At 37.7% G+C, this 71,695-nt stretch overlaps 3 protein-coding genes and 1 non-coding gene across 12 annotated transcripts; 1 reads left to right on the plus strand and 3 right to left on the minus strand.

Annotated features, from left to right (window-relative positions):
* The first annotated feature begins 10,924 nt into the window (after positions 1 to 10,924).
* On the plus strand, positions 10,925 to 14,674 carry LOC120082504 (cycloeucalenol cycloisomerase). Its single transcript, XM_039037700.1, has 8 exons — positions 10,925 to 11,085; positions 11,160 to 11,305; positions 11,753 to 11,836; positions 12,122 to 12,163; positions 12,855 to 12,965; positions 13,051 to 13,242; positions 13,439 to 13,536; positions 14,308 to 14,674. The coding sequence occupies exons 1-8, from the start codon at positions 11,079 to 11,081 to the stop codon at positions 14,489 to 14,491; spliced, it is 864 nt and encodes a 287-aa protein (XP_038893628.1). The 5' UTR covers positions 10,925 to 11,078; the 3' UTR covers positions 14,492 to 14,674.
* Positions 14,675 to 20,474: 5,800 nt separating this feature from the next.
* LOC120082527 (elongation factor 1-delta-like) lies at positions 20,475 to 22,792 on the minus strand. Of its 2 annotated transcripts, XM_039037730.1 has the most exons (8): positions 22,654 to 22,790; positions 22,454 to 22,561; positions 22,174 to 22,290; positions 21,998 to 22,073; positions 21,763 to 21,883; positions 21,570 to 21,683; positions 21,000 to 21,162; positions 20,475 to 20,753 (listed from the first exon to the last, which is right to left on the minus strand). In XM_039037730.1, coding segments are annotated over exons 2-8 (678 nt in total). In that variant the 5' UTR covers positions 22,540 to 22,561; positions 22,654 to 22,790; the 3' UTR covers positions 20,475 to 20,752. The 2 variants fall into 2 exon arrangements, with proteins under 2 accessions (XP_038893658.1, XP_038893659.1); XM_039037731.1 differs by lacking the exon at positions 20,475 to 20,753 and having other exon boundaries at positions 20,999 to 21,162; positions 22,654 to 22,792.
* Positions 22,793 to 23,848: 1,056 nt separating this feature from the next.
* LOC120082789 lies at positions 23,849 to 36,953 on the minus strand. Of its 8 annotated transcripts, none has more exons than XM_039038098.1 (29): positions 36,745 to 36,952; positions 36,418 to 36,619; positions 36,160 to 36,284; positions 35,842 to 35,958; positions 35,478 to 35,624; positions 35,129 to 35,330; positions 34,965 to 35,047; positions 34,696 to 34,853; positions 33,845 to 33,966; positions 33,648 to 33,739; positions 33,213 to 33,450; positions 33,032 to 33,095; positions 30,980 to 31,128; positions 29,913 to 29,983; positions 29,624 to 29,797; positions 29,159 to 29,230; positions 28,229 to 28,330; positions 28,060 to 28,149; positions 27,878 to 27,956; positions 27,705 to 27,798; positions 27,535 to 27,604; positions 27,209 to 27,388; positions 25,807 to 25,929; positions 25,624 to 25,707; positions 25,346 to 25,530; positions 25,062 to 25,200; positions 24,892 to 24,951; positions 24,481 to 24,585; positions 24,280 to 24,393 (listed from the first exon to the last, which is right to left on the minus strand). In XM_039038098.1, exons 1-29 carry the CDS (start codon positions 36,838 to 36,840, stop codon positions 24,280 to 24,282), a joined length of 3,537 nt encoding a protein of 1,178 aa, XP_038894026.1. In that variant the 5' UTR covers positions 36,841 to 36,952. The 8 variants fall into 8 exon arrangements, with proteins under 8 accessions (XP_038894020.1, XP_038894026.1, XP_038894025.1 ...); XM_039038097.1 differs by having other exon boundaries at positions 34,956 to 35,047; XM_039038094.1 differs by having other exon boundaries at positions 34,696 to 35,047; positions 36,745 to 36,953.
* An 8,012-nt stretch (positions 36,954 to 44,965) lies between these two features.
* LOC120084334 lies at positions 44,966 to 45,071 on the minus strand. Its single transcript, XR_005483694.1, has one exon. It is a non-coding gene; the product is annotated as a small nucleolar RNA R71 (small nucleolar RNA).
* Between the last annotated feature and the right edge of the window lie 26,624 nt (positions 45,072 to 71,695).

Consider the following 71,695-nt stretch of genomic DNA (forward strand, 5'->3'; position numbering starts at 1 on the left):
CGAACAGACTTCAATACTGTAGCTGATAACTTGTAGAAATACAAGTTATTTATATTGTTTTATTTAGATATTGCTGCCAAAAGAAAGGAAAGTTACGTCAATTGTATGAAAATTAGCTAAGAAATGCGAGAATTATAAAATTATCGTCAATATACCCACTGACACCATTGCGATGGTAGAAAAGAATATTTCAAGTCTGTTTGGCAGAAAAATCAAATACATAAGTTAACTGTTTTAATGTGATGGACATAAAGTCACCGTATTGTTCATGGCTCAAGATAAAAAGAACAATGCATCTACGTCGCATTGCGCCCATCATTCAGGAATGAATAGACGATTAACGCAATGACGGCGCATGTGAAAATCGATCAAGAGCTTTGCGATCAACGCAATCTTCAACCGCATGCGGTAATAAAAAACAACACCACATGTGGTCAAACGATCGAAGATGTAAAGAGCAATGCAATTGCGAAGGATTCAGACGTGTGTACAGCTGTCAGTTGTGCATTTCTAACGGGATTGATTGCGTAATAAAAGGAATATTCACTTCACCATTTCCGAAATTGCCTTAACAATAAAGTAGGGACCACAAGTCAGAGAGTGAAAGCTTAGCCTATAAATAGCTCCGACCATTCCATTGAAGAAATATGCTTGAATACAGAGAAAAGTGTATATACTGATATGAGAGAGAAACTGGTTGAGCGACTAATCCGAGTAGATCCGGGAAGAATTAAGAGACAAAGCCGAGAGGTGAGTCTCCGGGCAAAGAATCCCTTTGATCCCCACCATTAAAGCTCTGTACAAAGGTCACGTCTCCCAGACGAGCAAGCCTGAGAGGGAAGCTCTGCTATTCATCCATTCCACACGCGGGCAAGCACAACCACCGTCTAGATCTGTGTCAAGACGTTAACACTCTTCTGTATTTGTTTCTGTCTCTTTATCATCACTTGTATTCATCTCCTTAGTCTATCATTCACACCATGTATCAGACGCTTAATCTTAATATTGAATGTTATGATCATTTCCATTATCATTTCTCTGTCTATTTCCGTTTATCCATAATTCATTTTCTCCATGACGTTTTCTTAATCCCATGGGTAATTAGCAAGAATCAAACAAGTAAATTAATTGGGTTAAGGAAATAATTAAGTTTAGTCAAGGCATGCTGATTCATCCATAAAAACTTGAGACGTTTGTACATCCATGGGAAAGTGGAACCTTAGTTACATCTTTAACGCAATTAATAAACTTACGACGTTTGTACTAATTATTCTTTCCCCTTCTGATTCATCCATAAAGACTTGCCATCGCATATCATGATCCTTTGTATAAACTTCACAGTTAGTCTCGAACTCAGTATCATGTATATCATGTATCTTGTATCTTGCATCACATTAGCTTAGGTTTATTTTCACCGCAATTTATTTTATTAACGCAACTTTAGTTTATCTGCACAATTTTCTTTACCGCAATTTACTTTCCTATACAAACACACAATCTTTATTAATTGTAAAAATCGGTCGCATATATCACAAATGTAACACATTAATGACAACAATCCCTGTGTTCGACCTCGGATTACTCTAAGAAACTTGCATTGGAATTATATTTGGTTTCAGCACAAGGAAACTTGTGATAATGTGTTACTCCATAGCATACTACAAGCATATAGTTAACAATGCATATATCTAGAAGTAGTATCGCATAAAATGTGCATGAGCAACAATACAACATAAGATTACATTTTGCGTTACAAGTTTATGGCAACATGAGCTTGTAGCACATCATCATGAATGCACATTACACACTCATAAATCCTAAGTCATCAAGTTTATGGCGCCGTTGCCGGGGAGTGGTAACGGTTATTGTTGAGTACGTTTGTGATATTTTGCAGGACAGATCTCTTTGTACTGGCTGCTTATCACGGAGAGCAGTCTGACGGTTTATGAGTACTGGAACTAATCCAGAATTCGAGGCTAACCCAGAGATCGAGTGTACATTTTGGCATGCCAGAACCGAGCAAGGCAAAAGAAGGCCAACATGGCAGATAATAACAATGATAATGTGGCACCCGAGGTAAATCAAGGGGTGGGAAGGCCAACGCAAGGTCCTATTTTTCTTGCGGCTAACCACAAATCCCGATGAGGAACTACACGGTGCCCAATCTGTATGATTTTTCGCCCAAATTTTCAAGGCCGATAGTTGAGAAGAATGGAAGATTTGAGATTAAACCGGTCATGCTCCAAATGATTCAGAATGCGGGGCAGTTTGGTGGTCTGCAAGGTGAGGACCCACATGCCCATCTGACTAGTTTTGTCAAGATGTGCGATAACTTCTCCATACCTGGCGTTACCCCATAAGGTATCAGACTATACCTCTTCCCTTACACCTTGAGGATGAGGCTAAGAGGTGGGCTCATTCACTGGAGCTAAATGAAATAACTTCCTGGGATCAGTTGGTTGAACGGTTTATGAAGAAGTTCTTCCCTCCGGCAATCAACACAATAAGATGAAAGGACGTGCTGAACTTTAAACAGATGGATAACGAGATCCTTAGCACCGCCTGGGTGCGATTCGAAGATTGGTGAAGAATTGTCTACATATTGGATACCCGATTGCATCCTGATGGAAACATTCTATAATGGCCTGAACAGATCAACGCAGGTTGTTGCAAATGCCTGCGGCAGGAGGTTTTATGAATAAAACATACACTGAGGCTAAGGTCATCCTTGACTGCATCTCGGGGAATATGGATGATTGGGTTGACGACAGGTACGGAGGAAAAGGCTCTGAGAGAAGAAGAAATGAAACTGCCATTGTGCCTGCGGAGACAATGACAACCTTGGCAGCCCAGATGGCCACAGTGACCTCTTCCTTCAGTCGATGATGCTTAATCAAGATACCCTCTCCCAAGGATTAGCACAACCCAATGCGCCGGAACAAGTGACCACAATCAGTTGCATCAATTGTGGAGGAGGCCATACGGTGGAAATGTGCCCATCAAACCTGCAGCAAGTATGTGCTATCCAGAACAATCCGTACAACAACACGTATAATCCTGATTGAAGGAATCACCCTAACTTCGGTTGGGGAAGGAATCATAACCAAGGTGGGCCAAGTAACCATCAGAATAGCAACTCTGGGAATCAAGGAAACCCTCCACCCTTTCACTAAAACTAGAATCAAAGGCAACAGAGACAACTGCAACATCAACCATCCTCTTCTAACACCTCTAGTAATTCATTGGAGTCCCTGCTCAAGCAATACATGGATAAAAAAGATGCGGTGATGCAGGCGCAGGCATCTTCAATCAGAAACTTGGAGATTCAAGTAAGGCAGCTGGCATCCGAGCTACGTAATAGAACATCTGGAACGTTGCCAAGCAATTCTAAAGCCTCAGGATCTCACGGGAAGGAGCAATGTCCCTGAAGACATTGGGCAGGCAAGCTGGACCGCCTGCGGAGGTGTGGATTGCATTCATCAGGAGAAAATTATCTTCCAGTCTATATCTCAATCCTATGTTTACTTGCTTTTTGAATTTATTGCTTCATGAACTTTGTCATTTATTGCTTCATTCAATGTGTTTTTAATGCTTTATGAAATTATTCCTTATTTAATTCACTTGCATTTATTTCCGTGCTTTCTTTAATTTTCTCACTTCTCTGTATTAAATGCGTTATTCTTAAAACTTGGTGAATGATTGCATAATAAGAAGAGAATTAATACCGCAGGTCCTTGTGACTTGCGTTGATGAAAAAAATAATAATAATAACAACAAAAATAATAAAACAATCAACATCTGGTATGCCTTGTGATGATGGGTGCATCTTGTACCAACAAGATATACTTTGCGTTCATCCAACTCAAATGCATTACGCTGAGGGGTGTGTTGCGCTCATATGTGTTATTTGCCCGTCCTTAGCAAAAATGCATTATGTTGAGGTAGTGTTGCGCTGGTAGAAATACCGTGCGCCTGTCCCACCCGTTTCCCCGACAGGGAATCCCCATCCCCGTCCCCACCTTCAATTGGCAGGGATAGAAGCGGGGATGGGGGAAAATATCCCCTAAGGGGAAGAGGATGGGGAGCCTTCCCCCCCCCCCCCCCCCCCCCGGCAGCGATGCAACGTTGCGAGGCGGTAGCTTCAAAAACGAATTTCTGCTGCTGAGCTTGCTTTCTTCTTTCTTCAATTACAACCGAATTGCAACTTTATTGACTCTAAAAAATTTACAGACTCTTAATCACACATTAAGACCCATAAACAAAGAGCCAGTTAAAACAATTACATCATAATTGAAGATAAATCTAACGCCAAAACTAAAATATCCAAATCGTTACGCACTTTCATACAACTTATGAAAAACACCCACCATGAATCAACGTGAATTGAGTGTTTAAATTATGCTTTAATACCAATTAATGGAGTTGACATTCAACCAACGGAAGATATTAGAATCCTAAGCACTCTAACTACATCAATTTTAGTGGATTAGCATGTATATTCAGGAGTTTTCAGAATATTAGGATTTATAGAAGAAACCTTTGAAGAATCCATGAAATTGCTCCAAATCTTTGTAAATTTCTTATGATGTAGGCTATCACAAGATCTTCACCACGAAACTTTTAGCCTTAAATTGGATCGTGGGATCCAAAATGAGTAGCAATTTGAGAAAATTTTTGGTGAATTTTTCTATGTTTTAATCTCCTCTTGGTTGAAGTTTAGGCATCCTTTGATATAGAAACTTTTCCTTTCGTAGATAAACCCAAACCCAGTCACTGGGCTTAAAAATCATTTTCTTTCTTCCTTGGTTCTTGCTATGGACAAGCTTTTGATTCTTCTTTTCAATCTTTTCTTTGACTTATTTATGCAAATTTTTTTATGTATTATACCCTTGAAACAACTGCATCAATACTAAACATATTAGATGGCAAAGGTGACAAATCTAAAGGAGTTAATGGATTAAAGCCATACGCAATCTCAAAAGGTGAACAATGAGTGGTGTTGTGTATTGCTCCATTATAAGCAAACTCTACAATAGGTACTTCCTCCCAAGACTTGAGATTTTTAGAAATTAGTTACCTAAGCAAAGCCTTTAATGTTCTATTAACCATCTCAGTTTGCCCATTCGTTTGTGGATGACAAGTTGTTGAAAAAAAAAAAGCGTAGTTCCCAATTTACCCCACTAAACTTTCCAAAAATGACTTTAAAATTTTGCATCTCTGTCACTAACAATGGTTTAAAGAATTCCATACAATCTTACCACTTCTCTAAAGAAAAGATTAGCTATGTTAGTAGCATCATCTGTTTTATTACATGGAAAGAAATGTGCCATTTTACTAAACCTATCAACTACCACAAAAATGCTATCATGATGTCTTCTAATCTTTGGTAGTCTTAAAACAAAATCCATGCTAATGTCAACCCAAGGTTCACCAGAAACACCCAAATGTGTGTAAAGACCATGTAGTTGTGTCTTAGACTTAGCCTCCTTACATTTGAAACATTGTTTGCACACTTTATTCATATCCTTTCTCATTTTCTTTGGGAAAATATTTAAAAATGGGGTGAGCTACTAGCCCAGTGAGTGACTAATAAAACTTAAACAATATGCTATAAAACTGATAATTGTCAAGCAAACTCATACTTAATACTTTCATCAAAGCATGGCTTAAAACGTAACTTTACATAAATACTGTATTGAGAAAGAACCCTTTTGCTCAATCTCTCAATGTTAAACCTTAGTTGGTGTGGAGTGTTCTCAACACAACCAACTTCAAATTTACCTATGTGCACGTGGTAATCACTAAGTATCGTCATACCTTAGGTACTATAGCCCGAATATCGGAGTCCTTCAGTATCAGCCTATTACTAAATATTCCCAGATACCTTCTCAAAGTCCTTCAATATCGGGTTGAAATAATAATCATCATAGAGCTCATATACTTAACATCTTTATCACATAGCTTAAAACGACTAACGTATACTACTCGAACATAAGGACTTGAAATACTGAAATCATGCTTTATAAAACATTAGCTAGGTATGCATTAGAAACTAATTTACTAAAATAAGTATGTTTGAAAACATACTAATAATGAACATAAGCTTTTAGCATTGAAAATATAAGCTTCCAACGCATACTTTATGTAAGAAAGCACCTTATTACTTTAAAACATGCCTTAGAAACTTTCTTTAAACTAGTATACGTTAATCAACTATTCTAAATTTAGTTTGCTTAGGAAAAAAACTATAACATAAGCTAGCATGAGTATAACTTTGAGTAAAACATAAATTTACTAAACATTTAGAAAACATCCGTTGTCACTCACTATCTTGGCGTTCGTCCTAGGGTTGATAGGCTTCTCCTGCTGGTGTTAACCCCGTGGACATAAATCTCATGTTTAGCTACTAGCATAGATTTCCTTGTAAGATTATCTTACATGCATAAGCTCACATTCAATCTTTATATAGAATTCCTTCATCCCAATGTTTGAGTTTTTGTTAGTAACTCAAAATTGTAAATTAGTTTTTAAGTTGGTCTAGTCAATTCCTAGTTTCTAGAAAATGGTTAAAGTTATTTTTAGTTGTAGTCAAGTCTAAGTTCCTATTCTTGTGGAGTTAGTGAGATTAGTTGCTAACATTGTGGAATCTATTTTTAGATTCAAGATATATATTTATATGGAGTTTTCTAGAATGAAATACACACACTTCCCATTTTTCTCATTTCCCTCTCATTAGTTAGAATAACAATGGTATCAGAGCTCTCAATTTTTAAGGGATCTGTGAGTGAGAATCGGTGAAATATCTTCAAGAGAAACTAAGTGATACACTTGTGAGAGTTGTTAGAGATGGAATTAGGATCAAACAGTCTTTCTTCATTGGCTCCACCTGTGTTTGATGGTGAAAACTACCAGGCATGGGCTATCAGAATGTAAGCCTACATGGAGGGTTGTGATTATTGGGAAGCAATTGAGCAAGACTATAAGATTGCTCCACTTCCTGATAACCCAACAATACACCATATCAAGACTCACAAGGAGAGGGTCACCAAGAAGGTAAAAGCACGAGCTTGCCTATATGCAACTGTGTCTCCCGCCATATTCATCAAAATTATGGCCTTGAAGTCGGAAAAGGAGATCTGGGAGTTCCTCAAAAGTGAGTATGAAGGTGATGAGAGGATTAAAGGCATGAAAGTGTTGAACTTGGTGCGAGAATTCGAGATAATGCAAATGAAGGATTCTGAGTCCATTAAAGAGTACTCAGATAAGTTGATTGGGATTGTTAACAACGCAAGAGCATTAGGAACCAATTTATCTGATAATGCTTGTGCTCAGCCTAGCATTGCACGCGTGTCCACCTCTTGAGTTGCCTGCTCATTCCTCCCAAGCAGCTGCCCGCTTATTCAAAATTTCTAGACTCAACTTTGATCTCGTATAACTTATTTTCCAAACCTTATCAAGGAACATTTCCTTCTACAAACATGCTTTCTTTAAACTCGAAGCTGCCATCTCATCCCTTAAATGGGATTAACTCATCTGATCATGACAGTTGGCTGTCATAAGACGTGGTTTAACCGAGTGTCTTTCTTTAATCACCAATGCATGGCTCTTATCAATGGCACTCATCAACGCAAGACCTATTATCTTTACCATCGCATGCTACCCCTTCTTGGCCGCATGCCCTCTTGTCCAACGCCCAATCCTTCTTCGTCATGGCCCTGCTTGAGAATTGCACAACTTTAACCAACGTGTGGTTCAACCTCATCGCACTACACCCCAGGTGCTAGCCAACCTCAACATATACTCACCAAGTAGCACATGCCTCATGTGCCTTGCACCAACGCTATCAACGTATACCCAAGCACACGGATACTCTCCCAACATCAAAGGCCTTCATGACGTGCCCCGCTTACCACTCGATGCATGCTCTAGCGCATCTCCACTTTTTTTCGCATGGGCTCGTGGCCAACGCTAGTCTTCACAACCTGCACACTGGTCAGCATACATGCCCAGCCTCAACGCGGCAACTTCGCTCATGTCGTGCACTCAACGCCTCAATAGCCTAATGCCTACACACCTTTGCCTTGTCGCGTGCATCAATAACCTCTCAAGACCTTGATCACCGCATGCTCCTTGCTAGCACATGGCAAGCTCTTGACCAACACTTAGCCTTGTGGCCTGCCCTCAACTTCCACAACCTTGGTTGCCATACACCACATGCTTCATGCGCCCATGTTTCTACACTTAGCCAAATTTCTACTTGCTAAAGCCAAATACCTTACTACCTGAGACCTCATTTCTCAATACTCAAGACTTTTCCTTTCTTCTTTAATCATCTTCTTGCCTTTCCCTACAAAATAACATTAATTCATGCTTAACATACTTAACATATTAATGAACATACTTAAGTAGGAAAAAATAGGGTTCGGGGTTTACACACACACTAGGAACATGAGAGTTTTGTCTCTTTTTTTGTTTTTAACTTTCTACAAAACCTTAAACGTTAATTGTTTTAAAAATAAAATTGTTTAGGATTTTTAATGATACAATTATTTTCCAGATCTGGGTTTATTATTTTTCAAACATTTATGACTATTGACATTCTTCTTCTTCTACAATTGCTTTTCAAAATTGGAGTTCCCAAATCTAGAAAAATCAGTTGTTTGCATCCCTGTTTCAAATTTCTCTTCTTCATCGATCTTCTCCTCTAATTCTGAGCAAATACTTCTCTCACTGTGATTCTAACCCTCCATTTGAGAATGCACCTTTGAAGGGGGCATTGAGATAACCTTGAGGAGCAACCGACAAGAACGATTCGCACTACGATTGTGCCAAATTTGCTTTCAAGGCAGTAGTTTTCACGATACAACAACTAGCTTTTGGAATTGTCGACATCTAACATCGGCTAGAATATTGAACAAACAAAATTGGTTATGGTTAAGGATTAGAATATAAAAATATCAATATTTTTACTATGTGTTGAGAGTTACCTCTTACAAGACCTGAAGCCCACATGTGGGTCCAAGCCCTATGGAAACTATGAGATGACATGAGAAATGTGCATCCCAAAAGAGAAAAGTCAGAGTCTTTGGTTCTTGGCTAATCAGCCAAGCTGGTAAATATACAATAATTGAAAAATAACCAAGTTGCGGTCATTTGGCACCATGTAGTCTCAAATGTCGTAAACTACCCTAACATCGCCAGAGCTACACGTAACTACAGGCGACTATCAAAGGAAGACATTATTATAAATTATCCCATTCGATAACCCAAAAGAGAAGATTGAGTAATCTCCATGAAGAAGAGCCCTTATCTTACTTTTGTGTCCTTAGTAGAACTATACACTTCCTATACTAATTTAAGCATCAGGGTATAGTAGGCTCGACAATACACCAGATCTCTCGTGCATGTTGATTAAGAAAGTGAGACCAAACTAAAAGAAGCGAGTCGGAGGTCAAGCCCACAAGGGGCCTGTAACGACAACAAATGCGTTGGAGATCCACATACCAACATTTGACGTTGTTTGTGGAAGCAACAACTATCGTTGACAATGGACCTAAATCTGTAGAGGTTGATCACAATTTACCTAGACCAAATGAAGGAACTTAAACGGGACTTGCAGCTCCCAAATGAGGATCGACGATCGAAGAATTCAGGAAATGTCAGTTGTGGACCAAGCTAACTCACAAGGGCGAGCTTACCTAATGAGGCATATACCCAAGATCAAGATTCAGATAGGGCCACGCCTCCAACCAAACCCATCGTCTAACTCGATCAAAATATCGAACGAGCCAATCAAGTTGACCTCACGACTAATGATGAGATGAAAGTCATGAAGTTGAGACTAGGGATATTCAAAAAAATTGATGACCCGAAAAAACCGATCAACCCAACCTAACCCAACCCATGCGGTTTGGGTTGGGTTATGATCAACTCATTTGGGTTTGGTTGGGTTCAAATAAAATTAAAATTTTATGGATTAGGTTGGTTCATGGATTCACCTAATATAATCCAAACCAACCCGAATTTATTATTAACTTTAAAAAAATATATTTTTTATTACTTATAACACAATTATTTATACATATATTGATTTTAATTTTATTTGATTCTAATATTTTTTGAATAATTTATTCTTCAACAACTCTTAAAAGTAGTTTTTTTGCACTTTAGAAAGAAATTTTTCACTATATAAATTGAAATTGTTAATCTTAATTCAATATATGAAAATAATTAAATTAGATTTTTACATATTTACATTTTACTTCTTTTTAGAACAAAATTTTAAATAAATAACCCGATTAACCCGAACCAATCCAACCCAAATATTTCATGGTTGGGTTGGGTTTGGTTCATTTTTAATAAGGGTTATTTAGGTTGAAAAATTTACCATCCGAAAAATTGGGTTGGATCTAAAAAGTCTTTCAACCTAACCCAATCCAATCCATGAACACCCCTAACTGGGACGAGAGGACAAGTTCGTCTACATAAGCTCCAATATTGAATTGATGCTAAAGATTCGGTTGATGCGAGTCCTCGAAGAAAATCGAAGTTCAATCTTTGCGATTGGAAAACAAAAGTAAAGAAAGAGAAAAGAGAAAAAGGGGGAAAAGATAAGAGTATTTTGGTATTTTTGTTGATAAACAAATGTCAAAACTCTTAAGTTTCAAAAAGTAGGGTGAAATTATTATTTTTTTTTTTTCCTTCCTTTAATACAATTATCGATCCCTTACTTTTTAACTAACACGAAAGTATAAATATTTTATTAAAAAAAAAAAAAAAAGGTTGATCCAAAACATAACGTGGGACAGTTGTGGTATCCAACCACATTATTGAGGTGAAAAGAAAAAAGGAAAAAAAAAAAAAGATTGTAAGAAAAGACAAAAGTGTGAAGGTAAAGAAGTAAAAAGGGAATTTTGGTTGTTATTTAGAGGAAGCTGGCATCTTTAGGTGTCCGCTTTGGAAATTTCGGAACAGCAAAGCGAAAGGTTACACTCCTCGGTTTTCTCTTATTCAGTTGGAGAATTTCAAGCCGAGATCTATCTTATCATCTCAGTTTCACATCTTTAATCACTGTTGTAATGGCCGGTAAATTTGCTTTTCTCACTCTCTTCTTCTTCTTTCCTTTCGTTTTCTTCCACTTCTTACCTATGTCTATCCAGGTCCTGCCTCCGTTTCCAAACATTCTTCAAGCTTATGGCTCTCTTCAAACCCTAGCAAGAGATGGGGTGAACTCTTCTTTCTTTCCTATACTCCATTTTGGCTCACTCTTTGCTTGGGAATTGTGGTTCCTTTCAAACTCTACGAGGTCTGCTTCAATTTTACTTTTCTCCTAATTCTATTTTGCTGCATTTCGATGGATTGTGAAAAGTGTTTGATGGGTTTTACTTATTTCTTTAGATGGGGTTTGATTGTTCGCTTTATTGCTGAACTAAGCAGAAGTTTCTTTATACATTTCTAGATTTTATCTTCTTCTCTGTTCACATTAGGTTTGGCTTTTTGAAGAAGTCAACAATGAAGAAAGGGGCATATTGTTGATTTATACATCTGGGGATTTGACAACTTTCGAAATGGAAATTTGTATTTAATTTGATGAGTGTCATTCAAGACAAGTGACGTTTAAACTGTTCTATCTTTCGTTTTCTGTCCAATATTAATAATGAAGACGATTTCTTCTTCTTCTTCTTATTAGACCTTTACTTTCTATGAGTTCAACTTTTTAAAAATCTAAACATCGGTGTTCTTATTGACACAGAGGTTTACGGAATTGGAATATTTGCTTTCTGGATTATTAGCAGCACTTCCTTCCTTTTTGATACCGGTGGTGTGGCCTGGAGAGGTATCAATTTACTAGCACTTCATTTAAATCTGTATGATTCTATTACAAAAGTTCATTCACATGTTTGTTTCTGGGAACTTGTGGAAATATCGATCCACATAATTCTTATCCAAGATTGATGGTTCTCTTAAACCGATTCAACTGAATATTAGTCACAATAAATAAATCGAGATCTAATCAATTGAAGACAAAGAGGAAGGAAGACTTATCAATTCATCACCTGTAACTTGAGGTGCTTAAAGTGACGAAGATAAAGTGATCTTATTTACTTGGAATTTGTTGCAGGCTGACCGCAGTTTGCCTTGGAAAGATCGATATTGGGTGAAGGTTAGTTCTCTACCTTTTGTATGTGGATTACTCTTTGTTTTTGCAAGTTAGCAATTCAGAAGAAGCAGCTATATCATCAAAGCTAATTAAGTGTGATACATGAAAAGTGGTTTTTTGGCTAAAGGCTATTCCCCACCCCCCCCCCCCCCGATGGCTTCAACATTCATTGGTGCAGCCCCTTGGACTATGAAATGTCTTATCCATTCCAACCTCTACCCTTTTTTGCTCACTTTGAGAACCAAGCTATCATCACTCAATTGCGGTTTTAATGCTAATTTAGCATTTCTTCTAGAAATGTGTATCTAACTGAAAATACTTTTCTAAGCATTCTATCAGATTTCTAGAGAGGAGAATTTGTTGGGTGACATTGAGCTGGTGTACATTAAATATTGTAGATGAAATCAACATGATAACAATGCTTGTTTCTTTTCTCTTCTCTTCTCAAAAAAATTATAGTAATAATAATAATAACAATGCAACTTTCTAGAGAAATATTAATCCAAACAGGTTAGCCTTCCTGATTCTGAGTATGGAGAGACTGCAAAATAATAAAATATTTTGGCTCAGTTACATACAATCCAATTCCTATAGTGTTGTATCACTTAACTGTCAAACTAGACACTACCAATCAGTTTTTCAATCAGGTCAGTTCATAAGCTCTACATAATAATTTTGTTCTTCTTTGTGGCAGGCTAGTCTTTGGATAGTAATCTTCAGCTATGTTGGAAATTACTTTTGGACCCACTACTTTTTCACTGTTTTGGGGGCATCTTATACGTTTCCATCATGGAGGATGAATAATGTAAGCATGGCAATTGAAAGGCAAAGTGGAAAAAAAAGCATCGATTACCTTCTTCTATTTCTAAAAAATGATTTGTTAATCGTAGGTACCACACACAACCTTTCTTCTTACCCACGTATGCTTTCTGTTCTATCACGTCGCATCTAACATGACTCTTCGGAGACTTCGCCATTCCATTGCCGACTTACCAGAAAATATTCAAAGGGTTATGCTGGTTGCGTGGATTGTGGCACTCTCATACTTCATTGCTTACTTGGAGACTCTGGCTATTTCTAATGTAATTTCACATATTTCTCCTTTTGCGTTGTCCAGTGTTTGGTGGTATAAGTTATTTGAACTGTAAGGATTGAAAACTTCAGCATGTTCTCATAAAACCATTTCCACGAAACTCCTTCTGATATATGCTTTGAGATATCTTTTCATTTGTTCTTACGAATGATTTATTAATACACATCTTACTTCGACCTGTGCAGTTCCCTTACTACCAATTTGTGGATCGGGCTTCAATGTACAAAGTTGGCTCTTTGTTTTATGCCATCTACTTCTTCGTCAGCTTCCCAATGTTCTTGAGGTAAGATTCTGAATCCTAGTGCCATAAATATATATAGATCAGTTTGTTTATAATAACTAGAAACCACATACAAGTCTGCCATTTTCCCTCCATCACTCTATGCTCGAGAAATTGGCGACTTCAAGACTGCAGACATGAATTACACAAACTGGATAAGGGAAGAAAAAAAACGAAAGAGTTGCAAAACATGTGATTTTTTTGGGACACGTGAATTTTCTGACAGATCTGAATCATCTTCTGTAGTTGTTATGCTGTTGCTGCCTCTTCTATTCCCCATCATATGCATGAACTTATGTAGTACATTGACTTATCCCTCTTTTCTCCCCTTCTTATTCCAGTCGTTTGTCCACTGGTGACGAAAGTTAAGATGACTTTTGCTTGTAGAAAAGATTATGGCTTAAGAGGGTTCTATGAGCCATAACCAAGAGACTGCAGATTTCGGACCTTCATGGCTATACCACCCGTTACATTAGCCGCGATTTCGTTAGGATATCCAATACACGTGAAGCCATAGGGGCTTATAAAGCATGCCATTAGAGGAAAAGTCTATCCTTTAGATTATTAGGTGGTAGCATATAGTTCATGGCCGGCCTGTATTGGCTTCTGAGTTTTTGTTTCTATCAGTCGGTTAACTGCTTGACTTTCCGAGTAAACTCGTACTCCAAAACGAAATTGTAGTATTTAGGAACAGGATGAGTTTGTTTCAAAGGTCTACTACCAATCTACCGGTTTTTTCTAAGATCTTTCCACCATGTTGAATCTGTACTACAGGATTGACGAGAAGCCTGGTGATCTTTGGGACTTACCAAGAGTGGCAGTTGATTCTCTAGGAGCAGCAATGTTGGTAACAATTTTACTTGATCTATGGCGCATCTTTCTTGGCCCTATCGTACCACTTCCCAAAAAGCAATGCTATCAACCAGGGCTACCATGGTTTCTTGGACAAACCAATTGAAACTCAGAGACTGCTTTGCTGTTAATGTTAATGTGATCTTGTGTTGTACTATAGCTATTATGGTAGTTTTAGCTCTATTTGTGAACACTCTTAGAGTTCATTGTGTTAGTTACTATTGATCAATTATCCTTCCATCTCATTTTCATTCGGTCTCCTCGAATTCAAACTACTAAGATCCCATAATTTACAACTTCAAACATAATACCAGATAATCAAAACCAATTGAATATGGCTTCCTCTCCCTTGGATAAACCAAAGATGCTACTTGCTAATGAGCAGACAAGAATATTCGATTAAATCACCAATTGACTCAAAAGCGTAGCTTTTAGGTGAAGGCAAATTTATATCATCTAACACTTCCTTCACTTGTAAGTTTGAAATATGAGGAAGACCCAATAAGTAGAAATCAATATTAATTGGGGAAGAAATAACATTGTAGGAATTTCATTCCTTTCACTGGAGAAGACCTAATGAGTTGAAATTAATATTGATTTGGGAAAGAGATAACATTGCAGGAGTTTGAATACAGGACTTCTTAGAATATTGCTCTGATAGTGAATTACTAGGATCTATAGATTTCCATCGATAGACAATCCCAACCAGAATAGAAATGAGTCACTTCTGATTTGGCTTGTAGCTTTGAGTTACATGTTATTTATATGACAAAAGTCAAGCTAAGCTAATAATAGGGAGAGGCCCTGAAGCCATGTCGTAGTGAGCATCCCCAGACGGACCCAATATCCCACTTCAAACTTTTCAACTCCTTGGGGGGACTACTCTATTTATTTCGAGAAAGGCAATCCAGCTTCAAAGGCAGGTGAGCTGAGTAAGGAAAGAGTTTGACTACCGGGATGGGATCAAATCCATCCTACTTGAAGCACTCCACCACGAGTTGAGACCATGCTAAATCTCAAATTGATCCAAAAGTTCAAGTCGATGGGTGAAGGCAAATTTAATGTCGTAGTATCTAACATATGTTATACGTTGAAAATGTTCCTACCATCATAATGAATAGATGGAAAAGAAAATAAAGGAAAATTCTTATAAATAAATAAATTTAAAAAATATTTACATTTTATAGCAAAAAGTTTTAAAAGTGTTTAGTACTTTTGGAACTTTTTACTATAAAATATAAATATTTTTAAATATTATTTTTATGTTAAAAAGGCCCCAAGAATAAATGGGATTGTAATATAATGATATAACTCTCGTTATTATTGTTAAAAAGTACATATATAATAATTAAAAAATTGCAGGCATTTATGCTCCCCATGGACGACCAATATTCTAACCTATTAATAATCATTCCAACAATTTTAAGAACAATGTATAGAAAGATAATGATCCGATGTAGATCATTGAGCAATTAATAATTTAATATTACACATCTGTCCTTTCGTCTCCTGTACTTTACATCTCTAATGTTGATTGCATTCTTCTTCTAAGCTGCCGCTCTTAAGATAAGAAAATCTGAATTGATTCTTTAATGTGAAATTCGGAGGGATAAACGATAAGAGTTTTTTTTTTTTTTTTTTTTTTTTTTTTTTATTTTTAAAGTTTAGAGGTAAGTTCAAGAATATCTTTTACAGAATTATAAAGTTTAGATGTATTTTTTATTTTTCATTTTGTCTTTTGTTTGGTAATTGTGTTTGATAAAAATAGAATAGGTAGATCTGGAGTTTATTACATAGTTTTAAAAACCAAATAATTATCGATGGACAAATCTTTCAGGTGGCAAATATATAAAAGATCCCAATTTTACGTTGAAAATTGTTATTATAAAAACATAAAATTCAAAATAAAAGTTCAAATTAATTAATAAACATTTTAGTTTCCAAATAGAAGTGCTTATTACTCATTATATTCACACATTCTATTGCAGATTTGCTGTCATAATTTTTCATACGAAATGATAGTGCCAATTCACTCAAAACAAGATATAGAAATATCAAAGAAATTATCTCTACAAATCTAGGGGTGTACCTAGATCGGGTTGAGTTGTGACATTTTTTTAACCAATCCAAAAATTCAAGTTGATCAAATTGGCAACCTAAATAACCTGAACATGATCTCCAACCCAACCCTCAAAATTTGAGTTGGGTTGTCGGATTATTATTTGTTTTCTTCATAATTTAAAATACTTAAATTTATCTACCACACATTTAAAAACTAAAATCTCATAAAACTCAATTCTTACTTATCAAATATCAATATCTATTACAAACTTTATACAAAAACAAACATTTTAAAAAGAAATAGTATTTTTTTAAAAAATATTCTAACCAATATATGAAATATACCACAATATGTAAATTATATAATCTAATATATGAAATATACCACGATATATAAATAATATTTACTCAATGTTTGACATAAATCGCATTATATATCATAAATTTCATTGACGGTATAGTAATTAGAAATTCCAACACAAAATTTGTGTATATCACAATACATAAAATCTAAATAAATAATAAAAAAAAACTCTCAATTAATTTTTAGATTCTTACTAATACCTTAAAATATTGTCAATATACATTGAAACATTGTCAATATACCTTGAAATATATACAAAATTAAGATTAGTAGATATTACAATAGACTAAATTAAGAGTATTACATTATTTAATTTTTGTTATCCTACGGTATATAAATCACATCTTGACTTAATATTTAACATAAATCATAATATATATCAAATAAACCGTACATAATTCACATAGATCAAATAAAGGAATGTATATTCCCTTAGGGGGTTTATAATATGTATATATTTAGGATTTTTTTTTTTTTTAAAAAAAAAAAGGTTCTCCTCGATCTTGGTGCGGTAGATCTATATAGGCGGCACAAACAAAGTACTTCTTTCTATCTTCATATATGGATGTTTATAACACATAACCCCATCTTCATCTCTTATTCTGCTTTACTCATGGTCGCCACAAATCTGTATAGGTAGCTAATCTTGGTGCACGGATCTACATAAACGGCTGGATCTTGGTGCATGGCACGAACAAAGGGAGAAAACCGCGGATAGAAGAGAGAATCAACAAGACTAGGAACTTACCTCGACTACTGGCAGTCGGTGGTGTGCAGAAGTCGACGATCGAATCCAACTGGCGAATGGCGGTGACAGCGATTGGCCGAATAGTGGCGACAAACAGCGGATGGTGAACGACAGCAACGACAGTCGGCCAAATCTGACGAGCAAACAATAGCAACAGAGGGGTGTGAAATCGCTGAAAGAAAAAAGAGATGAAAAAGAAGAGAGGATGATGAAGAAAGGAGAAGTGGAAGAGTCAGTGATTTTCTTTTTTCTTAAAAAGAAACATTAATGGATATGAAAATTTGCATAGAGGAGAGAGAATCACAATTTTATATATATATATTTGTGTGTAGAACCAAGACCTAAATAGTAAATAGCTACTGATATTTGTGGAAAAAAAATTCATTGTAAAAAATAAAATATTCAAGACATTAATGTCACTATTGTAAGGCCTTATGTCGAAATCCCATATATTTAACTTAGGTTGGGTTAGGTCAATTCAAATTTCTTTTGTTCAATCCTAGATCCAATCCAATAAAAATAGGAGAAAAAAAATAAGCAATTCAACCCTTATAATTTGGATTTAGTCCAAGTTGTTCGGATTCTTCAGTTAATTGAATGTCTCCCACTTATTTGTTGTAGACTTAAGAGAAGAGAAAGGAAAGCCAACCGGACTGTACACCCAAGAAAAGCGAAATAGGTGGTGATATCCAATGCAAATTTAATACCATGTAGCATTATCAAATTTATTCACAATTTTAAAAATCACAACCAATGATAACTAAAAAGTTTAAAAATTACAACCAATAGCCAAAATGAGCTATACCTCAATGTTAAAGATTCGATTTCCATCATAATAATGATAAAATAAAAATAATAATTTGAATCCTTATCAAGAGTAAAACAGTAAAATAAGAAGTTCAACACATTGCCAATCATTATGATAGTTTGTTGAACTTTGGAATCAAATAATTTCATATTAGATTATACTACACTAATTAAAAGTAAAATGATAAGATATAAATTTTTCAAGTTCAAGACAGTCACTGCTAACTACACCGAATCATATATCAAGTTTACATCGACAATAGGCATGCTTTGCTACAACTTGCATAACATTATCAAGTTTACATCGTCAGAAAAAAAATTTGAGAAAGATATTTACATCGAAGGAGTGGGAAAATAGCAAATGGAGCAACAATTTTGTTAACAACTTTTTGGAATATCATTGTATTTGCCAAGTATCCGGCCCTTCATTGCGAGTACTTAGGTTGGTGGATGGCGAGAAGAAGCCTCATATAGGATACATTTATGAGGCTATGGATAGAGCTAAGGAGACCATTGCCAAATCCTTCCATAGTAAGGAAGAAAAGTACAAAGATATTTTTACAATAATTGATTGACGATTGAAACTTCAGTTGCATCATCCTTTGCATGCATCGAAATATTATCTAAACCCAAAATTCAATTATTCGAATCCAAATATTCAAGCGATGAAATTTTCAATGGGTTATATTCATGTATAACACCATCTTCCTTGGACATTCAAGACAAAGATACTTAAAGAGCTAGAGAGCTAACCAAATACAAGAAAGCTGAAGGACTATTTGGACAGTCTTTAGTAATAAGACAGAGAGACAAAATATCTCCAAGTAAACTTTAACTTAAAATCTTTGATTAAAGTACATTAAATATCATTTCGAATTGAAAGCTACTAATAAAGTTTTGATCTATAGTAGAATGGTGGGATGATTTCGAAACTCCAGACTTGCAAAGTTCACTATGAGAATTTTAGGTCTCACTTGTAGTGTCTTTAGATGCAACTTCATAGCAATATATATATATATATATTGCTCAAAGTTGTCTGAATGACTTGATATTAATAAAATATAATAGAGCGCTTAATATAATATTCGGGACATTGTCGACATTTAAAAGAGATAGATGATAGTAATGAATGGCTTATTGGAAGAATTGATGACGATTTAGAGGATGATGATCTTGTTTTCGACAGTGATTCTTTAACATGAGACGATGTTTCAAGAGTTGCTAGTAGAGATGTCCAATTTCCCTTGACAGTCTCTCCTCGAATGGGACAAGGATTCCCCGATTAGGCGGGGAATGAGAGGGAGTGGGAAAAAAAAGTTCCCATGAACTAAACAGGGACGAGGACGAGGAATTCGGCCCCATTCCCCCTCCCAGCCCCGATTAGCTTTTACATAGGGAAAAATAATGAATGTTTAAATTTAAATTATATAGGTGAATAATTTGATTTATATTTATTTCTTTGTACTAAAAAAAATAATTAGGTTTTTTAGACCAAAATTTGAGTAATTTATTCGTTATCTCAACTCTCACCATTTCAACCCGACTCGCTCACATCTACGTTCAAGAGCCATAAGCTGACATCGGATAAGTCAAGTTAGTTTTTAGCAATATCGATTAAACTTCTAAATTCAAATTGTCATATAAAACTAACAATAATAAACAATTTAGTGAATACATAATTAAAATTTGCTTACATTAGTAATTTAAATTAATTGACTTAAAAAAAAAAAAAATTCCCAACAATTACTTTGGTCTCTAAGACCTATAGATATGATGAAGAGAACGAAGATGAAACCTATTTAATGAAGATGAATTCAATATTTAGAATTTTAAAATTGTATTTAGAATTATTTGTGTCATTTCACTTAACTTGGTGTTGAATGATAGTGACTCAATGACTAATATTTAAATCATATATATCTCTTATTTTTCAAGACACATTTCTATCCTTCAATGTTTTAGTTGTATAAATAAACATTATATAATATATATATATATATTTTTTATATTTTTTTATATATAGTGCGCTTCATTTAAAAAAAGCCCCCACCTTTTTGTATACTTTGCACTTAGAACCATTGCGCCTTGAACATTTTAAAACACTGTTAATGACATGGAGATCATTAGGCCATTCTATTTGACCATCTTTCATTCTCACTACCTCAAATAATCAATAAGTTCATAACCTAAGTGTATCACCAGAGCTCATAAAGACAAAATGACCACAATATCAAAAATAAATGACTTCATAGCAAATGGAACCAAATCAAGTTTGAAAAGTAAAAACAAGAAATAGACATACAGTCCTGAACAAAAACTTATTCATGGGTAGACTCAGCCTCGTCTTTGGAATGACCAGCTCTTGGACTTCACAAAAGAGCTCAATCTCTGCAACCAATTAATGGTATGTTGTTAAAAAAAATTGAATAGCAGACTCAAGATCTGGTGAGAAGTCCTCTCAAATAACTTTAAGGAATGGTTGAATTAACTTTATAAGTGCAACAAAGTGTTGGATTTTAAGCACATAAAAAGTCAATTCACGCATACCCTTAATTTAAGGTCCCATTCCAAAAGACATCAAATTGAAATTCTGCGACTACTAACCAGTGTAACAAAATAAAACATGGTTCTTACTAGATTTTGTTGAAGGCAACAATATCGCAACTCTGGACATGCTCATTTATGGGTTCGACGGTCAAATGTTCCTCAATGAGATTGTCAACAGACACAAGGTCGTCAACAATTGTGAGCATTATCTGCAGTTTCTTAATACCATATCCAACAGGGACAAGTTTGGCTGCAATTTAAACGACAAGGGTCAAAACACATCCACCTAAGAATAAGATATTACAATCAATTACATTACACATAACACGATACTCAAATAGTAGACGAGGAATAACACTGGGGCAAGAAAACGCTTTACGTGACTATAAAACAGGATAAAAAAAGACGGTGAATAAGATTTCTATTCCACTTCCCTTTAACAGGCAGTAATAACTGACGTGCTGGAGAAATGATCATATAAAATCATGAAAACTTGAATCAATTAACCGATGAAATAGATTCGAGGAAAGTGAAGAGAAACAGTTGGTTCTCATATCAATTATAAGTTAAAATAACGCAAAAAAGATTGCAGATTCCTTCCAACATTATGAAACAATATAATTCCTATAAACTGAAAGCGTGGATATAAGAACATACATGCTCCCCAAAGCAATCCTTCCATCTGAACGCTTCTTACAGCCTCTTCAAGTTTCTTCATGTCAGTTTCATCATCCCAAGGCTTGATATCCATCAGAACTGATGATTTTCCACCTAAAAACAAGCACCACGCATTATTAAAATCAGTGGACAATATAAAACGAGACCAAGATCGACGGTAAATAAAACTCACTCTCTTTCTTCTTCGCAGAAGCCTTGATGGCAGCTGCACGCTCCTCAGCAGCCTTCTTTTCCTCTTCAGTCTCTTCGCCAAACAGATCCATATCATCGTCGTCGTCGTCGTCGGCGCTAGGCTGTAAGTGTTTCATAGTAAATCTTAAATTCTAAACAGGGGATAAAGCACAATAATGAGACTCTCCAGATCACATAACACAGAACTGGGAAAAAATATTGCATAATATTTTCACCTTAGCATCGGCAGCTGGTGGGGTTGCGATTGCTTCTGCCTCAAACTTAACGCCAGAACCCTCTCCAAAAACAGCACTATAAAACAATAACAAAAGCCAACGATTATACGAGTTAAGAGCGAGAACAAAACTAAACATGGAACTGAACAGTAAAATTATGCAATTTGGTGACTTACGAGGCTCTCAAGAGTGCTTCGATATGCTTGCTCCACCTAGATACGTTGACATACTCGCTGGAAACGGGTTTGGAGATAGCTTCGAAAACAGCGATATCATCTTTTGAAGCTTGATACCTGAGAATAAACATTCGTCGAACATATAAAGACCAGATTCAATACAGTAAGTATTAATGCCATTACTATTGCTTCCAACACTTGTAACAAATCAGATGTTTTTCAATGAACAAAAGCCAAATCAAATAACAAGTTCTAATAAAGATTCAGATGAGAAACTAACCCAGAAATGTAACTACAAGTGAGCAGGTACTCGTCGAGCTTTTTTAGACCGGCTGCCGACTTGACATCGCTCAATGAGACCGCCATTGCGAACTGATGTGATTTCTCTCTGTTCAAAAATTTAAACCAGAAGTTAAAAATCCGCTGCTTTCATATGATACTTACGCGATCGAATTCGAAACTGCGTGATCGGAAGCTTACCGCCGGTAGCAAAGCAAGAAACTCACAGAGAAAGTTGCAGAGGCTAGGGGATTTTAGGGTTTCGGCTTTGTTCAATATTTAAAGCAACAGATGGGCTTGATCTGCTGCACCGCACATGAACCGATTATGAAGATCCTCAACAATCAACGGCGGAGATTTCAAGTCTTAGATCTTTTCATTATATTCATATTATATGGAACAACAGAAGGCATGAAAACTATGATATAAATTTTCTTTAAACTTTAGAAGGAAAAAAAAAAACCTCTTGTAAATTGATATAAATTTACAACATTATTCAATTAAATTGATATAGTAGTCAACATATAAAAATTGGCTATGTAAATAACTTTAACTATACCTTTCAGACAAAATAAATTATCTCAAAAAGAACTTTTGAGTACAACAAATAAAAGTGTGAAAATTTGAACATCAACAAATCATAGGTTACATGTTAATTACTATTGAACAGTGCTATTTTCACAAAATGACAAATTTTCTATTAATAAATAGTTTGTAATCAACGCAATTATTAATTTATTATGTACTAAAAAAACTAAATTTTGGAGAAACCACATTATTCATAATACATACATTCTGAGCCAATATCCATACCTCCATGCAATATAAATTTCATTTTTCAGAACATATACATAAGAATTTTCTTGGTTTCAAGAAAAAGGAAAAACAAAAGCAGTAAGAATTTATTACTATCCTAATTAATGAGTAGCGTTTTTTTTTCTTTTCGAGCAACTTTTGTGATCGTAGTATTTGTTGTATGATTATTATTAAACATGACATTCAAACAAGAAAAGGGATATCCAGAAAGAGTTTAGTTGTGAGTTGAAATTTAAAAGTAAACTCTCAATAAACTAAAATGGAACCTTGCTTAGCATTTTTTTTTTTTTTTGTTAAGCATAAAAATATGTGATTACAAAAAGATCGTCAATTGGTAACTAAAAAAAGATAGACTATAATGTTTGAAAGGATGTTTAGTTTTGCACCAAACAAAATAGTAAATTGAACCAAATCCACAACACGGTCCAAAAGTGGGAAGAAAACAGAAAGGTCTAGTGATTGGCACCCATTCCTGTCGTTCCACAAAGTCGAAAAGAAAATGTGTAGCAGGAACAAGCTCAGCTATGTTTATTTATTAGGTAAGGAAACATAAATTAGTAGTAGTGGCAAATATGACATATAGATGAATGAGAAGTTACTTGTTTTGCTCAAAAGATATTTTTATCTCCATCTGCAGGTACAATATGCTACCAAAGGTTATTGTTCAACCCAGCAAAGAATGAGAGGGAAAATGTAAGAACATGGTGATTCTTTTCCTCTGCTTCCAAGTAAATAAAGTTCCAAATTTAGGATACATTTTTTTACTGATGGCACAAAACACAAGTCGCGGATGACCAAAACTATGATCAGCTCCATTCCTATACCAATCATCATTCTGAACTAACTTTCAAAAAGGAAGAAGGGGAAAAAAAAGTTACAAAAACCTATACTTTCATACTAGAGAAATTGGCTTCCAGAAAGACCCCATGATAAATTAGATTTGAGTGAGCACTGGCGTCTGCAGAAGCATGGAAATTAATGAGACACTCGAAGATTTGTACAAATATCAGCTTACATGAAGTAACTAAGAGCCTTCTTTCTCCTAGAACCTCCTTCACCATAGAGCTCGTTCCATTGTAACAGCTCCGTCATGTTTACAGACTCCGACGAAACACTCGCACATACCTGATTTGGTAAGTTTCGCAAGTTATGAGCCAAGCCAGAAAAAAGGGATGAAGGGATGAAATTATATAATTTGAGGTTTCCTGTTACCCGTTCATGAGCATATTTGAAGTCATCCATGTTTAGAGGCCGAATATCCTCACTTCCACTAAGGGCTGGAGCAGGCCTGCCATCTGTGAGAGCTGCAGCACGCTCCTGTCAACACAACCACAGCAAGTAGCCAATACGATGAGCTTGTTCAAGAGGGGATCATGTTCAGAATAAAAATTCATGCAGCAGCCCGAGAAACACTTCAACATTAGTTCAAAATATAATAACTAAAATAAATCACCTCATCCAAAGTTATTCGAGTATTAGAAATCAAGCTCACTCAAAACAATTCGTGCAGCAGGACAATGAAAGACTTTGACAATAGTAAACTAAATCATCTGTGTCATCTAACATATATATGTACAAGGAATCAAGTGTGTCGACTAGGTCACTCATAATGAAAGAACTTGCCTTTTTTTCCTTCTCCAATATCTCTTTAATTGGACGGTGAGCAGCAGCAACACAAAGATTCTGTTATAAAACATACATAAATAAATAAGATTCAGTTGTTAAAACATTTTTTTTTTAAATTGTTTATTCCAGGAGGCGAACCGTCAATAAGACAGAAATAGAGTATTCACCTTAAGGTCGCTCCCAGAATAGCCATCCGTCATACTAGCAACCGAATCAAAATCAAATTCTGGAGACAAATCTTCTTTTGCCAAAATAACTTTAAGTATCTTTGCTCTGTTTGGAGCATCTGGCAAATTCACCATCAACCTGCAGATGAAACAAACTGTGGATTTTCTACTAATGAACAGTACTAGCACAATAAAATTAAAAGATTATAAGGAGACATTGAGTTTTTCCCAGGACAAGAACACACAGCATACTCTAAACTAGCACTTTTTAGGTAACTGTTTACCTACGAGGAAGCCTTCGAATAACAGCTTCATCAAGGTCAAAAGGTCTGTTTGTGGCTGCAAGAACCAGCACCCTTTCTGTGTCCTTTGTTCGCAAACCATCCCAGTTCACCATAAATTCATTTTTCATCTTTCTCATGGCCTCATGTTCTCCCGGATTTTCTCTTCGACCCAACATGCTGTCAACCTAATGAATACCATCAATTAGAGAAAGAGAACTCATGGATACCCACCCATAACATTAGGAATGACTGATAGACAGGGGAGATGAGAGGTTTACTTCATCGACAAATACAACACTTGGGGCAATTTTACTGGCTAGAGAGAAAACAGCTTTTACATACTTCTCACCCTCACCGAACCACTGCAGAAAGAAAGAATTTGTAAATAATGAGCAATGGAGTAGTAACCACAACAGTATATGAGAAAGTTGAAATCTATAGTAATTATTTTTTCTGTTAACCTTCGACGTAATGCTTGACATGGAAATGTTGATAAAATTTGCACCAGCTTCAGTAGCAACAGCTTTTGCGAGCATCGTCTTACCTGTTCCAGGTGGGCCAAATAATAGAATGCCCTTGCATGGCTTCACATACAATAACAGCTAGTGAGACTCTTCCACCCAACAAGAGTTCTTTACACAACCAAGCTATATGGCAGGTGTTAGAAAAAAATTCAATTTCTGAAGTGCAAAAATAACAAGCAGATATTTAAACCAACAAAAACAAAATATTAACATTGTAGTAACTTGACACTCAAGTAAATTTTCCTCTGACATTCGTTTCTTCCTGGGGAGTTTTCCTGGGTGGCATTACAACCTAGAATAACATACAAGTGAAAAAAAAAAAAAAAAAAAAAAAAAAAAAAAAAAAAAAAAAAAATCCTTATTGTGCTCTTCAGCCCAATTGATTCTCTCTTTGTGGAAGATATGCTGAAGATATCAATTCATATGTTTACATACTCTTCAGTGTTCCCATGCCCAAATTCTAGCTTTTAAAGTGCAATAAGCCTTCTTTTGTTCATGGCAAGACTAACTAATTCTTAACCCTCCCCGCGGCAGTTTTGATTTCAAAGAGCAGGTCAAGGATCTCTGATTAAATGCTTGGTAGGACAGAAATTTGTTTCAAGATGATTGCTTTGGCTACATATTCAGGACAACTTACATTTTTTAAGTTTTAGTCCCCAAGACACACTTGATCCAAAGTGTTCGTGAATTGTCTTTTTCTTATGTTCCCAATTATGTCTCTCTCTCAAGAATATCAGCTAGGTATTAGGAAAAGTATATAGGAAAGATCCCAACTTTCAAAATATATATTACAAAAAATATAGTCTTTTTCTTATGTTCCCAATTATGTCCCTCCATTTCTCTCTTGATGGTTATAGGAATCAAAACACTAACAAGAGGTGTATTACAAGCAAGAGAGAATGGAAAGTTGTCAAACCTCCCATCTTACCCTAAATCCCACCTCAGAGTTCATTTCAAACTACCTGCCCTGATATAAATAAAATTAGCATTTAAAACTAATTAATACATTTTTTTTAAAGAGACTAATCGGAGCGACGAAGGGCTGAATCTCAATGGATCGTGGCAGCAAGGCCACTCTACCACTTACAATATCCTGTCACATATTTAATACAATTACAAACTAAACAGACAGTTAAAGTTTTAGAAACTGCATTAAAAATGGAGATGAAATGAAATGAGCATCAGTTAAGAAATAAAAATAAGAAAAACCAAATTACAATGCATATGGTAAAGGTAAAAAAGAACATGACTCCAGAAGGCTTATGGATGGATATTCATTAATTTTTCCAAACTAAAAAGACATTATATGAAGTAAAGATATATTTATTGTTACTTATACCTTAGTCAATTGCCCCTTGCAGAAAAGTTCGGGCCTTTGCAAAGGAAGCATCACCAACTCCTTTAAAGTATCCTTCACATTTTCTAGAGCTCCGATATCATCAAATGTGACTCCTATATCACTTGGTGGGATAACGTCTGCTAAAAGCCTTTTCTCGAATTCATTCTCTGTAACAACATCCTAAGTTTACAAAAAGAGTATGGGAAGTATTAACATAGTTAACCAATAGAGTTATTGTCAAAACCTGATTTAAAAATGAAATGAAACAGGAAAAAATTAAATTTTGATTAATAAGAAAGCCAACAGCAAGAATTTGTAACAGAAACCTTAAGTGACTTCTTCAAGCACTTAGATTCATTCTGGATAGCCTGTAAGATGCTGATCCCGTATTGAATGCTGCCAAAATTGCAAAAGAGAATTACATCTGCAATTAGATGAACAGATGTAGCACAAAAAGGTACATCCAAAAGGGAAGTAGGAAGAAAGCACAGACAACCTCTCACTAGACAAAAGAACTCTAGAATCAGGATCGGCATCCAGATTCTGCATTAAATGATGGCTTAAGGCCCATCCAACTACCTTCTCCGCACCTGCAACAGATGAGAAAGTAGTACTCAGACAAGAATAACAGCAATTAGTGTGATTTCATAAAATTGAGTAACAACTCACTCTCGTTAGTAAGCGTTTGATCCTTGATGCATAATGTCTCTAAACCTTCACAATCCATTCCACTCCTACTCAAAACCTGCTTTTGAAAATTTTGACCATGAGATTAAAGTCTTAAAGCACTACATCAACAAGGCCAATACATGCGTTCATCCAAAATTTAATGAGTAAAGGAAAATGCTTACAACGCGCAATTGATTAAGATTTCCCTTCATTTTAAGAGTTTCGGCATCTCGTTCTAACTGGTGCTTCCATGATACAAGAAGGCCCTCATCCTGCCATTATAAAAGGACAGTTTAAAATTAACTCCAAAAATGAATATATGAAAAACCAAGGTTGTTCTTTCTCATAGACCTGCGGCATGTGGATTGTAACTTTATTGGGAAATAGTTTAGTAAGAAGTTTTGTTGCTTTTGGAACTTCCTTCCCTCTATCATGTAGTCTTCCAAAACTATCCTGTGAAAACCAAAAGAACATACAACAGCATCATGCATATGCAAAAAAATTGCAGCATAATCTTAGCACAGCAGTTCTTTGTTAGGAACCCTTCTCCTGCAAACAGAATTTACCAACAAAACTCCCAAAAACAGAGCAGTGCTCTGGAAGATATTATTTATAAACTTCAAGGGAAAGTACAGAGTGAAGATGAACAATTTCCAGTAATCAGAAAAACAAGGGAAAGAAGAAACAGAACCCTAGTCACGAGCACTTGAATTCTCACCAACTAATCCCTCTCTTCCCCCCAGTATACCCTTCTTACCCCTATGTTTATACGTATTTATAATTGGGGGCCTCACATTCTTTTTTTTTCTTTTTTCTTTTTTAAACATAAACAAAATAATGACAAATACAAGTAGCATAGTCAAGATTTTAATTATCCTGAACATTTTTAACAAGATTACCATCATCCCGAAAGCTTATTATTGCTCAAAATGGATAATTCATTTTACCAATATGGGACAGGGACGAGCAAGTATTGTATCATACTTCCTATCCTAAAACATAGGACACTCTTGAAAGTCGTGCATTCAAAAGTTAATACAAGAAATAACATATAAAACTCTCATTTTAAAATAAAAGTGACTGAAGTAAAACGAGAGAACAAGGAGGACGTGAGATCTTATAATTATCAGAAACCTTTCGGTAAACCATCTCTTCTCCATCAATGCACAAGTAATCAGCACACCCTTGAGACATTCAATAGAATGCATCAAAGTCGCGAGAAATAGAAAGCTAAGACTAGAACAGTTATATGTTGCTAACTAGGCTATAACTGATCATTACCGGAAATGCCAAGTCAAGAAGAGCAGTTTGATTGCTGCCAAATTTCGTGAAAAGTAGGCCACCAGGATGTGACTGCAATGAAAAGAAGAAAAACCATGCAGCAAGGACATGTTAATCTTTATGGAAGTGTGGATTAAAACTACAACTGAATAATCAAACCAAGTTCAAATTAACAAATATCAAATGTTATCAAATATAGGAAAGTGGCCCAATATCTGTGTTCAAAAGAAATGTTACTCCGAGCAGGTAAAGCTCTATTCTCAAATTATTCACATTCTCAAATGTATTGCCTGATATTAGAGTTTTATTTTGTGAACGCCATTTTCCTTTTTTCAGATAAAAATTTTAAAATGGATAAATCTCCGCAGGAAAATTAATAATCATCTTAACAAACTAATTGAATAAATAAGATTAAAGGTTAATCTAAGCTCAAACTCTATGAAAGTAACATTGGATAGAAAGCACCTTCTCCTTGCGGTTGTCAGTATGAGTATGAGAACCAATTACTATAACATTGTCGGGAAGCTTTTCCAGTCTACTTTTAAAAGTAGAATAGGAGTCTAAATTTCCAACAAGAGACTTCTCAGCATCTTTCATGAACAAAATGAAAGGAGAATTTCTGCTTTCACTATATACCGCCTGATTAGACAAGTAAGAAAGGCTAATAAGATAATAAACCTCGAATTGTGAAGTGAGAAATTTATTATTCTAAATAAAATAATAAAAACTACAAGCGTAAACATAAAAATTCTACCTCAAATAAAATATCAATAAGTATCTTATCCAATTCTTCCACACCAGAGTTCTCCAAACGAAGATCGGTAGCTAAGGAGAGAAAAATATATTTGTCACTCTTAGCCAAGAAGAAAATCTGTAACTTGGTACCTTGTTTGAAATAGGTTTCATAAACATTGTTTAAACAAAACAACTTATCGTATAAAACTCGAAGGATAGATATTCAAGCAAAACAACTTATTCGTGAATAATAATGAGGGTTAGCATAGTTGTTTTATAAACAAAACAGCTCTCATTAAGATAACAGACAAAGGGTCCAAGCAGCTTCCTTCATCATAATGCAAATACTCATACTTTGATTAACAATCAAATACTCCAAATAGAATCCATGGAACTGTTAAATATCTACCTCAATTGAAACAACACCTTGAAAGTAAAAGAGAACGACATAGCACATGCTTTAACTCTTTTTAAGGCACACTTATACATGATAGATCAATTAAGGCCAAGGACAAAAGAAAAGGTGCTCTGGAGAAAAAACTGTCGATTAGATAGAGACTAGCAGGTAAAAACACTAGAAAGATCAAGAGACACTACACAATAGTCCTCGAGCTAAGGTATAAGATTGGCTCTAAGGATGGTAGAGAGAGAAGCTGTCTCGTTGACTTTTTTATAATAATAATTATTATTATTATTAAATATATATATATATATATATATATAAACAAAAGAAAAACCCTTATAGAAACAAAGTTTAAAAGAAAGATCGAGAAGTTATTTTTCAGGTGCAAGGGATACAGAAGGGAGCATCGAAATTTGAAACTACGGAATATTATTTTGAAGCCAGGGTCCCCAGGCCCAAACCAACTTCACAACATTTTCCCCCACACAACATTAACAAAGGGACAAAGAGCTTGACAGATAACTCGAGCCCGATAAAATAAGGCAAGGGTTAGCACCATTGATTAAACACATTGTAAAATTTCACTAAATCCTTTCAACAGGACACTTCAGGGAAATTACATGAAAAAGACATGATTTTTATGCAACCAAATTTATTGAATTTGCACAATAGAAAAATAATACCATTACAGAAATATCCATAGCCTCCTTCACAATATCCCCCAAGATCAACTCCATCAGGTATAAGTTTATCAAACTTAACACCAATTTTTGACGAAGAGTTGTTGTCAAAAGTTAATACAACCTTTCCACGTGTTCCATTGGGTGGGCCCCTGCAAAGTAAGGAAAAAATAATCATTTATCGCAAAACAACCAAATAAGTTCACATCGTGTCAAAGATAAGAAGAGAAAAGTACAACTCAAGAACAAGTAGAAAATTGATTTCTGTTATGTCCTGTATAACGTATATCAAGCATGCAAAAGTCAAAAAGTGCCTTATGTAACACGCGCTGTAAAAATTAACAAGGATTGATTATATGAAACTAAAATTATGTATGTTTAAGCTTATTTGATCGATAGTTTTACCTAGACTATTGAAAAGGACATAGCAACTGGATCAAAGACAATATCATTGTATAACCTCGCTACAATGGTAGGGTGGCATCTATTCCAAATATGTACTTCAACACAAAATGTAAACCCCTACTCCAAGAAAATATCATTTTTCATACTAAGCAGCGTTCATTAAATATGAAACTTGCGAAAGAATAAAAGGTGGTATCTTCCCCAACAAACAGAACCAGACTCTAGAAAACTGCCCAATTGGTTAGATTCGAAAGCACACTGTCATAAACTATAAGAAGTTATGTAAGCCAAATACCAAGGAAAAGTAAAATAAGTAATAATTTCCCAACATTCAGTAGAATTCCTATTTATCCCTCGGAAGATCTTCGTATTCCTTTCGAGCTAAGCCCGCATAGAGGAGAACTGAACGGAAAAGTTTTAGCTTTCCTCTCAATTTTTTTAATAAGAAACCAAACTTTCATAAAGATAATCAAAAAAGGGCAAGATAAAAAAGGAAGCTAACTATAAGGGGGCCAATAAAACAAAAGAAAATTGCAATAAAAACTCCAATGATTAAAATAATTCTGATAGGAAGTGATTTAAAAAAACATATTTTGTATCACACCCAAAGGAAAAAATTAAACTTCTTAGTGGTTTTAACCATCAAGATCACCTAAAAAGAGAGGAAACAAACAAGACGAAGCAGGGACTCAACTAGGACAAAAACAATCTACATGAGAACACTTGATGAATCAAGGTTCTAAATATAGGTGTCATTAAATCCAAGGCAAAAATGAAATTCATGAAGAGAGGTAAAAAAGACACATCAGAAGTTCCCCAAACAACAGACTCAGAAAATTGTAGTATGAAGGGGAATTTAAAGCACAAGCATGACTCATCATTTATAGATAACGTCCAGACCTATAAAACAATGGAGATCGACGAGATTGCATTCGCTAGAATCCTACAGGAGCCCTTAACCACAATAGCTAAGTCCCACTCAGCAAGATGTCGTTGCATTTACTCACTATTGTGCCACAAAACATCATACTCTAGAGGGAGCATAGTAACCATTCAACCAGGAGGGACAAGTCTTTAAACCATAAATTCCTTAAATTTTTTGTTCCCAATTCCACTCATACAAATGCGAGAGAGTTTCCCATCTTTTTTTCTGGCAGCTAAATTTTTTTCCCCCCAATTCTCATACAAATGTGAGACAATGTCCCATCTGATCAAATGAAAACAACGCTAGGCAGACTATATAGAGGAAAACAATTTCTTTAACAACTGCGACCTTCTTGTAAAATAGATGAAAGATAAAGTAACAAGAAGGTTTAGACCATCTATGTTACTAAGAAAGTAGTCAACACCCATGTAAAACTCGCGCTTTCAATTCTCAACCATAAATTAGGAAAGTAAACAGTGAGGCTGTTAGCACATCAGTAGGTATATTAAGTAAAGCAAACAACTAAAAACATTCTGCAGAATGCATATATATACACAGCTATGTTTGTTAATATTTAAACAAAAATGGGGAAACAAGAGTACAAAGTATATGTTAACAACGAAAAAGTTAAACTATAGGTACACAAGTATTAGTCACAACTCACAAGAAAGGGGAAAAAACCAAAAAAAAAACAAAAACAAAAGCAGAGAACACAAGTATTGTACCTTGAGGGAGATGTTGTAGGATATATCCCCCCAGAAGCTGAACCTATAAATCTTACTCTATCACCTGAAATTTTCGTACTTGGGTAAATTTCTGGTGACTAAATCAAGGAATTCTACAACATGCTAAAAACAAAAGAACAAGAAGTTCAATGTGGATGCATATCAAATCTTAATCCTATACCAATTTTTAAAAAGCTATTCTTTGCTGTCCCAGAGGATGATGGTATTGAGTCCATCTCCATCTTAGGTTGGGAATCAGGGGTGAATAAAGTAGAAGAGCTTGGTGTATCTTCTTCACCAGTCACTTGATCTGTGTTCTTGGTGGTCTCAGTAGATACAATACTCTGTTTAGAACAGCTACAAGACTTTGCTGCATTAATTCCATCCTTCAACAGCTCTGCTTCCTTTGATGATAAACCCTGCAACACATTGGAGCAAGTCCTCAACACCTCTAACAAAGTGAAATTTCAAAGGAAAAAAGGATGATATTCTGCTTCACGGAACAAGACTACAGGCACAATGTCGAATACTATGCACAAGAAAGCCATCAAATAATTAAATGAACATTAAAAGCTTGACTAGGATGTCAAAACCAAAAAGGTGATCACAATCTTACACCCAAAAATGAATGGCTATCAAATATGAGTAGCTTAGCACCATAGTAGTTGGCAAGTGCCTTTGCTAGCATCTCTTGATATATCTCTGAACCTGCAACAACATTTACCAAATAAATGGAATTTAAGTATTGTTAGGAATGTAGACAATGAATTCTCTAACCTTTACTACAAAAGGGAGAGAAAGAGAGAGACTAACCAGCGGGACCAGAAAGTAGAATTCGTGGATTCACTGTATTTAATTCTGAGGTATACTTTGAATGTTCTTTATGCTTCAAGTGTATGAAAGAAGCAGCAATAAGCACATTCTTCGTATTCTCACTGCATGAAGCAAACAAAGTCATTAAAATTTCATACAGAGTGCATATGAAAATGTTAAGAAGTCTAACTGGGGTTAGTTTAGTTCGGTAAATGTCCATCAGTATCGTCATTTAGTTCAATATTGAAAATGTTTATAACAGTTTTGCAGATGAAAGTTCAATAATGCATCGCATATTTTTACTGTTGATGAGCATAATTCTCCCTTACAAGTTTTCAACTCTCACAAATTTGCCTCATGTAGCTTGTGAATCAGGCTGAGGCTATAATTCAAAATAATAAAGGTTGCAAAGTAGGTGGTTTGAGTAGTTTTCAACCAAAAATATCAGGCCTAACTCCTAAGTATGGTGTCTGTCCCTCTCAGTTATCCCAAGGACAGGCAACAAAACATAATTCACACAGTTTGCAAATCACCTAGTCTGTCCCCCTTGAATTTACAAGACACTTCATTATGGTGTAGGATACTCAGCAATGAAGCAAATCCCGCTATTTTGACCAAAACAATGGTATACATGCATGATACACCAATGATGACACTCATGCATGTGTCTATGTATCTCAAAAGGGAGGAGGGAAAATAATGAGGAGGAAGTATCCAAACATGTAAACGTAATGAACATTCTAGACACATTTTATAATGGAAAAAATATTGAAGTTGATGTAAAATGGAAACTTAGTCACAAAACAATTAAAACCACGTATGAAGACAATATGTATTGATGCGATGTGTACCTCAAATAGTATGGAAAGTTGTCAAATGAAACTTCTAAGCCTCTTCCATCAACAATCCCTGCGTGAACATCTTCTTTAAATGCTGCACACCGCAAAGACATTCCCGAAGTTGATGCTGGCTGCAACTCCCCAATCCACTGGTTTCTTTCTTCCATTACCTGTTTACAGATACTTTTGCTCAATTTCAGTTTACAACTAGTTGACTGAGCTAACATCCTGAACAAAGGCCCTATCAAATCATTCACCCCAGAGAGTTTTACATTGCCTGCCTCTATGACAGCGTCTGGATTGGAGCCGGGATGAAGATTCCTGTTAGTTGTGCTTGAGTCTACAGCTTTATCATTTCGTACTTCTGGATTTGAGTTGGCTTCAAGAGCATCAATTTCAAGTTCCATTGCATCATGAACAATAGATTTAGAAGGAAGTTCAGCACCTTGGTGTGTTTTACTGCTGGTCTGAGAAGGAGGCTTCCAACGTGATATATCCTGTCTGAGGTTTGAAAGAGACGCCAAGATCGAGGCCCCGGCCACAGCAGAAGGATCGCCAGTCCTCTTTCCGAGCTGCAAGAATTTTCCAACACCGCTCTGAACATCCAAACCTTTAACTGAAACCTCATTCATAAGTTGCTGAAATATCTATGTTGGTATAAATCAAGAAAAATATCACATTCACTGAAAGGTAATAAGCAGGAATTGGTTAGATGGAGGATGGCAGTAGATAAACAGTGTATAAAAGAAAAAAGAAAAAAGAAAAAGATGATGGATTGGATAACTGAAGGATACATAAGCATGGTTCCCCAGAGCACCGAAGACCACCTCGTCACCAGAATTTAGCACACAGTTGGTGCTCTTTTTGACAGTCAACCCATTGACCATCACCGATCCCTTGCCTCCCGTACTTTCCAGCACAGCTACAGCACTACCCTCACGCTGTTCACCCCAGAGTAAAAGTCCAATCAATTCTTCACAGTTCATAAATACGTACTAAAAGAATTACAGTAAGAAAATGTCAACGCAATTGAGAACGCTCTATTTTAGTTAATTGAAACAATGTTGTACAGTTAGTTAAGTATGTTTCACATCAACCACTTGTTTCTATATTTTATAAGCTAAATGGATGTTTTGAATACGTGCAGTTCGAAGTTACCTGAGTGTGCTTGATCTTGCAAAGTGTTCCGCTAATTGTGTGATCCTTCAAGGGAAAGTTGCAACCTCTACTAGAACCAATGGTAAAATTTGACGAGAAAATATCAACATTGGAGTTCTGCGTTAAAAACATTGCTCAAAATCCCATAGATGGAGTCCGCAGAATACTAGAAATGATAGATTTAGTAAGAAATGAAGCTGTATCGAGCAAATTTGAAGAACGGGTGGGAACTTAATTTGACTTGGATCTATAATTTGTAAAAATCGATAAGTAAAAACCAAAGATATGTTTCAATTTCTCGGAAAAGCGTCGAATTACCTGTCCGAACTGTGAGAGAAGCCTACACCAAGGAGTTGTCGTTTCAAAATTTGGATTCTGCTTCGCAGCATAGTGACTCCATGATGAAAATGAACTCCTAGGCTTATCTCCCACCAGCGAAGTTCCTTCAACATTTGAACCAAACCAAATCAAACCCAGACGCCAAAAGTCACCTTATACTCCCCATTCTTTTTTTTTTTTTTAATTAATTAAAACTACAAATTATGACCATTAAACTTGGGACTACGAACCACCTACCCTCGGCGATAGGAGTGTTAACAGCGACGGCCGGTGGTGCAGCATCCTCCTTCAAAGAGCTCACACCTTCTCCCACGTCAACTCCAGCGATCGGACCACCGCCAGGTCCATGCTCTCCAGGATCCACAGTCGGCGCGGTGCATAATTCCTTAGAATTCTCCGCCGCCGGCATCGATTTCTCTGAACCACACCCATTTTCCACCTGAAACCGAAAATCTCTTAACAAATCAGGAACCAAAACCTTCCAACAAGCTTCAATAAACGTTCCAATAAACTCAAATACCGGCAAAACAATACTTAGATTCCACTCATCAGACAACAAACAACCTTTTGACGCTTCGGTGACGATGGCTTATCCTCCGAAGACGAAGATCTTTTGCTATTGCTACCAGAGAGAGATCCACTTCTTCTCGTTGAAACCATGACTCTCTCCCCTGGGTTCCCTTCTTCTTCTTCTTCTTTTTTTTTTTCCTTCCCCTTTTTCTTTTTTTTCTTTTTTTCTTCCCCTTCGATTTCCTATCTGTTTAATGCCCAAATAGAGGACATCAGGAAATTTTATAGAAATGTCAATTTTGTATTTTATATTTTAAAGAAAATTCCGGTGTTAAAATTGTTGCATGGAGATTCAGTGCCCCGTTATTAGACCTTCAAAAAGAATTTATTACGGCGTAGAATTTGAATCCGCCCATTTTAGCGTTTGTTTTGGTAGAATGAGTTGGTAGCGTATTTTAGTAGTAGTAAATGTGTTTATGCTCAAATAAGCCCCTTTCGTTACGCAGTTCTTACATGGCAAGGAGTTCCATGTCATTACAAATTTTCATCAACCTTCCATTTTAAAAATATACCCTCCGCTTTTTATTTCAATTATCACGGCTTTTCTTTTCCTTTTTGCCCGTTTGAATAGTTAACTAATAACCATAATTATTATTAATAATTAAACAAAACAATATTCTTTTTTTAAAATAAATAAATAATAAAAGTGTACAATCCTTCCTTCCATGAAAATTAAAACTTATTCTAAAATTGAGAAACAAAACAGGCACCACGGGAGAACGAATATAAATTATAATAATAATAAATATAATGTAATTATAATAAATGAATATAATAAAATAACAAAAGTTGTAGAATATAGAATTATGAAGTTCTCCACCTTGATTTTTCTCACTAAAAATGTGTGTCTACATAATAAGTTACTATTTATAGGCAATAGGCAATTATGATGTGACATTTAATTATAATATTTATAATATTTTTCTTTAGATGTCGATTATATGACGTTTAAAAAAAAAGGTGTTTTGGCATTAGAACATGGGATAATTGAAAATTGACACTTGGCTTGATGAAAGAATGTGTTGGTCCTTTTAGGATACTAAGCATTTGGACACCAATGGATAATCCATTTTTTTATTATAATATTTATAATATTTTCTCTTAGATGTTCATTATATATTTGAAATATGTCTCGTTAAAACCTTGTTAAAAAAAACACAATTGGAGAAAATCCTAATAAAGGAAAAAGAGTACATATTTCATGTAATCTAATAATTCTAAAACAATAAAATATATTTGCTCCCCCTCCTGAAAACATCATTTGAGACCTCTGAATCGCCGCATTTCAATGTTGTGCACCAATTTTTCAAATGTTACAGTAGGTAATGCCTTTGTAAATAAGTCTGCCAAGTTATCATTTGAACAAATTTGTTATACAATGATGTCATCATTTTCTTCAAAATCATGATGTTGGGATTAGTGTCTTAATTCTCCCGGAGTCTCACTGTATGTAATATACACACATTGTTATGAATAAAATAAGAGTTATTCCATTATGGCATTTACTCATATCAAATAAACAAAGCTCCATGGTTAATGTATGTAAAATTAAGCATGTATATGAGATATACAAGTGGATCATGCCTTAAGTAATAACCTAAATAGGTCTGTGATATAAGGATTAAGGAGGAATTTTTTATCCTGGTGACACTATGGATACGACCCGCTTTGTAGAGGTTTGCAAGTGTCGTGAAATACTACAGATGGTAGATCCTGACCATTCATGTGGAGACATGCAAACGAAGGTGTCCTATACAAAAAGTTTATATAAGACCAGACCACAAGATGATCCATCTCTGTATTAACGTCATTGATACTGGAGACTTATATCTCACCTAAATGACCATAAGTGACATGACCTCAATCCTGAGTGTTTTGGGAACTCCTGTCTTTGAGGACGGTCCTTTGATTAGTATGGGTGAGAGTGGTCAGATTACCAACTCAACATGCCTACCTTTTTAGAGACTTGTCTGATTTGGGAGCTGGGAACTCAGTTACACAATATGGAATTTACTCTTTCCCCGAAGCAGGGGTAAGTAGATAGATTGCTCCCTTAAGGTCCGATTCTAGGGCTTGATGTGAACCCTGAATCCTAATTTCTCTACTCGAGTATGTTTCTTACTAAGACTAGTGTGATGAGTAGGTTGATGTGGAAACTAGTGTGGAATGGTAGAGGAAAAGTGGAGATTTGAAGAAAAAAGGAAATTTGGAAGAGTGGTTGGTGAAGGCATGCGGCTGAAGAAGGAAAAAGGAGATGATGCGTTGGAAGGCACACGAGTAGGCAAGGCATGCATGGAAAGGTAGCCCATGCGTCGAGCAGCCTCGGCCAGCGCCCTTGCCCAATGCATCGAGCGGCCAGCCAAGTGCCCATGCCATGCGTCGAGCAGCCTCGGCCAGACGCCCTGCCAATGCGTAGAGTGGCCACGCCTATGCGGTGAGTGCCCTGCTGAGTAGCCATGTTGTGCGTCAAGGTGCCCTGCCATGCAGCCAAATGCACAGTCCATGCAGCCGAGCGAGCGAGCGATGGCCAGCATACATCGCACGCCCATGCGTCGAAGCACCCGGCCAAGCATCAAGGCGCCACGCGTAGCCCATGCGGCCAAGCATGTCCAATGCGTCGAGCGGCCAGCGCACCCATGCATCAAGTGACCAGCCTATGCAGTGCGCCTATGCAGTGCGCCTATGCGTTGGTGGCCAGCACCATGCGCCCATGCCAAGCAAGTCGTGCGATGCTACCTAGTGAGCCATGCGTCGAGGATGGACGGTCACCCTATGCGTTGGTGATGGTTAATTTCTTGCGATGGCTAAGTTGAATTGTAATGAGAATGAATTGGCTTGCTATGCGTTGATGATAGGCTACGCATTGAGTATGGATTATGTGTTGAACATCCAAGAGTTAGATGCATACAAAGGATAAGATCAGCAAGAGAACATCATCAAAACCATGTGTCTTCTTGGGAGGAAAGCCTTAAGCCTTAAGGATTTGAGGTGGTGACATTAGATTGGAGGCTCATGCTTGGCAACGTTGGAGGAAGACACTTAGCTTGCGATGATCACAGCATTGCGTTGATGGGGTGAGAATGAGACACTTGACCATGCAGCCAAATAGGTAGTGTCAACTCTGGAGAAGGTTTAGACGCCTATAAATAGGGCCAAAAAACTTCATTTTTAGATTAAAATTCAGAAATACCGTAAAAAGAGTGGGAGAGTTTAGCAAACCTTGCGTTGGGGCCAAATCCATGCGCTAATCATAGAGAACGCATTGAACAATGAAGTCTAAAGAGGACGCATCAACTTGGGACGAGGAGTTTTGTATTGATCGTGCTGTGTTGTGGTCGGGGTGTATGAGCGTTCGTGTGTTATCGTGTTGTTGTGATCGTGTTCGTGATCAAGGGTGTTGAAGATGAGTCTTCAAAGGTATGGTTAATTCTTCCCTTGATCATTTAGTATAACATGTTGTAATTTCGATTTTGTGCATAGCCTATTGTTTCCATTTGTGGTTGTAATTGTGTTGTTCATATACGAATGAAATTTGGAACAATCCTTCTGCTGCTCATGGAAATCCTCATGTCCAATTTTCCTCAATTAGTATCAGAGCCAGGTTGTTCTGATATCCCGAATTTTACTTCTATTTTGAACTTCTTTTACAGTCGTGGTGGGTTTTCTGCATTGTGTCTAATGGTTAACGCGTTATGGATGGCGTTGATGGATGTTTACGGATTGAATTGCCTCTGTTTAAAGCTTTCTTTAAATTACAAAGTGTTAATTTGTAAGGGCCCCTGTGTTTTTTTAGCATAATTAACATGCTATCGAGTCTATAATTCAAATTGTTTGAGTTCGTCGAGTCATTCGTGAGGAAGTTTCGAAGCATAGAGATGCGGTTCTCAACAAAGAAGAAGATCAAAAATTTTTCATGTCGTGTAGCCTCAGGTAAACGATCGTTGGGATTTAACTAAATGATCGTGTAGATTTTTCTATGCGATCATGTAGTATTTACTAAACGATGCTAAACGATGGGGTAAATCGTTTACTCTATCGCGTAGTGTTGGTTACCCGATCGCGGAGACGTTGGAGGTACACAATCATAGTGGGAGCATTTGATGCTCATCGTTTAGTAAAAGGTGTACGCTAAACGATCGTGTAGTTAGCATGCTCATCGCATAATCACTGACTACACGATCACGCAGTATATGATACAAAGGCGCTCGCTCAACGATCATTTAGACGATTGTGCTTCATCGCATCGTAGTCGTTTAGACGATCGTATAAGGCTTGCGTTGTGATGACGGAAAATTAGATACCAAATACTCGACAACTAAAATCCCTTGGATGCAATATGCGATGCATGTTCTTAAGGGGGTTGATGGTCATGCATTGGAATGACAATGCGTTAATGAATGTATGCAATGACCATGCATCCTATCACAAGTTTTCTTGCGCTCACGCCAAGTATAACACGAACACAAGTTTCTTGGATGATCCGAGGTCGAACTCAGAGACTTGTAGCAAAATGAATGCGGTAATGTACACGCGGCGGTTAAATAAAAGAATGTTGGTGGGGTTGCTAAGCTAATCTTACTCCTACTCCTAACTAACAGACAACGCAATGAGAATGTGAATGAGAGGTAGAAACACGACAACTCATGACATGAAACAAATGAATGGGAAAACGGATAAAATGTGGAGATGTCTTCATTGCAACCCTTAAAAGTGACCGCAAAGGCAACCTTAGTCAACGCAAGCCATGTGATCATGCTACACACATTAAAAGCCTAAGTCTAGGACGTATGCGGTAGGTATGCATAAGTGNGCCTAAGTCTAGGACGTATGCGGTAGGTATGCATAAGTGTCGAGATGACCGCATACAACCACCATATCCTACTTCCTGGATGCATGCAATATCCCATCCGTAGGGTGCATATGCTGTGTGAAAGCAAACAGAGCTTATCTCTAAGATCCCCATTCTTGCCTATGCATTCCAATCTGCTCTCTCGAGTATTAGATTTGGATTTCAGACTACTCTCTCAAGTATGCCTAAATGATGAATGATGCGCTCATAGGACAAGGTAACCGCATGAACTTTGCTGACCTAAGATTATTCCTATCTCTAGTGAACAATGACTTACAATGCTTAATACGACCAACCACTTACCCTCACGGGAAGTTGGTTGTTGCTGACTTTACTCATAGACAAGTAATGCATTAGCCTATAGAAAGGTGTTGCCACAACTTCACACTTAAGCAAATAAGGTTTTCTCACATACTCGCACAATGCACACCTCTCGGTGGTTTGCTATATGCTTCATATCCCTAATCCACATGACTAAGTATGCGATACTCAAACGATCTCACTAAGTAATGCAATGAAGTTAAAGATGCTAAGTAAAGAAGATGGAGATGGAATCGAAGGGAACATAGAAATGTATTGAACACAAAATGTATTAATTCCTTAATCACAAAATGTATACAATACAATATAAGAAAAGAAAGGAAAATGAAATGATCGGCTGGAAGCAAAGACTTGCTTCCAGTGGATGTGCATCAAGGCTGTCGGTAGTGCCATGGATGGGCAATGGAGTTGACTCTCTCGAGATCTAGCTCCGGTCATCACTCAAAATGGATAAAGGAGGTGAAGAACTCTCAGGCTTTTTCTGATGCAATAGTCTGGATCGCAGGGAAAACCCTGGGTTGCAGGGATAATCCCCGGACAACTTGAATTTCTGCTCGTCGGCTTCTTTATATAGAGCTTGGATCGCCGACAACATTAATGGACTGCTCTGATTCTGACATTCGGTGCGTTTAGTCCTTTTTGAACCTCCGCTGCCAATGGTTTAGTAGGTGAAATGTCAACATCATCTTTTGATTTCCTCGAGGTAGATGCGTTGATGCGTTCATTCCACCAACCTTGCATTGATCCCTTTACCATGCGTTATCATATAGCCACAATCATGTAGTGACCGCATGATAACTTGTAGAAATACAAGTTATTGTGGCTCAAAAGTTGGAAAAATTAGGGTCTTTAATGATAAAATCTCATCATTTTTAGAGAAAACGCATGAAATTACTCGAACAATATCAAACTCATGCAAAAGAATGTTTATTGCTAAAACACAGCGACACTAACGCATGATATTGCAGGATCTCAACAAGAGGCTAACACATGATTAAGAAAAGTGTCATAGGCAAAGTCTAACGCATGGAGCATGCGTCAGAGGGATTCAACGCAAGGAAGATTCATTGATTCAGGTTGTTTGTGTCAAATCACCACTTGCAAGCATGGGCACTTGCAGCGGACAGCATCTGAATAGTATCTGAGTGTCAGGCGGTTGACCTGGGTATGAAATTTAATGTTGCCCATCATCAAGTTGGAGAAGACCGATGCCTATAAATAGAAGAAATCCCACCAGATGAAAGAGTTCAAAGTTCCAAGTTATCAACTCTCAGTTTTAGCTTAGTCTTAGTTTTAGATCTTTAGAGCTGTGCTGTGGTACCGAGAAGAACAAGAGGGAAGAGAACCACCACCATCGTCGATCAAGGAGCGGAGGAAGCTGAGCTCAAGAGAGACATTTTTTCCAATTCTTACACAAGTGGTTGTACACGACTAGAATTGAGCCAAAGAGAACAAGAGATTATACTCTACGGCTTGACTCCTTTTATTTCATCTTACTTATCGTTTTCATATTTTCATTTGATTAAGTATTGGTTTTGTAAAGACAATCAGTTTCTTTAATAAATTCACATATTTGATCTATCATACTTTGCCATTATTTATTTCTTGTTTATATTGGATGCATCTATACTTCATGCAAAATTCCATTTTGAACGCTTAAGCCAACTAAATCAATTGGTAAAAACATCTTTAGCTTAAACTATTCGAGAGAATAAGTAAGCCAACATCAAGTTAGAACGCCTAGTATATCTAGAGATAGACGCACTGGTGTTTTATTGCATCCTGTGTTCGACGCATACATCCTAGAGATAGGTATTGTATGATATTCGCATTGAGAAGTTTCGAATAGAGTCTAACGCATAAACGGAGATAAACAAGTCATCTCATTCGCATCATATTCTTGTTTGTGTACATCCAACTTAGATCGACGCATATCACTTGCATCAAACTCCATTTTCACATGACCCATCATTCTCTACTCGACCCTTTTGTATCTTTTTGCACACATGCACAACAACTTAGAGTAAATAACTCATTTCTCCATGCACTTAGGATATCTCTACAACAGTTACAACGCAAGGTCTGCGTTAGCTTTAATCTGAATCCCTGAGTTCGACCCTGAACTTACCAGGAACCTGAGTTGGATTTATACTTAGATCTGATTAAGGAAAACTTGAACGTCAATAGATGAGTGTCATGTGTCTTGTTGTACATCACTAACGCATCAACGCGTTACTAACGCATAATAAACGCATCAACGCATCATTCATATTTACACTTATTTTTCCAATTATTTTATACAATACACTCCTAAGCTCGAATCACGAAATCACGAACAAGTTTTTGGCGTCGTTACCGGGGATTCAGCAACAAAACTAACCAGAAATTTTGCTTGTATCTTTTGTAGGAACACTTCAGTTGAGGGAGTATTACGAGCTAAGCCAAAGCTTGTAAACATTTATGAGCAGGGAGAGCACTTCTGAACTTGTATACGACCCCAAAGTTGAAAGGACCTTCCGATGAAGAAATCGATTTAATCATCGCCGCAGGTTAAGGCAACAACTGCTCAAACAACAAACCCGGCAACAACAAATGGTGAACGAACAAGCGAATCAAAACTTAGCTCAACAGCTAGCCCATGCTACACAAAATCCTATCATAATGGCAAACAGTAGTACGCGTCCCATGAGGGAGTATGCGTCTCTTGGGTTATATGATTTCTCACCAGGGATCATATACCCAACGCCAGATGGGACAAGATTTGAGATGAAATCTGTGATGTTACAAATGCTCCAAATAGTTGGAAAATTTGGGGGTGCTCGAGGAGAAGACTCTCACGCCCACATGAAACGTTTCCTGGAGACGTGCAACTCATTTGGGATTCTTGGAATCACCCCAGAAGCTATCAGGCTATTTTATTCCCATATTCTCTGCGTGACGACACAAAACAATGGGTAAGTTCTTTGGAGCCTGGTGAGATCATAACCTAGGAAAAGTTGGTGGAGAAATTCATGCAGAAATACTTTCCACCCACCATAAACGCAAAGAGGCAGAGAGAGATCATGAACTTCAAGTAGGAAGAAGCTGAAACCTTGAGCGCCACATGGGAGCGTTTTAAGGGATTAGTCAAGAATTGCCCCAATCATGGATTATCGTTAACCATCCAAATGGAGACTTTCTATGGCAGATTAAATAAAGCGTCTCAAATGGCAACTGATGCAGCTGCAACTGGTGGTATCATGGACAAATCTTATATCGAAGCTAAGGAAATATTGGACCGTATAGCCAAGCATAATATGGAATGGGTGGATGACACTTACGACGCAAGAGCAGAAAGGAAGAGGCGATCTCAGAATGTGAATTATATTGACTCTAACGCAATAGCCACGCTTTCTGCACAAGTGGCTACTATGACAAACCTTTTGCAGAATATGTCACTAGGGAACGCATCAAACTTGCAAAAGGTAAATCAGGTAGAAACATTCGTACAACCCATGGTTAGCTGTGTGGGCTGTGGAGATCTCCATTCCTAGTCTGATTGTCCACAAAATCCGCAATCAGTATGCTTTATTAAAAATAATCCATTCTCAAACACATATAATCCTGGATGGAGGAACCATCTAAATTTCTCTTGGGCAGGTAATCAACAGGAGCCACACCACTCAGGGGTAAACCAGCAGCAAAAGCAAGGATCGCCACCTGGATTCCAGCCAACATAGCAGTCGCACCAACAACCCTTTAATAGAGGAGGTCATGCATCAAGTTCAACATCTTCGCTTGAAAACCTCTTAAAGGAGTATATCGCCCAGAACGACGCATTGCTAAAAAGCCAAACGTCTTCCATCAGAACTCTGGAGATACAAGTGGGGTAGATTGCGAGTGAGTTGAAGAATCGGCAGCTTGGAGTCTTGCCCAGCAGCACGGAACCCCAGAGAATACAAAGAAGCAGTAGAGCTAGACCGCAGAAGGATGGCACAAGTACGTTCAAGGTAAATGGCAAGGAGTGAACCTACTTTGAAGATGGTGTAGAACGAGAAAGTCATCCTTCGTTTATGCAAAGCCAACTGAGCTTGCTGAAGCAACCCTTGCGTTCACATCGACACATATTCCAGGGATGCTTCTTCTATTTTCATTTCTTTTGCATTATGTATTTTATCACTGCGTTTATGTTTACTCGTTGTTTGCTTGTCTGCGTTACGTTTTGAGTTGATTAATGAATGTTATCGCTTTCTTGTTTAAGAGTCCTATTTAATTTTGATTTAAATAAAAAAAAAGTTGTGTACAATCGAAAGAAGCTTAGAATGGAATAAAACTAACGTGTTGGACTTAAGCCAACGCATGGCCAAACCGAAAGGACGCGTCTCGAAAACACAAAACACTCGATTGCCTAGAAACCCTAGGCATGTCCTTTCGGCTTCTTAATAAATGTGGATGTCAGGCGCTACCTGACGTCACCTTCCTCTCTCCCACCGACCTATAAAACGCGCACCTTCGATTTTCTCTCTTCTTCCATCGTCTTCAAAGCCTTCTTCGAAAAAAAAACCTAGCGCCTGAAGCCTTCACCGCCGCTCGATCAAGCCTGTTACTCCGATCATTCTTCAACAGCAATGTCTTCAGCATCTGATAGCCAAAACCAATCGATGAGCTACGGAGGCATGTCGCTGGTAAGCTCCTTCTCATCTTTGTCTGCTTCAATGTCACCTCCTCCAAACCCTCGTTGAACTTCAAAAACCCTCGTTCCGACCAAGCCTTCACACGACGGGCCTTCCTCTATTTCCCAGTGACCATCTCGATCGAAACCCATTAAAACCACCACAAACCCTTCCTATAAAACCCACCAAAAACCCAAAACCATTGCAAAACCAACTCCCACAAAATCGAGGCGGTAACGCCCTTCTTCCTCCGCGGCTACCAAGAAACCCTACACTAAGCTTGCCCCACCACTGTTCATTCCAAGTATTACTCCGGTGGGTGTGACGCATGACCCTATCCCCGCTTATCTCCACAATGCGCCATCGCCTGTAGTGCATCCACCTCCCCCATTATCCATCCAACCCTTAGCCACCATTTACCCGATTGAAGCAGAAGAAGGCAACCAACCCCTTTCGCCACGTTCACCAATTATCATTTCATCTCTAGGGTCGTCGCATACTCCATCCAGCACCCCACTAATCACTCCACCCAGGCCCAGCTCTGATAGTCCTGCGTCAGAGCGAAACATCGAGGAACTCGCGGAATTGGCTCGGAGAGACGAGCAAGAAGTTTTCAAAGCAATCTTGGCAAGTTTGAATCAGGACCAAGAAGAAGAACAAGTGATGCGTCCTGACCCAACCAACGCATCACTTGAAATCGATGAAGCGGAGCACTATGCGATGATGCTTGAAGCTGAGTTGGAAGAAGAAGAATAAGAGGAAGAAAGGGAAGTTGGCCCGGACGCGTCGCAACCTCGTCAATCTGACGCGAACGAAGGGCCATCGAAAGCAAAGAGAGTGATGAGAAAAATAAAATTAATTTTGGAGGATGAAGAAGAGTAGTCCGCATCCGGTCCCGAGAGTGCAACGCATGAGAGCTGCTCAAGTTCTATAGCATTAAAAAAGGAATTGGAACAATATCAGCTCGCTAGGCAGGGGTGAAGGAAGTCAGCTCTCCAAAGAGAATTGGAAAATGAATTAAGGGAGATTACGCGGGAAGCCAAAGCACATGAGGTGGGCAAACACAAGGTAACTGACGCGTTACCTAAAAAGACCAAAAGGAGGAAGCGCCAGTTTAGTGACATTCTTGCTGAGAAGGGCTTCTTCCCCGAACGCAACCCATTGCCGGCATATATAACCGAAACTGTGGTAGCAATAGGTTGGGGTTAGCTATGCGTTGAGCATACAAGAATTTGGCCGAACCTTGTTCGCCAATTTTATAGTAGTGAGTTTGATATGGAGAGAAGTACGGCGTTCGTTGATGGCGTTTTGGTACGCTTCTCAACTGTTAAGATTAATGAAGTGTTCAATATTACAAGTAACCTGGACGCAGAGGGCAACCGCATCTTAGAACATCCGACTACAAGCCAAGTAGAAGATACGTTAAGAGTAGTGGCCAAACCTGAAAGCAAATGGTAAACATCAAGAAATGGAGTAAAGATATTAGCTTCCAGGAACCTGAAACCAGATGCGAACTTGTGGTATTATTTGATTAAGAAAAGCATCATGCCTACAACGCATGATGAGACATTGTCAAGAGAACGCATCTTGGCCACTTACTGTATCATGCAACGCATTCCTCTAGATGTAGGGAGGATAATAAGGGTCTAGATTAAAGCCATTAAAGCCAAACCACGAGGACAACTTTATTTCCCTTGGCTGATCTATGCGCCGTGTGAACGTAGGGGAATTCCTCTAGGGATGATTATGAGGAAATCGATTGTCTGATGGATATCAAGTTGATCAGGCATCTGGTTCGTGGTTCGCCACACCAGCCTTCCCTACCTCGCAAGGACGCGGTAGCCAGACCTCGACCCTCCAAATGCGCCCCCAAAAGAAGACGTGTCCGGGTGATTGAACACAACGATGAAGCTTCGGAGAATGAAGATTACGAAGCGGAGCATGCGTTTACTGATGAAGAAACGCGACCATACCTAAACATCCCTCTTCCAAACTCACCTTTAGCCCCGCAAGAAGGGAGTCTTGATCCAACGCACCATGAGCCTATCAATATGGATCAAGAAATCCCTAATCCCCTTCCTTTGCCTTTACCAACTCCAATCCCAACTTTTTGCCACCTCCACTCATTTTTAAAACCAACTGGGTTAGGGTCAAGTAACGCAGGAAATATTGAAGACCCAGTTAAAAGAATTGAAGAGCCAACACCGCCACAACAATGCACTGATATTAACGAGTTGAAAGCTTTCATTAGTGATCAACTCAGTCCATTGGCCGCGTCCATTGAAAGTCTTCGACAATAAAATAGGGTTCTAAGAGATTACTTGTGGCAGTAAACAAGAAGAATGCAAGACCAGTTTGTCTACACAACGCAATATATTAATCAGGTCTTGGTTGGAATGTTTGCCTTGCCACCGCTACCTGCTCACCTTAGGAACCCTCTGCGATTTATGGATGAAGACCCTGCAGAAGAACGCAGGGATGACAGCCAGCACAATAAGTTTCGGGGTTTGGTTACAATAAGTTTCAGGGTTTGGTTACTTTGTACTTTGTTTTATTTGTTAATCTTTTGTATTTGTTTGCTTTGTTTATTTATTCCATTAGTTATCCAATGAAAATGAATGAAATTTCTATCATTTTTTTATCCTTGCGTTTGTCCCTAGCAAACTTTTTTTTTGTTCTTTAGCTATTTTTCTAGTCTTGTGTGTTATTTTACCTCAATGATATTAGCAATATGAAATTTATAAGACTACATGTTTTCTAAAAAGACTACCTGAATTTCGCTGATCTCCAAATTTATAAGACTACCTGAATTTTTCTAAAAAGACTACATGTTTTCTTTCTAACGCATGCAAGCATTAAATCAAAACTTCTTTCGAAACTCTCAAAGCCTTTTAAAAATTTTGTTTCTCTTTTAGCAATGAGGATTTCGCTGATCTCCAAATTTGGGTATGAGGAAAATCCGAGTTAAGACGCATTAATCGAGTACAAAAAAAGAAAGGAAACAAAATAGAAAAATGTTAAACACAACTCCTCTGTCATTACTCTAAAAGAAAAATCTCAAAGTGGCATGAGTTAAAAAGTTGGAACAGGCACTTAGCCATATTTGGATGCTCGTATGACACCCGTGGGGGCAAACCAAAATGAAGTTAAGTGTCCTAGACCAATGCGTTCCAAAACTCCTCTATCTAGTTAAAAGAAGTTGTATCTTGTAACGCATGAATGCTAGATATGAGTTTAGTTGTGAAGGGCTCTCACCCGTAATTGGATGCTCGTATGACACCCATGAGGGAAAGCCAAAATGAAAGTGGGACACCTGGAACAACACATGGGTAATCGAAAATTTATACTTTTTCTTTTTAATCGGCATCTATTTTAAAAAGCATCTAATGTATTGCTGGTTTAGAAAAAAACGAGAATGTTTTGAGAAATGAAAGGAGTTGTTGACGAAAATCTTGTTGCGCCTGAAATAAAACATTATTCCTTTTAGAAAAGAATCAACCTGCGTTACATTTTCCAAACTCCAGTCTCAAGCTTATAAGTGAATATGATGAAAGGTGAACACTGCACACTAAAGACAAAGGAGATAACAAAGAATTATTTATGGAATGCTTGAGGACAAGCATTGTTCAAATTTGGGAGCGTGATAACTTGTAGAAATACAAGCTATTGTGGCTCAAAAGTTGGAACAATTAGGGTCTTTAATGATAAAATCTCATCATTTTTAGAGAAAACGCATGGATTTACTCGAACACTATTAAACTCATGCAAAAGAATGTTTATTGCTAAAACACAGCGACACTAACGCATGATATTGCAGGATCTCAACAAGAGGCTAACACATGATTAAGAAAAGTGTCACAGGAAAAGTCTAATGCATGGGCATGCGTCGGAGGGATTCAACGCAAGGAAGATTCATTGATTCAGGCTGTTTATGTCAAATCACCACTTGCAAGCATGGGCACCTGTAGCGGGCGGCGTCTGAAAAGCATCTGAGTGTCAGGCGGCTGGCCAGGGTATGAAATTTAATGTTGCCCATCATTAAGTTGGAGAAGACCGACGCCTATAAATAGAAGAAATCCCACCAGATGAAAGAGTTCCAAGTTCCATGTTCTCAACTGTCAGTTTTTTGTCTCAGTTTTAGCTTAGTCTTAGTTTTAGATCTTTAGAGTTGTGCTGTGGTGCCGAGAAGAACAAAAGGGAAGAGAACCACCACCATCACCGATCAAGGAGCGGAGGAAGCTAAGCTCGAGAGAGACATTTCTTCCTATTCTTACACAAGTGGTTGTACATGACTAGAATTGAGCCAAAGAGGACAAGAGATTGTACTCTACGGCTTGACTCCTTTCATTTCATCTTACTTATCGCTTTCATCTTTTAATTTGATTAAGTATTGGTTTTGTAAAGACAATCCGTTTCTTTATAAATTCACATATTTGATTTATCATCCATTGTTTATTTCTTGTTTATGTTGGATGCATCTATACTTCATGAAAAATTCCATTTCGAACACTTAAGCCAACTAAATCAATTGGTAAAAGCATCTTTAACTTAACTATTAGAGAGAATAAGTAAGCCAACATCAAGTTAGAATGCCTAGTATATCTAGAAATAGACGCACAGGTGTTTTATTGCATCCTGTGTTTGACGCATACATCCTAGAGATAGGTATTGTATGATATTCGCATTGAGAAGTGTCGAATAGAGTCTAATGCATAAATGAAGTTAAACAAGTCACCTCATTCACATCATATTCTTGTTTGTGTACATCCAACTTAGATCGACGCATATCACTTGAATCAAACTCCATTTTCACATGACCCATCATTCTCTACTCGACCTTTTTGTATCTTCTTGCACACACACACAACAACTTAGTATAAATAACTCATTTCTCCATACACTTAGAATATCTCTACAACAATTACAATGTAAGATCTGCGTTAGCTTTAATCTGAATCCCTGAATTCGACCCTGGACTTACCAGGAACCTGAGTTGGATTTATACTTGGATCTGATTCAGGAAAATTTGAACGTTAATAGAAGAGTGTCATGCGTCCTGTTGCACATCACTAACGCATAATAAACGTGAGTGGAATCATTGACATATCAGATACATCTTTTCCTTCCACTAAGTATTTTATAACCTAGGGTTTAGTTTACTTAGAAAAAACACGACTAAGGATTTTAATTAACTTTTTAGGTTTGCCCAAGAGTAACTTTTACCTTGGATGGTTTTTTTTATAACTTTTGTTCATCATCCATTAAACTCTTTAATGGAGTCTTTGACCAATTGTCGCATGCTTGTAGAAAATCTATCTAATTCACCTTTCCAAGTAAGTTCCCAGATAGGGGTATTCCGTTTCCGTCAGCTTAAGTAGCGCAGCCTAGATAGAATCCGCCTTAGCCAAAAGGTCCCTCATAGATAGATTTAATACAAATTTAATCTTTTATGCTAATTAATTTAAACCTATTAAACCGATTTAAAAAGATTAATCTAGGTTACTAATCTCATTAGAACCTTTGAACTTAGGTCTATCTCAATCCAACTTTAAAACCTTTTAAAACATGAGTTTATCCTAAGTCTGCATGCAACTCTTTCTTATTGATTTTAGTTCTAATTTCCTTTATAACACTTATAACGGAAACAACCAAAACCACAACGCAAAGCTAGCACATGCAAGGCATTCATAATGATTATAAATAGCCTAAGTGTCATACTCAATGCATTGTTCATTCATTGCTATCTTTTTATATAAAACTTATACAAACAAACAATGAACCAAGTAACACATACTACCATACACCCTTATACTATAACGCTTATAATATAAAGATGAAGCATGATAATTCTCACTACATGCACAAATATAACTCTTTATATTTCATGATGCATGCACAATTGCACAACCTAAGGTGGGTTTTTAAATCTATATGTCAAACACTTTTCTATATAAATACCATACATCACATGTTTAATAAAGAAAAGTTGATGAACAGAGAAAAATTGCCTCAAATCCTTACTAAAGCTAACTATTGCAAAATAAGGAGTCTTCGGTTCAAACAGGCGAACCGGGTCTTGAACTGTCCGAGCGAAGCAACGCGTCTCCATTCATCGTGCACCAAACACCCCGCGATCGTCTACACGAAAGAACAAACGCTTTGCTCAATCGTTTACTAATACTCCCAAAGCTAAAGAATCGTTTTGCAGCGATCGTGTACCTTTTACTATGAATAAAGCACGAGGTACATGATCGTCTAGCGCGCTCTGCATAATGCAAGCCTTATACGATTGTCTAAATGACTACGATGCGATGAAGCACGATCGTCTAAACAATCACTGAGCGAGGGCCTTCGTATCGTATACCGTGTGATTGTGTACGTGGTAACTATACGATGAGCATGCTAACTACACGATCGTCTAGTGCCCGCCTTCTTCTAAATGATAAGCATCATATGCTCCTACTACGATCGTCTACCTTAAGCATCTACGTGATCGGGCAACCAACACCATGCGATAGAGTAAACGATTTACCCCATTGTTTAGCATTAGCTAAACGATCGTTTAGTAAATACTATATGATCAAATAGAAAATCTACACGATTGTTTAGTTAAATCCCAACGATCGTTTACTGGCTACACGACACGACCAACGCTTGGTCTTCTTCTTCACTGAGAACCACATCTCCATTCTTTGAAACTTCATCACGAACGACTCGACTAACTTAAACACTTTGAATTACAGACTCGATAGCATGTTAATTATGCCCAAAAACACAGGGGCTCTTAAAAATTAATATTTTGTAATTGAAAGAAAACTTTAAACAATTAAAACCGTAAACATTCATCAACACCATCCACAAACGCATTTAACTATTAAACGCAATGCAGAAAACCCACCACGACTGTAAAAGAAGTTCAAAATAGAAGTGAAATTTGGAATATCAGAACAACTTGTCTCTGATACCAATTGAAGGGAATCAGACATGAGGATTTCCATGAGCAGTGGAAGGATCTTACTAAATTTTAATCACATATCAATATACACAATTACAGTCACAAACGGAAACAATAGGCTATGCGCAAAATAGAAATTACAGCATGCTTCTCTAAAGATCAAGGGCAGGAATTAACATACCTTTGAAGACTCATTTTCAACACCTTTGGTCACGAACGCTTGAACAATTAGCAACACTGCAACACTCGAACGCTCGTACACCACGACCACCCAGATCACGAACACAACGAACAACCACCACAGAAACTCGACTGTGTCGAGTTGAGTATGACACCACAAAAAAGGTTACCTTAGTATTCTCGGTGTGAGAATCCAGAGTGTGGGCTCTGTGTGGACTTGGTTAGAGGTAGAGACCGAAGGAGAAAAATCGTGTAAACAATTGAGCAAGTGGGAGATGAAAGTGTCTATCATATAGACGATGCCCAATCGTTTAACAAAAGCTATGCGATTGTCTAGCTAAAGCTATGCGATTGTTTAGCTCATCGGCCAGCTGAGTGTCTATCGTGTAGAAACATTCCACGATCGTCTTGTCTCACCAAGCTGTCGTTTAGTAAATCTTATTTACTTGACAACCTTTTCGTGAGAACTTTTTGAGATTGGAAATCTCAAATTAACATTACTAAAATTAGGAAAACATTTTTCTTTTTATCTCACGGTTACCATGAAACTACCAATAACTTCCCACTCAACTGGTTATTAGAGAATATGAGATAATTATGCAATAATTAATATTATTATAAATATAAATGATAACCAACTTACCATACTATATTTATAATCTATAGTTTTAATATTTCATCTCATGAAACATATAAACCATAGCACTTTTTCTATTCCATGGCACTTAATGTAAATCTCATTTATATTAACTCTCCACTTGATGTATCTCATACACCATATCGATCAAAGGACCAACCTCAAAGGCAGGATTTCTCAAAACAATCAGGATTGAGGTCATGTCATCTATGGTCGTTTAGGTGACATGTAAGTCTCAAGTATCAACGGCGTTATATACAGAGACGAATCATCTCGTGGTCCGATCTTATACAAACTATTTGTATAGGACACCCCCACTCGCATGTCTCCACATGAATGGTCAGGATCTACCATCTGTAGTAGTTCACAACACTTGCAAACCTCTACAAAGCGGGCCGTATCCATAGTATCACAAGGATCAAGAATCCCTCCCTAATCCTTATACTACAGACCTATTTAGGTTATCACTTAAGGCATGATCCACTTGTATATCTCATATGCATGCTTAAGTTTACATACAATAACCATGGAGCTTTGTTTATTGGATATGAGTAAATCCCGGAATGAAATAACTCTTATTTTATTCATAACAATGTGTATAATTACAAACAATGAGACTCTGGGAGAATTAGGACACCAATCCCAACAGATCAAAAGTTGTTTTAACTATCCAAGGTAAAAGTTACTCTTGGGTAAACTTAAAAGGTCGCTTAGTTAAAATTCTTAGCCGTGTTTTTTTTTCTAAGTAAACTAAACCCTAGGTTATAAAATGCTCAGTGGGAGGAAGAGATGTATCTGATATGTCAATGATTCCTCTCACGTTTCTCTCTGAATGTTCACGTTGGGAGATTCATGCTTGGCCTTGTGGTGCCCTGGGAGCATCCCCCTTCGGATGGTGTTTGCATGAGTTAATATCAAGGTGGGCGGAGAGAGTATTTATAGTAAGTGGGTGAAGGGTGTGTGTCAACACGTCCTACGGTCTCTGTCATTGGTTCACACTGTGAGATCATTCTGTACTCCCTTGTGGCACCCTTGGAGCGCTCCCCTTCGGATAGGTTTTGTGCAGTTGGTCAAGATCAAAATGAACTCTAGAAATGGATAGGGTCGCTTTAGGTTTTGCCCCAATCAGATTTTTTCCCTTCAGATTGGTTGCTTGGGGCGAATCTCTAGGGCCTAAAATGGCAGGTCACACTTATGGGAGGTTGTTAAGTAAGTTAATGATCTCTTGACCAAATCGATGATGACTAGTCGTTATAAGAGCAAGAGTTTTTCTGGTTTTAATGACTGGTTGAGAATTTCTCAATTCAGAGGAGGGATAATTGACCTCCCTTCGGCGGCTTTTGTCCTAAACCTTTGAAGCACATTGCGAAACTAGATGTCACATGGGGTTCATGTTAGTTTTGCTAAACCTTATTGGATGTTGTATGTTTTTCAATAGGTATTTGCTTAAAACCTAACGTAGGACAATGTGTTTTTGTTTTCAGTAACTTGTTTGTATGTTCGTTGAATGCCTTTAATTTGACCAATTACATACAGTGGAAAGAGTCTTGTAAAACGTTTTTCGTGGTAGACGACCTCGAATTTATCATGGTTGAGGAATGTCCTCAAGTCCCGACCCTTGATGTGCCTCAAAATGTTTATAATGCATATGAGGTGTGGATGAAGGCTAATTCATTGGCCCGACTTCACATATTGGCTAGCATACCTGATGTTTTGGCCAAAAAGGTTGATAACATGGTCATTGCACGAGAGATCATGGACTCGTTGCAAGATTTGTTTGAACACCAGTTCTTACTTTTCGAGCACAAAGGGATGGATGACAAAATCAGTAGTGTTAGTTCCCAAGTTAAACTCCAGGAAGAAGAAGCAATTGTTGCTGAATCTGTTGAGGTTTATAGAAGAGAAGTGTTCTCTAATATGCAACTTGGAGCTTATTTAGGTTATGATATAGATCCCACTACTCTCCAAAAAAGGAGGATGTCTAAAGATAGTAAATATTATTATTGGTCTTGGAGACGTGTTTGATAGAGAATAATGATTCTACCTGGATCCTAGATTTGGGTGCCACTAACCATGTCAGTTCCTCTTACCAAGGATTCACTTCCTGGAAAACGTTGCCACAGGGAAAGATGACTCTTCGAGTCGGTATTGGTGAGGTTGTTTCAGTTGTTGCTGTAGGCAGGCTAAAGTTATTTTTGGACAAGAGACGTTATCTGTTACTGGATAATGTTTTCTTAGTTCCTCATATTTAGAGGAACTCAATCTTGGTTTCTTGTTTCATTGAACAAGGGTATACCATCTTCTTTTCTAAGAATAAAGTGTTTATTTTCAAGAATGGAATGGAGATTGGTTTTGGTTCAATGGAAAGTAACCTTATATGTACTAAGGTCGTTAGTCATAAAAGCCTTGTTTAACATTGAAATGTTCATTACAACGACTATAACTAAAAGGCCAAAGGTTTCTCCTAAGAAAAACACCCATCTTTAGCATCTAAGGTTAGGTCACATCAACCTCAATAGGATTAAGCGGTTGGTGAAAAGTGGACTTCTAAAGATTTTAAAAGAAAACTCTTTGTAAATGTGTGAATCATGTCTCGAAGGCAAGATGGCCAAACGACCTTTGACTGGAAAAGGTTACAGAGCCAAAGAAGCCTTGAAGCTTGTACATTCTGACCTCTATGGTCCGATGAATGTTAGGGCTCGAGGTGGGCATGAATATTTCATCTTTTTCATAGATGATTATTTAAGGTACGGGTATTTCTATCTAATGCAACGTAAGTATGAAGCCTTTGACAAGTTCAAGGAGTATAAGGCTGAAGTTGAAAACTTGTTTGGTAAGAAGATAAAAACACTACGATTTGATCGTGGTGGAGAGTATATGGACCTCCAATTCCAAACTATATGATAGAACATAGGATTGCGTCCCAACTCTCGGCCCCAGGTACACCTCAGCTGAATGGTGTATCAGAAAGGAGAAACAGAACCTTGTTGGACATGGTTCGATCTATGATGAGTTACACTCATCTTCTAGATTCGTTTTGGGGTTTTGCAGTGGAGACTACATGCTATATTTTGAACAACGTTCCCTAAAAAAGTGTTTCTGAAACACCTTTTGAGTTGTGGAGAGGTCGTAAAGGTAGTTTACGACACTTCAGGATTTGTGGGTGTCCGACACATGTGTTAGTGACTAACCCAAAGAAGTTGGAACCGCGTTCGAAAGTTTGCCTCTTTATAGGCTACTCCAAAGAAACAAGGGGTGGATACTTCTATGATTCGAGTGAGAACAAAGTGTTTGTTTCTACAAATGCTATCTTCTTGAAAGAAGACCACATGAGGGATCATAAACCACGAAGTAAGCTTGTTTTATGTGAGATTTCTAGTGAGACCGAGACTACTGAGGGTTCGACAAGAGTTGTCGAACAGACTGACAGATCAATAAGAGTTGTTGACGTCGGTGCATCTAGTCAACCAGCTTAAGAGTTGAGACTGCCTCAACATAGTGGGAGGGTTATAAACCCACTAGATCGCTACATGGGTTTGATTGTAGCCCAAAACATCATTTCTAATGGGGTTGAGGATTCATTATCTTTTAAGAAAGCGATGGAGGATGTTGACAAGGATGAATGGATTAAAGCCATGTACCAGATGGAGTCTATGCACTTCAATAACGTCTAGGAGCTTGTGGATCCACCTGATGGTGTAAGACCTATAGGGTGTAAGTAGATCTATAAGTGAAAGAGAGGTATAGATGGGAAGGTGCAAACCTTTAAGGCTAGACTCATGGCAAAGGGTTATACCCAAGTCGAGGGAGTTGACTATGAGGAAACTTTCTCCCCTGTTGTCATGCTCAAGTCTATCAGGATACTCCTGTCCATAGCCACGTTTTATGATTATGAGATATGGCAAATAGACGTCAAAACTACCTTTCTTAATGGTAATCTTGAAGAGACCATCTATATGACTCAACCAGAGGGGTTCATAGTTCCAGATCAAGAGCAAAAAGTTGGCATGCTTAATAGGTCCATTTATGGGCTGAAACAATCGTCTCGATCATGGAGCATTAGATTTGGCACTGCAGTCAAGTCGTTTGGCTTTTATCAGAATGTTGATGAGCCTTGTGTTTACAAGAAACTCAGTAGCTTTCCTGGTACTGTATGTGGATGATATCCTACTCATTGGGAATGATGTAGGATATCTGACTGACATAAAAAAATGGCTAGTTGTCTAGTTCCAAATGAAAGATTTGGGTGAGGCACAATACGTTCTAGGGATCCAGATCATTCAGGATCATAAGAAAAAAAAGGTTAGCCTTATCTCAGGCAACGTACATCGATCAAATGTTGATTAGGTATGAGATACAAGATTCCAAGAGGGTTTTTTTACCCTTCAGGCATGAAATCATTTTGTTTAAGGATCAATGTCCAAAGACACCTCAGGTGGTTGAGGAGATGAGACGGATTCCCTATGCTTCTGTCGTTGGAAGCTTAATGTATACAATGTTGTGTACCAGACCCGACATTTGCTATACAGTAGCAATTGCCAGTCGATATCAGTCCAATCCAAGATTTGATCATTGGACGGCGGTCAAGACGATCCTCAAGTATCTTCGAAGAACGAGGGACTACATGATCGTGTATGGAAATGAGGATCTGATTCTTATAGGATACACAGACTCTGACTTTCAGATCGATAGAGATTCTCGCAAATCGAAATCGGGGTCAATGTTCACTTTGAATGAAGGGGCTGTGGTGTGGCGAAGCATCAAGCAAGGATGCATTGCAGACTCCACTATGGAAGCCAAATACGTAGTCGCTTGTGACGCAGCTAAGGAGGCTTTTTGGCTTAGGAAATTCCTTACAGATTTGGAAGTTTATTCCAAATATGGATTTGACTATCAATCTTTATTGTGATAACAACGAGGCAGTGGCAAATTGGAAGGAGCCTCAGAGTCATCGTCGGGCCAAGCATATAAAATGGAAATACCATTTGATCAAGGAGATTGTGCATCACGATAATGTGATAGTCATAAAGATCACGTCGGAGCACAACATTGTTGATCCCTTTACAAAGGCTCTCACGGCTAAAGTGTTCGAGGGTCACCTGGAGAGTCTGGGTGTATGGGACATGCGACATCTTGTCTAGGGCAAGTGGGAGATGATACTAAGGTATGCCCTAGTTTATTGTATATTGATGAAATATAAAAGAGAAAAAATGAAAAGAGAGACCAACACACAGTTTATGTGAAAACCCTAGAATAGGGAGAAAAACCACGATACATACCTTTTTATTATTATTTTATTAATACATTGAATACAAGGGAACAGGGCGAATAAATAGACAGTAGAAAACCCTAGGGCTGAAAACAATTACAAAAATACCCCTAGGTTAAAACCTTACTTTCAACACTCCCCCTCAAGTTGGGACATAAATATCAATAAGACCCAACTTGTTGATACAGTAATCAAAGTTTGGCCTAAGTAACCCCTTGGTGAGCACATCTGCCACCTGTTGGTTTGAGGAAATATAGGGGATGCAAATGCTTCCACTATCCAGTCTTTCTTTGATGAAGTGTCTGTCAATCTCTATATGTTTGGTTCTGTCATGTTAGACTGGATTGTTTGCTATGCTTATTGCTGCTTTATTATCACAAAATAATTTCATTGGAAGCTCACTGTCTTGGTGAAGATCAGACAATACTTTCTTCAGCCAGATTTCTTCACAGATCTCTAAGCTCATTTCATTGTATTCAGCCTCAGCGTTGTGGCAACAACTCCCTGCTTCTTACTTCACCAGGTGATAAGGTTACCCCAGAAAAAGGTGCAGTATCCGGAGGTTGACTTTCTATCAATAACAGAGCCTACCCAATCAGAATCGGTATATGCTTCGATAGCCCTTTTTTCGGACTTTCTGAACATCAGGCCCTTACCAGGAGTCCCCTTTAAGTACCGAAGAATACGTTCAACCGCAGTCATATACTCCTCATAGGGAGCTTGCATAAATTGGCTTACCACGCTCACTGCATATGAAATATCTGGTCTTGTATGGGAAGGTAGATCAACTTCCCAACCAACCTCTGATACCTTTCCTTGTTAACAGGAATTTTGTTGTTTGTAACACCAAGTTTTGCATTATACTCCACGGGCGTGTCAGTTGGTTTACACCTAGTCATGCCTATTTCTTTTAGTAAGTCCAGTGTATATTTCCATTGCGATACCGAAATACCTTCTCTTGATCGGGCCATTTCTATTCCAAGGAAGTATCTCAGCTTACCGAGGTCTTTAATCTCAAACTCTTCTGCCATTTTTGTTTTAAACCTCATAATTTCACCTTCATCATCGCCAGACAGAACAATATCATCAACATACACTATGAGGACTGCAATCTTCCTTGAGCTTGACCTTTTTATAAACAGTGTATGATCTGAGTGCCCTTGTTTATATCTCTGTGCTTTAACAAATGTAGTGAATCTATCAAACCAAGCCCTTGGAGACTGTTTCAACCCATATAACGACTTCCTCAGTCTATATACCTTATGCTTGAACTAACTATCGAACCCAGGAGGGGGGCTCATATAGACTTCCTCTTCAAGTTCTCCGTTCAGGAATGCATTCTTAACATCCAACTGGTGAAGTGGCCAATCTTTGTTCACAGCAATAGACAACAATACCTAAATAGTGTTGAGTTTGGCCACGTGAGAGAATGTTTCAAAGTAATCAACTCCGAAGGTCTGAGTGAAGCCTTTAGCAACCCGTCTGGCCTTATATCGATCAATCGTCTCGTCTGATTTGTACTTTAAGGTGAACACCCATTTGCATCCAACTGTCTTGTGCCCTTCAGGTAAAGACACTTGTTCCCAAGTTCCATTTTTCTCAAGAGCCCTCATTTCTTCCATAACAGTCATTTTTCATTCAGGACTCTCCATTTCTTCACGAATACTGCTTGGGATCATGATAATGTCCAAGCTGGTAGTGAGAGCTCTAAATTCTGGAGACAGATTACTATATGTCATGTAGCTATGCATAGAATACCTCGTGCATGAACGAGTACCTTTCCTTAGTGCTATAGGAAGATCAAGAGAGGCATCATGATTTCCTAACTTTCTAGGTTTCTCAGCATGATCGGTCATCTGTATATCAGGAATTCCAGTAATACCTTCCATTTCCTCTCCAATTGTTGGTATTTTTTCCTTATTGCTATCGTTCTCAGTTGTCTTCTTATCTGCCACATTTTCAATATTGCCACCTTCTTCGTCCTTATCTTCTCTTCACTTTTCAATCTCCATACATATATCAACATCATTAATTTAAGGAATATATGTACTTGGACCTAATGCAAGGACTGATTCATGAACCGAAGCCGGCTGTTCAATAGGTGGCATTCCTTCCTTTCTAAGATTCTTCCTATAGTAGGTTATCCATGGAATCTGGTTGGTAGGAAGGATCAGATGGGGATTTTTAGGACTAGGAGAAGAAATCGGGGTGGATTCTAAAGGAATTGCATAGAAAGACCAGTTAGTCTCTTCACTCAAGCTCTCCTCCTGAAGGGAACTAATGGGAAAGAATGGTTGATCCTCAAGGAATGTAATGTCCATGGAGACAAAATACTTTCGAGAAGACGAATGATAGCATTTATACCCACGTTGGTGGAGAGGGTACCCAACAAAGACACATCTTTGAGCATGTGGAGTGAATTTTGTGCGATTTGGGCCATGGGAGTGGACAAACACGATGCAGCCGAAGACCTGGAGGGGAACATCAGAAATCAAGCGAGTATTCGGATAAGATTCTTTAAATAGGTCTAAGGGATTATGAAAGTCAAGGACACGAGGGGGCATGCGATTAATGAGGTGGGTGGCAGTAAGAATGGCATTCTCTCACGGATAGGACGAAGAGTGGGAGACAACATTAAGGACTAGGCGAATTCCACCAGATGACGATTTTTACGCTCGGCTACTCCATTCTGTTGGGGAGTATAAGCACACGAGCTCTAGTGGACAATCCCTTTAAATACAAAAAAGTCTCGGAAAGAGGTGTTAAATAATTCTCGCCCATTATCACTCCTCAAAATCCCAATCTTTGCACGAAACTGAGTTTCAACAGTTGTATAAAATTTTTGAAAGACGGAAGACACCTCATACTTATCAGTAAGTAAGAAAACCCAAGTAAGGCCAGTGTGGTCATCTATGAAGGTGACGAACCAACGTTTGTCAGTGGAGGTAGTAGTAGGCGAAGGTCCCCAGACATCACTATGAATTAGGGAGAAGGGACTGGGCGGCTTGTAAGGTTGAGAACAAAAAGTAACACAACTTTGTTTGAAACGAATACACACATCAAAATTTAAAGAGACTAAATTAACATTGTGGAATAAATGCGGAAATAAATATTTCATATATTGAAAGTTTGGATGTCTTAAACGATAATGCCATAACATAAAGTCATTTTCGGAAGTAGAAAAATTTAACGACATAAAACAAGTTCTATGATCCTCCCTAGAAGAAGCATCGTCAGAAAGAAAGTAGAGCCTCTTATCGTGTCGAGCAGTGCCAATGTCATCTTCGACTTCTGGTTCTAAAACACAACAGAATCTGGTGAGAAAATGGTCTTGCAATTCAGATCTCTCGTAATTTTACTGACTGATAAAAGATTATACTAAACCATCAAATGGGGAGGTATGTTTTTTCCCTGCAACCGGGGCAAAGGATCCGTCTGCAATTCTAATACATTCATTCCCCGCACTCGGACAGTATGAAATAAACAGATCTGAAGAACTGGTGGGTTGATCTGTGGCTCCTGAATCTACAATCCAGGGTTTCTTTACATTAATGCTAATAAGGCCAAAAGAGGGAAAAATACCTGATTGTGCAATCGCACTCACCCCGACCGCACTCAAATTGTTCTTATTGTCGGCAGAGGGTTGATGCTGTGTATTTTCATTAACCGAGTCACTTACGAGGGCACGTCCAGAGTTTGATTTGTCATGTGACTGTCACCGCCTACTGTTTGGAGGTCTCTCGTGAAATTTCCAGCACTGGTTCTTCATATGTCGCAGCTTCTTACAATGCTCACACACAGAAGTGGGCTTTTTATCACCATTAGCACTAGATGCCTTTGTTACAAAGGTTGATGCATCAGTGGAAACAACAACAGGATTGTTCATAGCATGCGATCGATCCTCTTCCAGTCGTACCTTTTAACAAACTTCTCTAGGGATGGTATAGGTCTTTGACCCAATATGCAACTTCGAACACTATCAAATTTGGGGTTCAATCCTGCCAGGAAAACATACACCCGGTCAGCCTTTTCAAGTTTTAAGTATTGAGCCCAATCTTGTGCACGGTTCCAGACAATCTCTTGGCAAAGGTCCATCTCGTGCCAATACACTGACAATTTATTAAAGTAGGATGTGACATCCATGGTTCCTTGTTTGCACTCATGAACTTGCTTGTGTAGAGTGTACAACCGAGATGCATTCTATCGCTTTGATGCGTTCATTCCACCAACCTTGCGTTGATCCCTCTATTATGCATTATCGTGTAGCCGCAATCGTTCAATGACCACATTCTCTTAATATCGCAACTTCGACACGATGACCGCAATCGTTTGACGAGCGCAACTCCTATGCGACACATGCGGCTGATTACCGCAACACCCATGCGTTGATCGAATGCGTTTGCCTTTGTGATGGAGAGTTTCTTCACATGCGGTAGTCCGACTTCCGCGTTTGCGTCCATTTCCTGCGTTAGCTACAAAAATAGACAATTCAACGCATAATAATGGGTTCGCCGAGATTCTCAATGTTGAACACCGCAAGCTCATTTTCTCATGAATTCCTAACATAGTTGCCGCGTATTCTACTTAACAGCCCTCATAATTCTAAATAAAAGGCCTAAGATGACATGCATTTCTGCATGTCATCACACCCCCAAACTTAGAATCATGCTTGTCCTCAAGCATGCGTTATACTCAAGAAATTCTAACTCACCTTCTTGCTTTCCTTGGTGATGACCAGCTTCTCAGAATATAATGTACTCATACTTCTAACCATCGCCACAATGCTCTCCTCCATTTCAGCTGCTTCTTCAAAAAGTTCTTTTCCAAGTTTAAATCCGACAAGTCTTTGCTCAAAAACTTTTTATTCGTTAACCGTAACTTTGCGTTTAGCTTTTGAGAATGCGTTCGTTCAAAACACTTCAAAAATTTGTGATGACTTATTCAATTGCAGTGTTGAACTTGGTCACGCTCTTCGTTTTGGCTTACTCTCACGTGTGTCATGCGGGCATCCAACTTTGGTTGCGTTCCATATTCAACTCAACTCTTGTCTTGCTTGATTTGGCTTGCGCTGGACAGAGGAGTTGTGCTTATGCGTTGATCCTAGCGACTTACTTTCGTTTTGGCTTGCCCCCACGTGTGTCATGCAGACATCCAACTACGGGTAAGTGCCTTTCACAACTTAACTCTTATCAACATAAGTTTCTCCATTACGTTGATAGTGGAATTGTTATTCTCAAAATTCTCATTTTTTTTTTCAAATGATCACAATGTAATGAACACAATTTCTCCGAGACCGCTGCCACCCCAAACTTAGAGGTTGGCAGCATTCTTACCGCAAAGCTAAAAACAAACTTAACGGGAATGCGGTAATAAACGTTTGAGCGAAGGTTTGCACAAAATAAAACTTAAGACTTTCAAATTTTGAAGAAGCTATTAAAAGTAAGGAGTACCTTGCGATGCTTAGTTAGAAGATGCAGTGAATTATACGTACCATCATAGAAACACCGCAAAGCAACGCGATCGGGAAAGAAAGAATTTTAAAAGGATAATGCATAAAAGATAACAAGAAAATACCTTAGACGAAATAACGCATGCGATCATGCATTGGAATCCATGCGATCGAAGCCATGCGTTGAAGGATGGAGAGAATTCTTTCGTTGTATTGTGCACCGAGGAGACTTATTGTCGCACCTACAAGGAGCAAACACACCATGATCAAGGAAACAACCGCATATCCAAAATAACAATAAAAATAAAAATAACCTAAACTAAGAAAGCAAGGTAAAGATAGAGTAGAAGACGTCCCTGGAAAAGTAGGAGTGTTGTCATTGCAAGGAGTCTTCCATGCAGGAGATTACTCTCAACTGCTTGGTTCAAGTTGCCTTGACCATTGGAACCTCCAGCAATTATTGGGCACATGTTAGCCACCATGTGCTCAGAATTACCTTCAGCTCTTACGACTGATTGCCCCTCTACCTTGGGGTCAATACTGGCTTTTGGCGCATCACTTACACTTCAATATTGGTTGCAACTTGGTTGCACAAGCTACAATACTCCCAAGATAAAAAGGTTGCTTGCAGAGACACAAAACTCAACAAACAATTAGCTGCCAAGTCCCCAACAATCGCGCCAAAAACTTGATGACGAAAAATTAGATGTCAATTACTCAACAACTAAAATTTCATGGACGCAATATGCGATGCATGTCCTTAATGTATCGTTGATTATCATGCATCGTGGTCATGCGTTGGAATGACTTTGCGTTAACAAACGTATACAATGACCATGCGTTCCTGTCACAAGTTTTCTTACGCTCACGCCAAGTATGACGTGAACGCAAGTTTCTCGGGTGATCCGAGGTCGAACTCAGGGACTTGTAACCAGATGAATGCGGTAATGTGCATGCGGCGGTTGAATAAAAGAATGATGGAGGGGTTGCTAAGCTAACACTACTCTCACTTCTAACTAACAGACAATGCAATGAGAATATGAATGAGAGGTAGAAACATGACAACTCTTGACATGAAACAAATGAATGGGAAAATAGATAAAATGTCAGGACGTCTTCATCGCAACCCTAAGCTTGACTGCAAGGGAAACCTCAACCAACACAGGCTATGCGATCATGCTATACACACTTGAGCCTAATTCTAGAACGTATACGATGTATATGCGATAGTGCCGAGAAGCCTATGCCAGCCTAAACCCCTATAACTCGCTCACGTGCTCTCGCTGCATGAGCGTGATTGCTGAATATCACCACCATATCCTACTTCCTAGACGCATGCAATATCCTATCCGTAGGGTGCATACGCTGTGTGATGGCAAATGGAGCTTATTCCTAAGTCTCCATTCTTGCTTATGCAAACCTAATCTAGCTCTTCCGAGCATCGATTCTAACCTACCTCTCTCACACACTTATGCAATGCACACCTCTCAGTGGTTTGCTACATGCTTCATATCTCTAATCCACATGACTAAGTATGCAATACTCTAGCAATTTCACTAAGTGATGCAATGAAAGTTAAGGATGCTAAGTAAAAAAGATGGAGATGGAATCGGAGGAAACACAGAAATGCATTGAACACATAATGTATTAATTCCTTAATCCCAAAATGTAATACAATACAATATAAGAAAAGAAGAGAAAATGAAATGACCGGCTGAAAGCAATGACTTGCTTCCAGCGGATGTGCATCAAGACTGCCGGTAATGCCATGGAAGGGCAGTGGAGCTGACTCTCTCGAGATCTAGCTCTGGTCGAAGGCTTCGGTCGTCACTCGGAATGGATGAGGGAGATGAAGAACTCTCAAATGTTTTTCTCATGCATTAGTTTGAATCGCAGGGAAAACCCTGGATAAGTTGAAATTCTACTCATCGACTTCTTTATATAGAGCTTGGATCGCCGACAACATTAATTGATTGCTTTGATTCTGACATTCGCGGCATGTTAGTCCTTTCTGAATCTCTGCTACTAACGGCATGGTAGGTGAAATGTCAACATCAGCTTTTGATTTTCCCGAGATGTATGTTGATGCATTCATTCCACCAACCTTGCGTTGATCCTTCTATTATGCGTTATCGTGTAGTCGCAATCGTTCAGTGACCGCATTCTCTTAATACCCCAACTTCGACATGATGATCGCAATCGTTTGACGAGCGCAACTCCCATGCGATGGATGCATGTGGCTAATTATCGCAACACCTATGCGTTGATCGAACGCGTTCGCCTTTGCAATGGAGAGTTTCTCTGCATGCGATCGTCTATACGGTAGTCCGACTTCCACGTTTGCGTCCACTTCCTGCGTTAGCTACAAAAATAGACAATTCAACGCATAATAATGGGTTAGCCGAGATTCTCAATGCTGAACGCCGCAAGCTCATTTTCTCATGAATTCCTCACATAATTGCCGCATATTCTGCAAAGCAGCCCTCATAATTCTAAATAAAAGGCCTAAGATGACATGCATTTCTGCATGTTATCATTGGTTCTCGTCGATGATGGTTAGGATTTCGTCGCCAAGCTCTAATACCATGATGAAATATAAAAGAGACAAGACAAAAGAGAGACCAACACACGGTTTACGTGGAAATCCTAAAATAGGGAGAAAAACCACAATACAGACCTTTTTCTTATTATTTAATTGATACACTGAATACAAGGGAATAGGACGAATAAATAGACAGTAGAGAACCCTAGGGCTGAAGACAATTACAAAAATACCCCTAGGTTAAAACACTACTTTCAACATATATTATACATGTATTTATCTTATATTGTACATGAGTCTCCCGAGGCATTAGGACAAGTGGGAGATTGTTGGGATAGGTGTCCTAATTCTCTCAGAGTCTTGTGTTTCTAATATATACACATTATTATTAATAAAATAAGAGTTATTTCATTCTGGTATTTACTCATATCCAATAAACAAAGCTCCATGGTTATTATATGTAAACTTAAGCATGTATATGAGATATATAAGTGGATCATGCCTTAAGTGATAACCTAAATAGGTCTGTAGTATAAGGATTAAGTAAGGATTCCTGATTCTGGTGACACTACGGATACGACCCGCTTTGTAGAGGTTTGGAACTGTTGTGAACTCATGTGGAGACATGCGAGCGAGGGTGTCCTATACAAAGAGTTTGTATAAGACCGGACCACGAGATGATTCGTCTCTGTATATAATGTCGTTGATACTGAAGACTTACATCTCACCTAAATGACCATAGGTGACATGACCTCAATCCTAAGTGTTTTGAGAACTTCTGTCTTTGAGGGCAATCCTTTGATTAGTATGGGTGAGAGTAGCCAGATTGCCAACTCAACATGCCTACCTTTTTGGGAATTTGTCTGATTTGGGAGCTGAGAACTCAATTACACAAGATGGAATTCACTCCTTCCCTGAAGCAGGGGTAAGTAGATAGATTGCTCCTTTAAGGGCTGATTCCGGATATTGAACATAGTGGACACAGCTTCTCTTTGGAAGAGAGGACTCAGTCATAGTAGAACTATGACTTATGTTCATTAAAGGGATTAGTGGTACTTAAGGAGTTAGGTGTAACTACAGAGGCATAACGGTTATTGGCCGAGCTGTACTTACGAGCGATCTGTGAAGGATTATCGCACTATTGATTGATTAAGATGGACACATAATATATCTGTAGTAAGGAGAGTTCAGCTATCGATCTTTAGTGGAGTGCCTAGCAGTTAATGGATGGTGGATCCTGTGACTAAAGAGTTTAGTCAGTTATTCACGTACCGTTGGAGCTTCGAGCTACAGGTCCATAAAGTCCCCTTGGTAGCTCAATGGATTCAAGTTGAGGATCAGTTCTTGGTGTTGATTTGAAATGTTCAAATTGACAAGAGGTAATTCGATTATATATGATATGATCAGTATAGTGTATGAGATACATCAAGTGGAAGGTTAATATAAATGAGATTTACATTAACTGCCATGGAATAAAAAAAGAGCTATGGTTTATATGTTTCATGAGATGAAATATCAAAACTATAGGTTATAAATATAGTATGGTAAGTTGGTTATCATTTCTATTTATAATAATATTAATTATTGGATAATTATATCTTTTTCTCTAATAACCAATTGAGTGGGAGGTTATTGGTGGTTTCATGGTAACCGTCAGATAAAAGGAAACATATTCCTAAATTTGATAATTGTTGATTTGAGATTTTCATTCTCGAAAATTACTCACGGAAAGGTTGTCAATTAAATACAATTTATTAAACGATGGCTTGGAGAGACTAGACGGTCGTGAAGTGTTTCTATATGATAGACACTCAGCTGGCCGATGAGCTAAACGATCGTGCAGGTTTAGCTAAATGATCGCATAGTGTTTGTTAAACAATTGGGCATCGTCCTATACGATAGGCTTTGACATCTCCCATTTGCTCAATCGTTTGTACGATTGTTCTTCCTCCAGTCATTGCCTCTAACCAAGTCCACACAGAGCCCACACGTCTGGATTCTGACACCGAGAATACCAAGGTAGCCATTGTGGTGGTGTTATACTCAACTCAACATAGTCGAGGTTATTTGGAGGTTGTTCGTGGTGTTCGTGTGGAGTCCGCTATGTTCGTGATCTTAGAGATTGCAGTGTTCGAGTTCTGTATTGATCATGTTGTGTTGCGGTCAGGGTGTACGAGCGTTCGTGTGTTGTCGTGTTGCTGTGATCGAGTGTTTGTGATCAAGGGTGTTGAAAATGAGTCTTCAAAGGTATGGTTAATTCTCAGTCCGCTTGGAAAGCGTTATTATATCTTTTTCCNCAGTCCGCTTGGAAAGCGTTATTATATCTTTTTCCAAAGTACCCGGCGCTTTCATTTCCACTCTCCCACGTCCCCCCATGCTACGGTTCCCTGCGGCTCAAACCCGGTGCCGCATTAGGTTAGGGAGTTGGGCGATAATAGCTCCTTCGCATCCCAAAGCGCGCTGCCCTCAATCTTTAAAGGTATGGTTAATTCTTCCCTTGATCATTTAGTATAGCATGCTGTAATTTTGATTTTGTGCCTGTTGTTTCCGTTTGTGATTGTAATTGTGTTGTTCATATACGAATGAAATTTGAAACGATCCTTCCGCTGCTCATGGAAATCCTCATGTCCGATTTCCTTCACATGAGTGTAGAAAAACTTTGGTGAAATATGTTCTGTTCTATCTCCTTCAATATATCTTTCTTTGATTTGGGCTATACATGTTGTGACGTCTTCTGGAGAAATTTGTTGAATAGTGATGTCGCTATTTATGCTTTATCGTCTTCATATAAGAACACTGTTGGCTAGCCTTATGGATCATCTGGATTTCAGTGTGGATTTAAAGTAAATGTTATTATAATATGCTTCATAAAATGCTATAATATAAAAATTATTTTCAATGTACTAAACAACTTGTTTAATATAACACCCTACACATGTTTTAGTAATAATGTAATTTCAGTAACTTTATTATTTGGAATTTCAGTAATTGTTATTAGAGGCTGGTATTTAGAGGACATAACTGCCCAGCCTAACTCCAGTAGTGGGGTTACTTACTGAGTATTTTATACCCATTCTTTCTCATGTTGTTGTTTTAGGTAAGGGTAGAGATGCACCGACGATGGACAAGCGGAATTCATAATCGAGCCATTGGGACTAGTTTTTATGCTTTCGTATCATGATATTTAGAGTTCTTCTTATGTTTCTCTTAACTTTTAGTGTTGATGTTTAAAACTTACTTTTAAGAATCGTTTTTCAGACTTATTTACTATCCTTTATGATTTCTGGGTACCCTACTATTGTTTTAATATTTGAATTTAATGAAAGTCTTTTGAACTTACCTTATTTAATTAGCATTTATTTCGCCATAACAGAGTGTCGTTTTGAGTTCCATGCATGCATGTATTTAGTAACGGCATAACTTAAGTCCTAGGGGGTCAGGTCATTACATTTAAGATCTAGCTTGTAAGGGTTAGATGAATAATCTGCATCTTTACAGTCAACCAGATTACAATTAGATTTAATAAAATAAATCCATTTAAGTTAATTCTCATATAAAATATAACATATGTTTAACTCAACTCAAATATCTTTCTTTTGGAGAAATATTATATTTATTTAACAAAATTACTAAAAATACTACAATGGGTAGTATATAAGCTAGTAAAGATATCATCGCACTTATTTCCCAAAATTATGGTTCTTCGGAACCTAAAGTTCTTCATTATCCTTTTGATATCAGATGATATCCTTTCCACATCTAGTGAATGAACCACTAAAGGAGTATTCAATGACGTACATAATCCATAAAAGATCTTTTATGTATAAATTGATGCAATTCCATTTGCTTTATGCTTTATTTGCAAGCTAAGACAAAACTTATTATATCAATTTCTTTTCTTAAGAAATTTTATTGCCTTTGAAATCTCTTCAAGAGTATTCTCAAATCATCAACATATATATACATAACATATAGTAAATCTTAGTTGTGATTTTTTTTATAAAAGCATATGGACAAATAAAGTTATTTTATATCCTCATATTGTTAAAAATGATTATATCATATTCGTTAGGATGTTTTATAAGAATCTT

The sequence above is a fragment of the Benincasa hispida genome, chromosome 8 (genome assembly GCF_009727055.1).
Source record: "Benincasa hispida cultivar B227 chromosome 8, ASM972705v1, whole genome shotgun sequence".
NCBI classification, from domain to species: Eukaryota; Viridiplantae; Streptophyta; class Magnoliopsida; order Cucurbitales; family Cucurbitaceae; genus Benincasa; species Benincasa hispida.

What these genes read in the sequence shown, in the direction of transcription:
- LOC120082504 (XM_039037700.1), top strand. An exon ending in CGGTGGTGTGGCCTGGAGAG is followed by an intron (nt 11,837 to 12,121) that starts GTATCAATTTAC and finishes AATTTGTTGCAG; the next exon opens with GCTGACCGCAGTTTGCCTTG. An exon ending in CATCATGGAGGATGAATAAT is followed by an intron (nt 12,966 to 13,050) that starts GTAAGCATGGCA and finishes TGTTAATCGTAG; the next exon opens with GTACCACACACAACCTTTCT.
- LOC120082527 (XM_039037730.1), bottom strand. Translation starts at nt 22,539, where the DNA reads ATGGCGGTCTCATTGAGCGATGTCAAGTCGGCAGCCGGTCTAAAAAAG. An exon ending in ACTTGTAGTTACATTTCTGG is followed by an intron (nt 22,291 to 22,453) that starts GTTAGTTTCTCA and finishes GTTTATTCTCAG; the next exon opens with GTATCAAGCTTCAAAAGATG. An exon ending in TTCTGCGAAGAAGAAAGAGA is followed by an intron (nt 21,684 to 21,762) that starts GTGAGTTTTATT and finishes GCTTGTTTTTAG; the next exon opens with GTGGAAAATCATCAGTTCTG.
- LOC120082789 (XM_039038092.1), bottom strand. Translation starts at nt 36,840, where the DNA reads ATGGTTTCAACGAGAAGAAGTGGATCTCTCTCTGGTAGCAATAGCAAA. An exon ending in GTTCTTTTGTCTAGTGAGAG is followed by an intron (nt 27,605 to 27,704) that starts GTTGTCTGTGCT and finishes CAATTTTGGCAG; the next exon opens with CATTCAATACGGGATCAGCA. An exon ending in GCAAGGGGCAATTGACTAAG is followed by an intron (nt 25,930 to 27,208) that starts GTATAAGTAACA and finishes TTGTATGTGAAG; the next exon opens with CCATGCAAGGGCATTCTATT.